This window comes from Colias eurytheme, chromosome 8 (genome assembly GCF_061535395.1).
Source record: "Colias eurytheme isolate Ceu_HAF_F1 chromosome 8, ilColEury1 Martin Lab GWU primary, whole genome shotgun sequence".
Taxonomy (NCBI): Eukaryota; Metazoa; Arthropoda; class Insecta; order Lepidoptera; family Pieridae; genus Colias; species Colias eurytheme.
Window position 1 is genome coordinate 10,043,806 of NC_142987.1, and position 72,089 is coordinate 10,115,894.

Consider the following 72,089-nt stretch of genomic DNA (forward strand, 5'->3'; position numbering starts at 1 on the left):
AGGGTTATCAGTAATTAGGTTCGACACCCGTGCCGACCTACTTGTAGTTAACTCTTTCATAACTATGCCTTTATTTTGATCTATAAAATGTCATTATTTTTTACGTGAAAAGTAGGTAGGTACTTTTAGAAACTAAAGACACAATATTGAATGCGTTACCTAATTATATTAGAGTTAAGACTATGAAGGTACTTAGGTCCTTTACTTATGACCCTTTTTAATGCAATTCAATCTGAATTCAATAGTTACGAACACAGTTACGAATTAAGCATAGAGTGACATCTATCGACATTACATGGCACTAAAGAAGTTTCTTTGTAAAATTTAAAGAATATTTTTTATAACAATTTTTTATACTTACAAATTTTTTTATAAACAACATAATATTACTGATTCCCATTTTTATATTACATTGTAAATCTAAAATTTTAGCATTTTAGAACGAATATCAACTGTCACAGTAACTGTCAAAGTCAACTGTCGTCTGTTCGGTTGTGTCACTTTATTTGAATTGTTCCAACTTCAAGTTTCTTCCCCATTCCATTGTTTACTATTGAAATAATTAATAAATAACTATGATAGAGTAGACTCAATTATTCTGCATTTTGTTATCTCTTTGTTTATATAATAGTGCATATTGTACATAATTTGCAGAATGGATAGCGACGATCCTACACAGCCACTTCTGGGTAAGTTTTTAATAATAATTTTTGTAGGTAAAATTAAATTTTTAGCGGGATATCAGTTTACTAGATAAAAAAAATTGGTGTCAAATTATTATTAAGTATGTAATGAGTTTTGTAATAATTGATGAATATACAATTGATGCTAGTAGTTTCAACCAGATTTCTAAGTCATTTAACAATGAAATAACATAGATTGGTATAGAACTAGGTACTTCATTTATTATGTTATTAGACTCAGGGACAATATTTATCTTAAAAAAATGTAGGTATACCTTTAAAAATGTAGGTAGAACATATGAAACTAAATAATAGTGTGTCATTAGTTTGTAGGTATTTTAATTTGATATTTTACTGCACAGATGAAACATCCATGGATTACATCAATTGTAGTTATAATTAAATTTACAATGTTTGGTAAGCAAATGGTTTTAAATGCATGTGATCGAGAGTATTTGCTCCCTTATGAAAAAAAAAAGTATTTCCTTGTGTTTTCTCTGCTTATACCTCCTATTTTTTCTGTGTATTCCTAAATTATTCACACAGTGTTGCAACATATCACCTGAAATCCAATTTATCTTATTAATTACCCTGAAAGTCTGCGGCTGCCTCTTCTCTTTATAACATACTAGCTTCCTGCGGTGGCTTTGCCCGCATAGTCAATGGAAAACCAGCATAGTTCCTATTCAAGTGGGATTTCCGGGATAAAAACCATCCTATTTCCTTTCTTAAGTCTCAAGTATGGATTATATAATTTCATTTTTTTTCTTCTTCACTGCAATATTAATTTTAAAGAATTTGGGCAGTAAACATCATTCATATTATGATAGCAGTTTTCATTGCTTGTGTATTTGCTTTATTTTAAATGTAGGAACTCAGTTTTTAAAATATTAAATCGTTTGAATGTTCATTGTGCTTCTCATTTGTCAGTTTTAATAGTTTTTTTTAAACACTGAAGGGAGGGGGGGCCACTATCAAGTATTTGCCCCGGTTAGAAAAAATCGTAGACCAAGGGCTGAATTTTCTACTACTTATTATGTTTATTCATTCCCTTCATTAATCTGTTGTATTCTATTAGAACTTAACTTAAGGCTGCAGTCTAGCAAAATTGCGTTTTCAACAAGTTATTTGACAATTTTTTCCCGGCTAATGAAATGATAAACTGAATTTTTTTTTCTTGTTTATCAATTAGTGTTATATACGCAATGCGCGTGAATTTTTTCACATTTTTAAAGTTACTTTATGTTACCTTAATCAGGCCTTCAAGATAAGTCTCTTTCCCCCAAAGACATTTCGAGCTAAGTTTGTGCACTCACTACGTTGCAACCGATTACAATTTACACAATCTGATCAGCACATTATTATCCTTATATAGTCGTTATTAAAAACTGCTGAATACAATTGCCGAAAAACTTATGATTTTCCTAATTAGAACGTTATAAATTCATTAAATTTCCCATTTTTTGCCTTACAAAATCTATTGATAAATACTGCTAAAAGTTATTGTTTCCATTAATTTATTCGAGTTGGTTGAAGACCAATGAGTATTAATCCTTTAAAAAATTTTTTTTTTGAATTTTGATAATTCTTTAAATATTAAAAAAATATTTAAAATAATTAGGAAAAATCATAGCGAATTTCTTTAGTCGCGCTCCTTGGGCCGGAGCGTTCTGACGTGAGCTCTACGCTCGATTTTCCTTCATACCGAAGTGAAAGTTGCTCTACTTCATTAAATTTAATATTTTTGTTAATTGATTATTTTTATCTTAGTTTTGTGCAAATATTCGTATTTTTAAACATTTGATTTCGATATGGAAAATAAACGAAAAAAATATGCGTGTAACTATGTACTTACTAGAAAAAAAATTATCTTTGAACATAAAGTTAATGAAACCAAATACATTACAAAGGTGATTGGCAACAATTTCTTTATTTTACGGGGTTTCAGTAAAGGGATGAATGTTTCTTTTAAACTAAAGTAAGCTCATAAATTTTCTTATAATATATATTTTTTTTGAAGTTCCAAAAATGTTTATTTTTCGTTTGAGAAATACGAAATATATTTAATTATATTGAGAACTTGAACTTGGGACATACGGGGAAAATGATTTGTTTACTCCAAAATTCCAAATATGTCGAGGTGTTTTTTTTTTCTAGTCATTTTAAACGTAGCGGCATGTTGTTTGATTATTAATTTTGTAACTTAAATACAGGATGTTGGTTTTATATTTTGATCTTACAGACGCGCTGACAAATTTAGTCCACCATTTCTAGTTTAGTCCACCAACTCTAAGTACCAATATTAAAACGAATGGATTATCATCACATCATAAAAACTCAGATGTAAATTGTAATGGAAGATCGCAATAACATAGAAAATTCAATGGGTGTTGAACTAAACAAACACAAGTAACAAGTAAAAAGAGCAACTATGGAGTTTCTTGCCGATTCTTCTCCTTAGATACTGCTTTCCGAATCGGTTGTAAATGTTAAAAATATGTACCTCATGACGTTTCAAAAGTGCTTCTAGAAGAAGTCTAATTGAATAAATAAATGTTTGAGTTTGAGTTTTGAGTTTAACAGAGACGCGAAGAATAAAAAAAGAGGACGAAAACGATAATTCGTTGATGCTTTCCCTTTTCGACGTATTGTTAGGGTACATCACCAATCTGCAAAAAACAAAACTGATGATTCCCAATTGCTGATTAAAAATGAAAAACAAATAATCGACAACAGTGGTGAAAATTTGCTGATCACAATGAAACATCCTTCAGTGGTAGCAGATTTACTCATTTAAAATGTATCGGTGAACAGCGTAAAGGAGAGGAGGACAGGAAAACATTATGAATGTGGATGGTGGATTGTATACAGGGTGTAATCGATAAGTATGTGCAGGCGATTATGACGTTATTATTGCAGGTATCAAAAAACTTAAAACTGATATCGAAATTACTTTACCTAATGAGCAAAATGACAATAATAACTTTTTAAAAGTATAACGAGAAAAATTTACTTTATACACTCCCATATCAAGAAGGGAAAATGGGACTAGTAGAAGTTAAATGTCTAATTCCGGCAAAAGAGATGAATGCGGAAGATGCGGTTAAAAATAAAAAATTTAATATTTAAAATACAATGCAAAAAAATAACACTTTTGTCATAGATAAGAATCATGACTATTTTTTCCAAATTCAGGGACAACTAAACGTTGCAGAAGAAGAAGTCTGCTTATTTGCTGTTTGGACTGGAGTGAATCATTCGTTAAAAATAGAATATATAAGTTTAGGCAAAAAAAATAAAATGATGGACCATAATCAAGATTTTACATAAATTGCCTACTGTCAGAATTGATTGATTCGAGACTTCAGCATTCCATGCCCATCAAGGACCCATCCTATGTCATTCAAGCGATTGAAAAAAGAAAAGAAAAATCCAGTGCAACCGATAAAGCATCAGAATGCTAGCAAAATATTTATTAGGTTTATCCATATAAATATATATATTATACATAATATAATAAATCCGTAGAAGGGTCAATTCTGTACTTTGAAAATATGTATTTAAAAAATAAATAGCAGTGTTACTGGATCGATACCAAACACAAATATGTGATTAAAAAAATTTTTGTCTGTCTGTATGTGAAGGCATCACGTGAAAACTAATGGTTCGATTTCAATGAAACTTGGTATAATTATACCTTATTATCCTGGGCATAAAATGGAATACTTTTTATCCTGGAAAAATACGAAGAAAAAAAATAAATCTTAATTTTTCAGTTTTATCCATAGACGTTGTTCTGTAGAACCGCGAACACACGTTGCGTTACCCGCAGTGGATTCAGCGATGTAACCTGTAGCGCCAAAAGTTGGATTTGGCTTGAACCGTTTGCGGCACACGCGGGCCGCACGACACCACGCCTCCTCGACTCCTATATAAGGACGGCGTTCCGCGCGATGCATATATGTAATTTATGAATTTTGATGCGAGCGGACGTGTTAACATTACATTTTTTTTTATTATATACAAAATTTGTTTATCCGTTTTATTAGTTAAACTGAACAACTTTCACTAAGAAACTTAGGTCGAAAAAAATGTATAGAGTTATGCATTTGAAGATATCAATAGAACGTATTCGCAAATTTTGTGTACTGATAAAAAAAATCACCTGGTGTAATTTTCACGAAAATTGTTTCAAATTGTCATGTCTGGTACTTATTACGAATATTAAATTATGCATACGAATGATTTATTTTTTAAAAATTAAGTGGAGCAACTTTCCCATAGTACATTTGTATTATTTACATATAGGATGACAGGATGCATTTGTTTGCACTACTAGACCAAGCCCTTAAACTGTAGAAAAAATTTCAAAATTAAATTGATCAATATTTAGTTCACACATGCTTATTATTAGACATGGTCAACTAAATTTATTATTAACCGAACTCCCAAGTGGTTTCAATCTAAAAATCTTGACTTTAATTATTATTTGTGTGAACGTCCCAAAAATGGCCAAGATATTTCTACAAAAGTTTGAATCTTGGTTTGTTTTTAATTTTCTTCCTCATTGCCTCATAAAGATAAAAATAAATATTTTTAAATGCTTGTTTTAAAACCTCTTTATCATCCAGTGTATTGTTAATCTTTTTTTATTAATATTACTGCAGACTATCTAAATATAATTTGCTGAGATTATGTTTTTATTCTATGTAGATTTATTATCTGTCTGTGTTAAAAGATGCTTTGTAATCCTTACACTAGTAAATTACATAGATTTAATAATTATTAAGTTTTACTCTCTTTTACCTGCACCTATGTATTCATATTATAACTGTACCTTTTTGTAGTTTGTTAATACGATAATAATAATTTATTTATTTGCTAGTCGAAGGTAAAGTTGTGGTGTGTTGTTTTTGATAGAAATAGAAAGTGCTCAACGATTTTGCAACTAGTGAAAATATTCAAGCTTACCGGTACGTCTTATAACAGTACTTATTCCAGCGTGTGAAAGTGACGGTGCTACAGGAGCTGTATAGCTCTGTCACTTTCCCACATTGGATTTAGTACTGCTATAAGACGTATCGGTAACCCCCATTACCAATCTGTTTACTATCCCCTCTCTCTTCGTATTCGTCGTGACGAAATAGCAGAGCACAATAAACAATTTAAAATTTCGGCGTCTGTAGATAGCATGTTTAATAAAAATATTTATCTGTCTTGTGACTCCGATATACGTATCGCTTCGCGCACGTGTCAGCAAATAAAAGGCCTATGACATTTAAATAGCGTAATTATACGCTACGTAATAGTGAGAATTGTTTCATACAACTATAATTATATAGCTGGATACCGCGGCTTCGCTTGCGTGATGTGCAGATGTAGACTGGTTGTTAATTTGAACTATAATCTTATCTCTGTACCAAATTTAATATCTATAGCTAACTAGTTTAAGGTGATTGCTACGATCTGTTCCCAGCCAATATCCCGCTAGATGGCGCTGAATTCTACATTTCTAGTTTATTTGAGTTTTTGCGTAATTGGAAAAGATTAAGGTCGTAGGAATAGTCATGGCGGTTACTGAATATTATATTTTATTGAAATATGTCATATCATTGCCTTAAAATCCACCCAATTCGGTAAAAAAATGCATTATAACATCTGTCATTGCATACAGGGTCGTTTACACACACAGACGTATACAAAAATGATAAAGATTTAAGTCTAGATGGCGTGAATGTAAAACAAGTAGGATTGTTATAAAAATAAAAGTTATATTTGTTGGCGTAAACTATTTTGTTGTAATTTTGGGAAATAAATAATGTCAAAATTGATTACAATAAAACGCAGTTTTATTTTATTACCTACATTACACTATTGTTTTTTTTTTATCAAAACATGTATTTGAAGTAGCAAATATGATATTATGCTGATCCAAGCATTTTCACTCAAAACTAATATCACTAGTGATTTGTAAAAGTAAATTATTTCAATATACATTTCATAACCAACAAGTAAGAATAATTATTCATACAACAACAAATCAAAAACACTATTTACTATGGAAAAAAAACCAGGAAGGTGAAAAACATATTTACGATTTCGATGCACTCGACTTTTAGTAAAATAATAGGTAAAAATATTATTATGGTTTTGATCACAGACATATCTGTGGTTTTGATTTTAGCTACTAGTATCAGAAAGCTGCGTGTTCAATGCACTTCGGGGTCCCACAACTGTGGAGGAAGGAAGGTAGAATACCTCCATCGAATAAGTGAAGTTTCTCGACATACTCGATTTGCCGGCCGGCCTCAATGAAGATTGTCCGAAAGTTGTATATGTGCTCTGTAACGAAAAAATTTCGCTAGCGCGATTCAGAGTGAGGTGTCGTACAATATACCTAATGAAGTTTTTCATCTTTTTATTTTACTGCAAATACAAAATAAAAATTAAACAATGGTAATGTAAATTCTAAACAAACTACTACCAAAATACAATTAGAACAAAAATCATTTGACTTGTTTATTTCACCCAGAGGCCAGAGGCGGCTCGTGACAAAATTGTATAGGTGTTTACTTGAAATAAAACAACGAAAATACAATAGCGTTCGGGATGATTTATTACAAAAAAATGAGCACCACATTTTATAAATGTCTATAACACTAAAAATTACAAAGTACAGGCTATTTCAAAACGAATTCAATGACTAGGTATCAATAATTAGTAAATCACCGAATTTGCATTCGCGAGCGTAGGTATCCATAGTGTTTGTCACTGACGGTCACTGACCTCTATAACTTATAGTTATAGAGGTCAGTGGTGTTTGTTGTGTAAACATGTATGTATTTGAGTAGTTAGTAGCATATTATATTCTGAATTTCTGATCCATGCCTATTCACTCAAAACTAATAACACTAATGATTTGTAACAGTAAATTATTTCAATAGGTAGGTATTTGAACATTTCCCAACAAGACGTAAGAATAATTATTCGTAGGTATACAAGATACAATAACAAATCTAATACACTATTTATTATTTTATTATTTACTAGCGGTCCGCCCCGGCTTCGCCCGTGGTACATGTTTACGTTTTCTCTCCATAAGAAGTAATAGCTAGAGAGCTAGCGCAAAGCTACCTGTATGTATTTGACCAGACCTGGATTTTTGTGTGTTGATTCCCCTATACCTACTATACATGAGATGAGGAGTCACTAAGCCCAGAGTGGTGGACGGGGCGCGCGCTTAGGTAAGACAGGTGGAAATTTTTGGCGAACTTTGAAACCATTTGACCACGTCTGCCATTTTGATATTTGAAAATAGATTATTATTACTATCGGAAAATAACAATGGCAGACCATTATCACGCGGATAACATTCTGGCAGACACTTATGAAAGTGCTGAAAAAAATACAATTTTGAAAGTATTTGACCAGATCTGCCATTCATATATTTTATTTATTAGGGTCTTAAAAACTTATTTTCGAAACGGCAGACATTTTCATTGCGTACAGACTTCAGCAGACAACAAAACTTTACAGACTTCAGCAGTCAACAAGACTTAGCTTCTACATGGTCAGATGTATATATGTATTACGTTCCCTGACCTTACATCAATGATTTACTTTATTAATGTTTTTATGGTCATTTACATTTAATTTTGAAAACTATGGAATAAAATTTATAAATTTGATGATACAAAACTAAATATACATTTGTAAAGAATCTCAAATATAAAGTTGTGTTGCAAATAACAAATCATCATTTAAATATTTAGTTTATTTCTTTATTTAAGAAACAATTAACAATTACAAAACAACATAAAAAAACACGCATGCATTTATTGAAATGTTCATTCATCATCACTATCGTATGGCGTTGTGTGACTCGTCTTCATAATCCATTGAATCGGATTCTGTAAAAGTAAAACGTAAATTATATAATAAAAGAAATGAGTCATTATAAACTTACCTAGTAAGGCAATGCCTTTGATGTCGCACGATGCCGCCGCGCCGCCAGTGTAGGTACTTCTGCTGCTACATGAAAATATGCTAGGGTTGCAACAAATGGGAAATAAAACAATTGTGATTATTACTATTATGATGTAATCATTTATTCATATTATGTACATTCAAAACAATTGCTATTATTAAATCTGATGTAATTAATTTTTCATAAATATATAATTATTATTAATTACATAATATATTGCACTGTGAAATATTTACGTATCACTTTATTTTTGATGTTCTTAATTGTCTTTTATAAAATTTAAGTGACGCATTCGCATTGGGATCAACAATCCGATAAGAAAAGAATGGAGACAACATATACATAGCTTTGATTTCAATTCTACAGATACAAAATATACAATCTATCTAAAATGATACAACGGATGTTTCCTGCGTTTTCTCGTCAAAATACCGAAACAACGTAATTATTGTATAGTAGTTGGGCGTGAAAGTAAAAAAACAAATGAAAAGTGTTTTCCATATGATTATTTATTAAATTTACGCGATTAAGAATAATTTCAACGATACAATTTAGTAACCGAGAATTCAGAGGATTAAAGAAAATACCTGCCTGATCATTTTATCAAACTCTAAAAGAATTATGGTTATTTCGCATCACTCGGTTTATTAGTTTGGTAATAATTATTAAAGGTAGTTACAACCCTAGCCATTGAGTCGAACGGTAGGCAACACAATATCGACTTTGTGCGGGTACATATGGTACATTTCTTCTTGCTGTGAAGCGTAATTATTATTATTAAGATTTTTTAGGCTATTTTGAATCAGCTGTTCTAATTTAATTCTAGAAATTTATTAAAACGTGATTTTTTTAAAAGTATATTATGAGTTTATAAATACCTCAACCAATAGTTATTGTGTCCTATCCTCATTTCTTTATATCTTGGTAGTTAACTAAAGTGTTAAATTTACATAACCTCAACAACAACATTTACACTGCCACTGCACTAAAACTAAACTAACTAGCTCTCTAGCTATAAGAACCATCCTCGTACTTCAAGGGATATAATAAAAAAAGAATTATCGAAATCGGTTCAGCCGTTCTCGAGTTATGCGCTTACCAACACATTTTGCGATTCATTTTTATATATAAGACTAGCGGTCCGCCCCGGCTTCGCCCGTGGTACATGTTTACGTTTTCTCTACATAAGAACCATCCTCGTACTTCAAGGAATATAATAAAAAAAGAATTATCGAAATCGGTTCAGCCGTTCTCGAGTTATGCGCTTACCAACACATTTTGCGATTCATTTATATATATATACTAGCGGTCCGCCCCGGCTTCGCCCGTGGTACATAATATTTACGTTTTCTCTACATAAAAACCATCCTCGTACTTCAAGGAATATAATAAAAAAAGAATGATCGAAATCGGTTCAGCCGTTCTCGAGTTATGCGCTTACCAACACATTTTGCGATTCATTTTTATATATAAGATAAGATTATGTGAAAATAACCAGGAAGGTGAAAAACATATTTACGAAAACATAGTAACATAATATGGCTGTCGCTACAATAATTATATTTCAATTTTATCTTTTTATACCTAGTAGAACTGGCCGACGAATAAAAAAAATCGTATTAGAATAAATACAATAAATTACGGAACAAAAAAAGGATTGTAACTGAATTAGGTATGTTTGTTTCTGGGCGCACCGTTTTCGACGACGCGACGCGCGACGTAAGCGTATAGGTATAGGTACCTACTTTGCTAAAACAAACTAATAAAATTGTGTATCTGTCTGAAAATTCGGAAAAGCATATTTTGCAAGTTTGTAATTACTTTGATAGTTTACCGATTTATAATAATTGTAATTGTAATTGTATAATATATAATTTGCAATGTGGTGAAATTTCATAAAAATCACGGGCCAATTTTTTGTTTTGAATCCCACCGAAAATATAATTGCGTTATTAGAATAATTAATTACTATACCTACCCACGATCAATTATTACAATATAGTCTCAAATGCATACTAGAGAAATATTGCAATTTGATTCAATTAAAATGCATAGCATACAAAAATAAATTCACAACACAAGAAATTCCGCGCGCAAATCATAGCGCGTGTCAATGAAATCAAGAATGTTTTATATCAAGCCGACGCGGACGACGACGCGACGCCGAACAAAAGTACCTACGACGGACGACCACGCTTCGAGTTGCCAAACAACATGAGTAATAAATTGTTTACAAAATAAAAAGGTTTTCCATTTTTCTGTATGAGTAGACAGAACTTCAAAACGCCACCTGCTACGGTTTATATTATGAACGATTGTTATAAAAATAAAAGTTATATTTGTTGGTGTAAACTATTTTATTGATCAATAATTTTGGAATTTAAAATTGTCAACATTGATTACAATAAAACGCAGTTTTATTTTATTACACTATTGTTTTTTTTATCAAAACATGTATTTGAAGTACCATATAATATTATGCTGATCCAAGCATTTTCACTCAAAACTTATATCACTAATGATTTGTAAAAGTAAATTATTTCAATATACATTTCATAACCAACATGTAAGAATAATTATTATTATTCCTACCTACAACAACAAACCTAAAACACTATTTACTATGGGAAAATAACCAGGAAGGTGAAAAACATATTATTATTTACGATTTCGACGCACTCGACTTTTAGTAAAATATAGTAGGTAAACATAATATTATGGTTTTGATTTTTGCTACTAGTATAAGAAAACTGCGTGTTCAAACTACTTGTTTGTCTGTCTGAAAATTCGGAAGTACTTTGGTAGTTTACCGATTTATAATAATATTGTATATATCGTTGTTTAAAAAATATTCAAACACAATAAAATATGATATACTGATTTATCACTGGTTTCAGTGATGAACTGATGAGTCAATTATAGCCACTATACTTTCGTCATACGTGTGTATGATTGATGTGATTTGCAACGTGGTGATATTTCAGAAAAATCACGGGTCAAATTGTCCCACCGAAAATATAACTGCGTTATAAGAAAGAAAGAAAGAAAGAAAAGAAAGAAAATACATTTATTTGTACCGATGCACATTAATACATAAAAAAGAAATAAAATAAAATTAACTTATAACTAGTTACAACGGCACAAAATGGATAATATCCACTCAGTGGTTTGAGAATCTAAGGACAAGACACTTAGATTCTCCACTGATTTTCAGTGGACACCACATTGACATCCTGACAGTGGCAGTGTACATATTATGACAAAAAAATATAAAGTAATAAATAAAATAAAAGCAATAATATACTTAATATATAGGAATATAATATAGTAGATAGGAAACATATATATATATATATATTATAAAGAATTACATAACAGACAATAATACATTCTAAAAGAAGATACAATACGCGATACATCATATATGTAATTAATAAACAACAAATAGAATTATCACCAGAGTGATTATCACGAGTCATGTGTTTGGAGCCCCGACCTCAGAACCTTTTTGCAAGCAGAGCAAATGGGACTTCAGTTTGTTTTTGAAGCCCAATACATTGTTGCTATTGCGGATCGGTGGTGGCAAGTCATTCCAGCACTTAGAGGCACTAAATTTAAAGCTACCCCTAAATGCTGCAGTTCTGTGGAGGGGCACTTCCATCAGTACATTCCTGTATCGTGTTGAGTGACTCGTGTTTGACTCCGACAACCACTTCAGCTTTTTGTACAAATAGGCTGGTACTTTGTACTTAACTACATTAAATAAAAGAGTAGCTAATTGTATTTGCTGTCGATACTCCATCTTTAAAGTGTTACTACTGTTCAAATACGGGGTGACATGGGCTCGGGGTGGAATATTGTGACAAAAGCGAGTGCAAGCATTTTGTACCCTCTGCATTATTTTTTTAGTTGATGCTAATAACCGGGGACCTATGACAGTGCTAGCATAATTAAATTTTGAGAGGATCAGCGATTCACATAAAAGTTTTCGAACGTTTACATTAAGATAATTTCTTATTCTGTACAACAATTTAAGACGATAGAAACAATTTTTTGATATATTAATTATGTGATTATGAAAACGTAAGGATTCGTCAAAAATTACACCTAAATTGCGTGCTTCCATAACCCTTTCTATTTGTTCTCCGCTTATTGACAAACATGGTTTTTGGCTTGCGATGGCATCAACTTGGCACCTGGTTCCCAAGATCATGTATTTACTTTTACTTGGGTTTAAAACGAGGCAGTTAGTTTTTGACCATGAAACAATATTACTTAGATCTTCTTGAAATTTTGTCAAGGCAACGTCCATCTCACTCACTTTAAAAGAAATGTATAATTGTATGTCATCAGCATATATATGATATTTACAATGTTTTATGATATTCGTGACATCCGCTGTGTACAAAATGAATAGCAGTGGACCGAGTATGGAGCCTTGCGGAACGCCTCTAGTAACCCGAACACACTGAGAAGTACATGCATCATCTCCACCTATTTTAACGACCTGTGAGCGATATGTAAGGTAACTTTCAAACCACATAACCGTGTTCGCATCAAAACCATAATATGTAAGTTTTGAGAGTAGTAACTTTATATTAATAGAATCAAAGGCACGTGAGTAATCTAATAAGACTAGTATGGTACCTTCTCCTTTATCTTGTGCCTCCAGTACGTTATCGACGACATCAATCAAAGCACTAGTGGTACTTCTATTCTTCCTAAACCCAGATTGAAGGTTAGGTAAAATATCGTTGGACTCTAAGTACTTTCTAAGCTGGTCACAGACTATTTTCTCTAAGACCTTGGACAGGCACGGCAAAATACTAACCGGACGTAAATCCTTGAAATGTACTGGGTTATTGTTTTTTGGCAGCGGTGTTACTAATGCCTTACGCCAAAGATAAGGAAAGGTATTCGATGTGATGGAAGCGTTGAAAATCATAGTCATTATATCAGTGATGTGTGGCAACAATAATTTCAGCATCTCTAGCGATATGCCATCGCAGCCAACCGCGTTGGATTTCAAACTTCTGAAATGTTCTAAAACCTTTTTTTGTGAGACAGTTCTCAGAGAAAATTGCAAGTCTCCCTTCTTGTTCTGCATAAAGAAATCCACCGCGGAATCGGGTGCAGTGGTGTCGCCAGGTACATCGAGAAAATGTCTATTAATTTCGTCAGGTTTTCTAAGGTGATCAGGTAACGCAGCATCATTCCCATTATTTACAGTAACATTATTTTTTATAGTTTTCCAAAGGATCTTAGGATTACTCATATTAGTGTTAACGAAAGTATTAAAATAACAAGTTTTTTCGCGCTCCATAGCATCAATTACAACCCTTTTCAAGTCTTTATAATACTCTTGGTGGGAGCTAATTTTCGAAACTTTATACTTGTAATGAGCTTCATCTCTTCGTTTCATTAACTGCTTAATATTGTATGTAACCCATGGATAGTTATGATTTTTTAGGTTTATTGTTTTAAACGGAGCAAACACGTCAAAAATTGAAATAACTAAGTCATTAAAGTTAGAAACAGATTTATTTACATCTTTTTGGTCTATAATAAGGTCCCAGTTAATCCCAGTCATAATATCTTTAAAAATAGATAAGTCAATATTCTTTAAAGGCCTATATATACTCTTTTTTGGTATGTGTTTCTCTACGACCAAACTAAATTCACATACTATAAATGAATGGTCACTGAGGTTACTGATGTGATCGACAGTGACTTGTTCTGCAGAAATATCTGCACACACCAGATCAAGTAATGATTCATTATGCGTGGTAAAGTGCGTTGGTTCGTTGACAAATTGGGATAATTTAGTGAGTTCTAAAAATTCATTTAGATTCCGATAGCCTAAAGATTTACTGTCACTATAATTTACGTTGAAGTCTCCTACAATAATTAAATGGTCAGCCCATGAGAAACTAACTACGGAATCGTAAAGAGCGTTAAAGAAGGTGTCGACAGAAAACCATGGTGGGCGATATCCAGTACCAATGACAATACTTTTACCCCTCACCTTGATTGCGACCCACATTTGCTCCACATCAGACCAACAAGGATGCTGTAAAGTTCTAAAATTAAGACTTTTTCTGATGTAGAAACCAACGCCTCCACCGCGACTGCGTATCTGCTGTGGGCGTGGGGTATGTATTAGACGATACTCGTGGAATCTGGGAGCACGGCCCTCTTCTCCTTGTCTTAGCCAGGTCTCGTTCAACCCCAAAACATCAACGTTGTGTCGCTTAATAGCAATAAATAACTCCTCATGTCCAGTTCCCAGTGAGCAAGCATTCAAGAAACCAATTATAAGATTTTTTCTAATAGGCATTGTTAAGTTAATAATATAATACAATTCTCAAGCAAAATAATATAATGAACTAAATAAAATATGTCAATATAATAAATGGTAGATAGATAAAGACGATCACAGTAATTTGTACAGATATATACAGTATATATATGTATGAAAAAATAACGAAAAAAAGTTTCAATGAAATATTTAAAGAAGTGTAAAAGCCCGCCACTGTCATGAAGTCTAAAATATATTAGTTTTAACAAAAGCAATATAAAATTTCCACAAACGATATATTTTATGGCAAGTGCATATAATCTATATAATATTATAAATAACCGAACTAAATTTATACTATTATCCTCACAGTTTACACAATATGCAATGAAATAATTATTGTATACGAGATAATATAATATGTTCCGTGACCAATAGAAAAGAATATTAATAATAGTTCCTATAAAGTATGAAGTACCAACCGAGACACAACGTACATAATAAAATAAAATTTCATTTATTGAGTACACAGGAAATGTATTTAAATAGCATTGAGAGTAACTAACAATATTTGTTTTATAACTGTAAGCATCTAGATTTAAAAATATAAAAACTAAGAAATATCTACCTACAATATATTGCACTGCCATTAATATAACACAGACATAGCTAATTATGTGCATAAAAAATAAATGCATTATTTTTTTGAGAGAAGAGGAAAGAATGAATATAATGTAAAATAATATAAACGCTGAGTAAGACTGGTAAAATTGAGCATTGATAAAAATACAACTAGACTTAAAATTAACACAATCTGCGAGTTTACATAATACAAACAATATTATAAACAAAAAACCCTATCTATATCATCTTGTGATTTTATAGTAGTTTTTTCTGATTTACTATCTTTTCTGGCATAAATATTTCCGCCACGCGTCCAGATAAAACGCCAATTTTTTTCACCCCCAAGTCTTTCTCGTGCTATATAGAAAAGATTCCGATTTGCATATGTTAAATGCTCGTTTATATAAAATCGTCGCGGCTCGCCACCGACTCCCGTGCCAGCGGTATCCGCGCCGCGGCGCACGCGCGCCGCATGCAACAGTTCGTCGCGCAGGTGCCGGCGAGTCAGACGTACGACTATGGGCCGTGCGCGCGCCGTTCCGCCGTCGGTTTCCGCTTGCCGCCGCGTACCGCGTCTACGTACGTTTACTATGTCGCGCTCCTCAATAGATAAACCTCTCTTTTGTGCTAAGGTTATCACAACGTGTAAGAGATTCTCTCCGCTACTTTCACTTACGCCAGTAATCTCGACATCGTTAAGTAGGTTTTCCTGTTGGGATTCATTTAATTGCCTTTTTAATAATTCTATAGACTCGAGATTTTCGCAGCACGGTTTACTTTCTAATTGCGATACCCGTTCCTCCAGACCGTCGAGACGCGTACCGAAACTAGCTACCAACGTTGTTAGTCTAGACATCTCAAGTCTAAAGCTAGACAGCTCCGACCGCAGCAGTTTTATTTCCCTTACAAGAGAAGGTGACCCCTGTTGTTGGGGGGGCTCGACATCCAGAAAAACATCGGCTTCTCGTTCAGGAGCAGATACCGTCTCCGCTGCTTTATTGGCTTTAGCTTTGCACGCTTTGCAGATCCACTTTGCATTCGAACGGGCATCTGGGCTACAACATGGCTTATGATACAGCGCGCAGCATTTATTGCATTTAGCGCCATCTGCCGACGCAAAAAATTTGCCGCATGCATTGCATTTATTAGCCATAATGATATTGATATTTGATTAAGAATAATTCAACCTTAATCCGACAGATGGCGAGAAAGGAAGCTTCGCAGTGCTTAGTTTAATTTTAATTCTTATATTATCTATTATATTCTATTTCGTTTGGCTCCACATACAGTGTTCATGAATTAATATATATCACCAGCATTAGGACGATAGGAAGAACACCAGAGATTAAAAGTGACTGTTATTTTAAAAGGATCAGCTGTTCGGATGGACACGTAAGATCAGCTGTTCGTCAGCTGTTTACTTAGAGTACTCACAGTTCTGTTTAAGCACTTAAAACAACCAAGATAACTTTTTATTTGAACAATTAGGTCATATAAGTTCACTTTTATTCACTTTTAACTTTCAAAACTTAATTAAAATATTTTTAATAATTAAAAATGTATGAGAACAAACTATCACTGCAACTGTCAACTGTCAACCCCAAAGAATAACTATACCTACGATAAATTATACATAATACAATATAGTCTCAAATGCATACTAGTGAAATATTTTATTTGAATCAATAAAATAAATAAAAAAATAAAAAATAATAATAATACAAAAATAAATTCACAACACAAGAAAATCCGCGCGCAAATCATAGCGCGTGACAATGAAATCAAGAACTTTCGAGCCGACGCGGACGACGAAGGAGCCTAACAAAAGTACCTACAATCATAGGCGGCTCGTGACAAAATTGTATGGCCGTGTTCACTTGAAATAAAACAACGAAAATAGGTACCTACAATAGCGTTAGCAGTACAAAAAAAATGAGCACCACATTATAAATGTCTATTTATACACTAAAAATTATAGAGTATTTCAAAACGAATTCAATTATTATTTAGCAATAATTAGAAAATCCCCGAATTTGCATTCGTGATCGTATTCATAGTGTTTGTCTACACTAATATTATAAAGAGGAAAACTTTGTTTGTTTGTTTGATTGTAATGAATAGGCTCATAAACTACTGGACATTTTACCAATGTTTGCAAGTTTGTGATTACTTTGATAGTTTACCGATTTATAATAATTGTAAACTTATATCATTGTTTAAAAATATTCAAACACAATATGATATAGGTACTGATTTATCACTGGTTTCAGTGATGAACTGATGAGTCAATGTTAGCCACAATACTAATCACTTTCGTCATACATGTGTATGAACTATGATTGATGTGATTTGCAATGTGGTGAAATTTCATAAAAATCACGGGCCAATTTTTTGTTTTGAATCCCACCGAAAATACATATATTACTAATTGCGTTATTAGAATAATTAATTACTATACCCACGATCAATTATTACAATTTACAATATAGTCTCAAATGCATACTAGAGAAACATTGCAATTTGAATCAATTAAAATGCATAGCATACAAAAATAAATTCACAACACAAGAAATTCCGCGCGCAAATCATAGCGCGTGTCAATGAAATCAAGAATGTAATTTTATATCAAGCCGACGAGCGACGACGCCGAACTAAAGTACCTACAGTACCATTTACCTTCAGTGTACAATACAGTTTACAGACCTACGACGGACGAACAATAATGAGTAATAAATAAAAAAAAACATAGTTTCTAAGGTCATTAGTTTTATTTTATTTTATTGTTATTTTCTTTGAACGATTGGAAATGAAATTACTCAATTTTTACACAGAACTTTGATTTATTAGAATTATGCTCATTATGCATAAGATAACGAACGCGAATGCACGACATCTAGCGCGTCAATGTCTAAACATCGCCTTTCGTTTAGACATTGACGCGCTAGATCTGTAATAAGTATATAGTCTATGCGCTAGATGTCGTGCTTTATGTCGTGTTTCGCTTGGCAAAAGTCACGCACACTACTGTAGAAGTGTCAAATTTTTCCGGTATTTTACTGTTGTTTTTCTAAGTAAATATTGTAAATTATTGATTAAAAAGGTCGAACGCGCACACATTTCATTATAGAGAAGTGATAAAATGATTAGTTTTAAAGAAATAGTGTCTGTGTTAAGTGTTTAGAGGTAATCAAAAATGTATGGAGGGACGGTCGGAACATCAACCTTAACATGATTGATGAAAAAATTGTAAACATACATCCATTCAAACATCCGAATTTTGACATTTATGTTGCAAACTTAAAAAATAGGATAATTATAAGATTTTTTTATTTCGTTGCGGAATTTTTTGTGGGCGATTTCACAGCATTGCAATTTACAGTAGCAAAATAATGACAACCTGCTTTAGGTACTTGTATTTATTTTTAAATATAATTAGAATCAAGTAGCTGGCGTTTAATTGATAAAACTGTCTGTTTTTTGTCAAATTTTTCCTACACTAACATAACATACATACAAACACATACTTTTACACAGTATATTAACAAACACTAACAGACATAAATTTTTGCATAAGCAGACATAAGTAAGAATGTACAACGATGTCACAATGTAATATTTATTTTTTTAATAACTTGATACAGATTATGCAGAATGTTTACATAACATTCGAATTAAAGTTATGTAAACATAGAATTGACTATTCATTGACTGTCTCAGGTCGTTGTATTATGAAATCGTTTATCCCAATTAATATTTAATACATGCAATTAAGGATTGTGCAGCAGTTCAAGCTATGATTTTTTTTTGTTTTAAGATTATTTTTTGGTGATTTTTTTAACTAACTGAGAGATTTTGGTACTTACTTAATCTTGAGAAATAATGTGACCTATCAATATGATATTATGTAAAAAAATTGCAATACAGTAAACATAACAAGTTTTTAGTTTAGTATCGATAAAGATTAAAGACGTACTAACTTAATTATTGTTATTAATTGTTAATCCACTAGTAATCTTAATGATTAATCTTTGGACACCATTTAACTGTTTAAATTAGTAACTAGGTATCTATAAGGAAAAATAAAAAAAATTATAAGTAACTACAAGTAAAAAAAAAAGAATTTCAGATCTGGATTAAAATTATCTAGATGCAATCGTTGTTATTCGATACAAAAATTACACCGCATCATGCAATTAAACGCACAATTGCACACACACCATTTATATTTTATTATAAAAAATGCAAAGATAGCAAAGCATCGTATTTCGCTTGTATAGCGATAGTTAATTGCTCCACCGAGACATAGCACTTATAGTCATTTAGATACACGTCGTGAGACGAGAGCCACGTGTTCATCATGAGCGGTGTTATTGGTATGATGATTTTTAATGTATACTTAATAATATTATAAAGTTGAACAGTTGTTTGAACGCGCTAATGTCAGAAACTATTGTTTCGATTTGAAAAATTGTTTCGGTGTTAGATAGCCCAATTATCGAGGAAGGCATATATATCATCATGCTTAGACCGACAGAAGCGGAGCACTGCGGGTGAAACCGCGGGGCACGGCTAGTAACTTTAAGGATTTCAAAAAAAGAATAGATAAATCAATAAAACTAGTACGTTAGCTTATGTTTTTTTGGAGGTTGTTAGGAGAGGAAAATTATTATTGCAAATGTGTTTATTGTTTATTATGATGGAATGAGTTATTCATGAGATTTTTCCACGTGGATTTTATAAGTAGTAATGTGTTGGTTATTTACAAATAATAGTAAAGAATGCATCTCCAAATCGTGACCCGTATATTATTCTTTAGATAATTTTATGACCTTCCGCTTTGAGTCTCATAACGTGATAATAGTTTCCGATTTGTTAACGAAAATTTGTTTATAAAATAAATTGTTGCATAAAGTCGGTTACATAAAGAGTATGATATCAACTTTATTAAATATTGCCTATGCTGTATACTGTACCATTTAAATATTTTTAAGTTCCTAAATAATAATATGTATATTATTTTATGTAGTCTTAGAAACTTTAAATATAAAACTTCAGATATATTTTTATCATAGACATGCTTTTCGTTATATTAGAAAAAATGCGATCCGGTTCTACAAAAATAAATATAAAGCCTATGAAAAACCGCTGGAGTACCTTGAATAATCTTAATAAAAATAAAATAAATCAGACCTCTTGACTATTCAAGAATTTATTTCTCTTCTCTTGAAGATCCCCCCCCCCCCGATTATACTCGTCGGGGAACACAGGTTCAAGAAGCATGTTCCAGTCCCTTGCAATGTATAAACTAACTTGGAGCGCGCGGCTTCGCCTGCTTTGCAGAAATCTCAACAAATAATATACCTACTAAAACCATCCTTCTTGAACCACTCTATCTATAAAAAAAACTGCATCATTAACCGTTGCGTACTTTCAAATAATCTAAGCAATACAGACATAAGAACAGGCGCGAAGCGACTTTATTTTATGCAATGTATTTTATACAATTTATCTTATAAAATTTATCTTTTACAATTTATTTTTAAACCATGTATCTTTCGTAATTTATATGTGTAGTATCTCCTTTCAGGTGGCAGACAGGAAAGCCGGCTTCGTCGCACGACGTCGAAACTATGTGGTCTGCAGTCGTGGAAGAGGCGGCTGCCCATCACTATATGGCTGCCAGGATACTGCTTTGAATATCTCGTTAGAGATCTTATTGCAGGCAAGTTTTACTAGCCCAATAATGACAAAGTATTGAATATGCGATCTTTGATAAGTGTACAAAGTTTGAATTAAAGCTGTCCGTTTAAAGTGGGTTAAAATCGAGTGTAAAAGAGTCGGTTACACACAGGTTAAGTTAATATAGGCATGTACTAAAGTAAAGTGAAAGAAGTTCCTAATCGTCATATTCATGGTAAACATTTGTTTAGCGACAGTTGTTGATAAGTTGATTCATCATATTGCAAAGTTAAAGAGCCCGAGGAGCAACATTTAACGAGAGTTTTCAGCAACATTGTAGATCAACTGTTGCTCAACAAATGTTTACCACGAATATGAAACTTTATGTTAAGCCTGTTTGCATACGATAGCCAAATTCATAGTTTAACGAAAATAATTCCGCTTATAAAATTTCGGATTTAAAATATTCGATAAAAGAGTAAAACTGGAATAAACTTATTGGACTAAAAAGTGAAGTCCCGTGTCCCCTAGTGGGGTAAGGGGCAGATGCATTATCCATACATCTGTTTCACTGATCGATTTACTTTAGGAACAAGTAGGTGATCAGCCTTCTGTGTCCTGCCAGACCGAGACATTTTTTTTCGTCGTCTCCACCGGGAATCGACCCCAGGACCCCTCGGTTCTACGCTCATGCGTCAACCACTGTACCAAAGAGGCGGTCAATTATAATATTGGACGAAGGTGGTGGTAAATTCCATAGTGTCGTGGTGTAAACAACCTCATAACATTTTAATTTTTAATATATTGATTTGGAGTGAGGTAGGTCCTTGCTTTTTATGGAAAACCGGTCGTCATCTTGTTATTGTATATTTTTAAATACTGACAGAATTAATTACAAACTAGTATTTTATTTTTGTGAGTATTTATTACGAATTAAATAGTTTTTTGTAACAATGGTTCTGGTCTGTGAAGTACTTGAAAATGAGAAAAATAATATAATGAATAAATCGCGTCCAAAATCTTCTTATTCTCTATTTGTAACTAATGAAGTAAGGTGATCTAATTACATTACATGTAGTTCGAAAAAAAAAGTATAATACAAAACTTATGTTAAATGGAGTGACTTATAATGTCTCCAATTTAAGTAATTGATAATTATGAACAGCATTAAATAACGGTACGTAAAATAATTACCTTTAGTGGATATTACTTTTGGCAATGTTTGAGCTAGAAATATTTAGCAAGCAAGTAGTTTAATGCGATAATTTCTCTTCAGTCTTAATGCTATGCTATTTACATGCATTTTTAGAAAACAGTAAATAAGGGTCATATTTCTTAAAAATATTGAAAGAAATATATCACCTTTATTTATGCTATTAGAGATAAGATAATTATTTTTTTTAACAAAAGCTAAACTGCATTCGAATGATCAGAACTGGGTGTACAGTTCCGATTATTCGATTGGACCTATTAAAATTGTGTAATTTTAATGGGTCCAACTGGAAGGCACTAGCTTTTAAATATTAAAAGAATCATCAAAGTGAGGTAACAAGCAAAAAAAAAATGTTTTACTAGAATTGAGAACCCTCACTATTTTTGAAGTCGGGTGATAAAATAAATATCTTGGCGCGGGACAGACACAAGCGGCGCGGCGCGCATCGGGCGCACTGTCGGCGCGCATCGGGTGCGCTATTGGCTATTTCCAAAGTTCTTTCATAGAAAAGCGGCGCAAGCGTGGCACAACCGTGGCGTGCCGTCTCAACGCCTTTCCAAAATTCTTTCATACAAAATGTAGAAGAAGGACGTGGTGCAAAACAGATTGAAGAGGTGCGCTTATGGCACGTCCGCGCCCGCGCCGCTTGTGTTTGACCCGCGCCTAAATCACCTTGTATTTGTCGAAACGATTTATAAATAGGAAATGCACTAGGTATTAGCAAGCTTTAGGCCACACAGTACGTGGTACCATGTTTTGAATGCCAAGTTAGATAGAAAACTACATTAACATAAACTATGCAAAACTAGTTGTTTTGGTTAGAGATCGAGACCGAGATCGAGACCGATTAGAAAGTATCATAATTTATTTGCGATTTCTTCTCAAATGTTGTTTACATGTTGATTTATTTTATTACAAAATTTATTAGGTTTTACAATAAAAATTTGATTACTTCTTATGCATACTACATATAGAAACAAAAAAAAGACGTGTGGCACTCGGGAACTGCCGCGGTAAAGCTAATGCATGCTATGTCTTCAAGCCACACCTCCGCGCCCGTCGGAGTGGGGAGCGTGAGGTTTTTCGTTACTAAATTTCTGGATTCGGTCCCCGCGCTCAAGGCCCGCGATAGATAGCTATGCAATAGCTTAAAATAATGATCATGTGACAATATTAAATTTTATATTTTGTCTTAATTTTTTTATATTTTCAGGCATCACAGTGGGCCTTACATCTATACCTCAGGGAATAGCATATGCTATGGTAGCTGGTTTACCACCACAGGTATGTAAGGCACCTCATTTATCTATACTAATATTATAAAGATGAAGAGTATGTTTGTTTGTTTGTTTGAACGCGCTAATCTCAAGAAGTCTATGCACACTATTTATAAAGCATTTGAATGCCATAAAACCAAAAATATCAAATTCAAGTCCATACAGTTTACATATTTGGTACTTATGCTGAAATACTTTTGCTTTTGGACTTATCGATTTAATATTATAAGAATAGGTAATAAACTTTGTTATGACTATAGACACAGATGTAATATTAAAAAACCTGTTTTCCGACTTTGTGAAGTAAAAAATTCCATTCATGGTTTACCTAACGATTTTATAATAAAACTCCTCATAGTATGTTATAATATATTTTAATCAGAGAGCTTACTATAACATTAATCAATATAAGGAAGATGAAAATCCATCTACTATTTGCCATTCATAATATGTATTTTGAATTATTATTATAAAACCGGCCAAGTGCGAGTTGGACTCGCGCACCGAGTGTTCCGTACAAACATTTTTTTTATTATGTGTTATAACTTTTTAATATAAAATAGTAAATTGTTTCCAGGTAGGCCTATACTCCAGTATATTCCCCGGGCTAATGTACGCTATATTCGGCAGCTGTAAGGACGTGACAGTGGGCCCTACAGCTATATTAGCAGCTTTGCTAGCGAAATATGTCGCAAAGTCCGAGGATTTCGCGTATTTGGCCAGTTTGTTGACGGGATTGGTCATTTTTTTGCTAGGCGTTTTGCAATTGGGTAAGTTATGGTTATTTTTCTGTTGAGTGTTTATTTTATTGCTTTAAAATCATTAAATTCTATATTATATACTGATTTGTGTCTTAAAAAGCTTTCCGCGAAATGTACTTGGATATTTGGACCATATTTAGTATAGATTAATAGATAACATTTGAATTTGAATTTATTTTAATTTGAACAATCTTAACTTGATATGAACCTCTAATTTTTAAGTTTCATTTCCCTATTATTTTCTGTATAATTCATGTAGCGAGTATGTAGTTTCTGTAGCAAGTAAAGAATATATAAAAATTAATAAACTTAATAAATTTTCTTGCTGTTCAACCATCATCATACCAGACTACAAAGTATACAAAAGTCACTTAAACCTCACGTGAAACAACTTCACGTTAATGCCTAGATAAGATTCCAAAATCATAACACTAATCTTTACAATATGTTTGCAATCGGCCACTCGTGCGCAGACTTGTAGATAAACTCCGTTTAAGTAAACTAGATAAAGTTAAACTCTGTTTAAGTAAACTAGATAAGCCTTAACGATTAAGCACATGAGTAAATAAATATTACAGAGACAAAGCTTTATACAACCACAATATACAGATACAACCAGAAGGGAAACTTCATACAAACGCTCGAAATGGCTCACGCACACAAGCAAGCGTGTTTACGATAATCGTAGGGTTTCACACTTGCATGTGTGCGTGAGCCATTTCGAACGTGTTGTATGAAGTTTCCCTACTGGTTGTATCTGTATGTTGTGCTTGTACGTACGGCGAGATTTGAAAAAGAAACCAGTGTTCAATTTAACTGACAGTTTACCAGTTGACAATATTTTAGTTGTTTGTTTTCTGCAGTTGCAAGTTTTTATATATGTTTTTATTATTATGGAAAAATGCGGTATTTTTGTTTATTGCACTGTGCGTATGAATTATACTATAAAAAGATCATAATTTAAACCATTAAAAAGATTACAATGGGAAAGTAAATAAATTTTTATTAGTTATTACTAACAACCCTATCAAATAGGTAAGAATTTTGCACTTCTAAAGAAGGTTTGTCTCTGTACAATTTATTTACTCAGGTGGTTTAAGTAAACTCGGTTTAACGGTATCGTATCAATGTCTTGCAGGTTTTCTACTAGATTTTATATCGAAACCGGTTATAAGCGGTTTCACTACCGCGGCGGCTTTGCAGATATCGGCCGCACAGTTGAAATCTCTTTTCAGGGTTGCTGGTAAGTACTTTTTTATGCTGTACTAGCTGTGCCTTAATATATCCACAGCTGATATCTTTTTCTAGCCTTGTATTATAAAAATCCGTTCAATTATTTTTGTGTGAAAGAGTTACAAACATACACCCATATATTCTTACAACTTTCTATGTTATCCCTACTTCCCAACTATATTATAATATTATAAATGCGAAAGTAACTCTGTCTGTCTGTCTGTCACGCTTTCACGCGTAAACCTCTCAACCGATTTTGATGAAATTTGGCACAGGCAATCTTTAGACCCTGAGAAAGAACATAGGCTACCTTTTATCGAAACACCACGCGGGAAGCCGCGGGCGGAATCTAGTGTATTATAAAAGAAAAAGTACAATTTTCTGCCCATCTGCCAAATCTAGACAATCATTTTGAACATTTTTACCATACAGTAGTAACAATTTTGAAATGTTATATAGGAATTGTTTTTGAGTAAAATAATTTTCTCCATTTTCAGGGTCGTCTGGCAACACTTTTATAAGCGCTCTAATAAATTTCTTCAAAAACATCGGTACAGTGCAGCTATGGGACACTATACTAGGAGTTGCAACTATTATATCGTTATTTTTAATTAAGGTGAGCGGGTCTTATTTATTTTTAATAAATTAACTCTTATCAATCCAGTTTGAGTGTCCATTTAATTAAAATTTTCAATTACAATCAGAGATCGTCGTGTCAAATTTGTTTTGTATTTATGTATTGTTTCCAAATAAATGATTTTTTTATTATTTTCTATTTAATTAAAATTCTTTTGGAAAAAATAAGATAAGAGTTATACTTTAATACTGTTAATACAGATAAACTTTATTACTAGACATGTATTGTAATGACATCACAGTTTGAACCATTGCTTCAGAATTTTTGAATCTTACAAAAATTTCTAATTCACATAATAAGCAGAATGAAAACCTATATTTTTGAAATTTCACAAAAAGCAAATTAAACTTTAAAGTCAATAATTTTAATTGATTTCAGCGGTCAACAATAACCGCCCCCGAGGGTTCGTCAAAATGTCGCTCACTAACTTCAGCCACATGGTTATACGTAGTTCGGGCACGGAACGCGCTAGTCGTGTTCGTGGGTTCGATTCTCGCGTACGTACTGTTCTTGTATGGGAAAACGCCGTTTAAACTGACTGGTGAGTTAGTGTAAACTATATAAATTTATAAAGAATAGAAAAAATTCGATCACGAAGCGGGACTCGAACCCGCATCCTTTCGCGCCATTCATAGTGTAAACTAATTTTGATTTAGTTTTGTGAATTAAATAGGTTAATAATAGGGTAGTATAGGGTTGCACGCTAGATAGTAAGAACCAGCAAAAGACATTGCCAGGAATCACAGACACGATAGAAAATCTATTGTGTCGTGGCCCGATCGTGCCGCTCGGTGGTCAAGGGATTAATAAATTTAATAATGTGTGGTTATACTACGTGAATAAATTAAAATTACTGCCATGAAACTTGAAAATTTAATATTCCCATCAAAAAAGTAAATCATAGGGCTTAAAAATTCAAATATATGAATTGTTATAACATTAATATGTCTATGACGCGAAGCTATTTTCACCTCAAAAAAATGCACAGCTAGAGAACTTTTCCCTAAAAAAAAAAAATGGTTGTCTGTAATGTCGGTTTACTGACGATAGTTGAAAATGACAACGTTCGATTGTGCTTCTTTGTCGCTCGTTCCGCGCTCTCGCTTGCACTTCAAGCCTTACATGGAACGCCTCAGAGCGAGGTAACGCCGCATGAGTCATGTTTTTTCGTGCGTGCAGCCGGCTCTATCGAATTATAAGAAGTTGTCACGTCAAGAAACAATTTATATTAAAACTACAATTTTAATTTATTATTTATTCTAGGTACAATCCACGGGGGCCTCCCACGTTTCGGGCTCCCACCGTTCAGTACAACAGTTAACAATGTAACTTTAGGATTCGACGGTATGCTCGCGGAGTTGGGGCCCGAGGGGCTCGTGATGCCCCTAGTCGCTATACTCGAGAGTATCGCTATTGCTAAGGCTTTTGGTTAGTATTTTGATTTAAGGAGATTTTAAAAACACAATAAATAAATAATAAATAAATAAATATTTCAGGACAATTTTCACACACGGCACAATCTGATCCCATACTAAGCTTTCGCTTGTGTTATGGAAACCAGATGGCTGATAAACATACATATGTATATAATTATTAAATAAATACTTATATAGATAATTAACACCCCGACACAGAGCAAACATCTATGTTCATCACACAAATATTCGACGACGCGGTTGGCGCAGTGGTAAAAGCAACTGCCTACTGAGCCGACGGTCCCGGGTTCGATCCCCGGTCAGGGCAAATATTTGTGTGATGAACTCAATTATTTGTTCTTGGGTCTGGGTGTTATTATCTATATATGTATTTATAATATTATATTTATCGTCGCCTAGTACCCACAACACAAGCCTTTGAGCTTACTGTGGGACTAGGTCGATTTGTGTAATAATGTCCTATAATATTTATTTATTTATTTATTTATTTATTTATTTGCCCCGGGTGGGAATCGAACCCACGACCTCTGGCTTGGAAGGCAGGGCCACTATACCAACCAAGCCAACCGGTCAGTCAAACAATATTAAGCTATTGCATAGCTTCTATCGCGGGCCTTGAGCGCGGGGACCGAATCGAGAAATTCCGTAACGAAAAAACCTCACGCTCCCCACTCCGACGGGCTCGGAGGTGTGGCTTGAAGGCAAAGCATGCAATAGCTTTACCGCGGCAGTCCCCGAGTGACACACGTCTTTTTTTATATGTATCCCTCAGCCGATAGTCACGCGGTAGACGCGACACAGCGTTCTACAATTTGATACTGTTATTCGATTCACAGCTATTATATTACTTATTATCATAAAAAGCAATATTATTTACAATATTATCTATCATGTTATCTAGCAACCGTGTGGTAGACCCGACGCACAAGCTTTGCTTTTCGATACTCAACCTTACACTTAATATTATAAGACACATAACCTAACAAAACATAACAACACATAACATATGTTACATAGTATTCTGCTATACGATTTTCAACCTTATGCTTATAACTATAAGACACAATATCTATCCCCAATCGATAACTGCGCAGTGGCCGCGTCGCATCACTTTGCTATTCGATTCTCGACCTTTATACCTAACACTATAAGACACAATATTTCAGCTGGCAGTCGCGCAGTAGACGCAACACAAGAGATGCTAGCACTCGGACTGTGCAACGCGTTCGCTTCGCTCGCACAGAGCATGCCTGCTACTGGCTCGTTCACTAGAACTGCACTCAATCATGCGAGTGGGGTTGTTACACCCGCCGGGAGTTTTTTTAAGGGTGAGTAATATATTTTGTTTTAAGGAGATAGAAAGAAGATTATAATCGTATACACAACATTACTAATTAGAATTATAAACTAGATGCAAGTACAATCGAAAAATAATAAGTATTGAATTCAAACAAGTTGTTTTTCAGTTTTTACTGCCACAGTTGCAACTGTGGCGCATTATGGGGGAGGCCTACGTCCAACGGTTGACTTATCCGGGCTGAATGACTATTATATAAGAATAGAAATAGATTTAGTTTTATTTCGGTTAAAAAAATGTACTTCTTTTTAACACGCTTTTATTAGCTTCACCTATGTATGTAACCGACTACTTTGGACTCGATTTCGTCCCATTCTAAACGGACTTAAGTTTGTTCACTTATCTAGGATCGGTGACAATACAATAGTTTAATGAGATTAAGCGTGTGTTACGGTTTTTAAAACTTTATTAATTGTTGTTGCCTTTAAATTCTTAATTTTCTTTCAGCGTGTCTAGTGTTGCTATCTGTAACACTTTTAGCGGAGGCGTTTTATTTTATCCCGAGGGCAACACTGGCGGGAATCATCATGGTTGCCATGATTTCAATCATAGAACTGTCCATTGTTAAACGGCTTTGGCAGAATAGCAGTAAGTGAATCTTACATTTTGGCAATATTTTTGTTTGCATTAAATAGTTTATATTTGATAGGGTAATTTGAAATTTTGTTGGAATAAATATTTTACTGCTTTCACTACTATTAACAAACACATATTATATGGATATTGTAATGTGTTCTTAGTTTTTTTTGGTATTTGTAGTGATCGTTTAATTACAGATATCCCTGATTTTTATAATTTAAGCAAATTTTTCGTGAGTTAACTTCCTTTTGATGGCGCCAAAGGTTTATCTTAAAAAATTCTCAAATGACGCTAGCCCGGTCTATAATTAATATGATAACAAAAAAGCGTGTGTGCCGGGCACACGTGTCAGAAATAAAACTTCTTTGGCAAGATTCAAAGATACCAAAATTATCGCATCCATGACGTGACGGTATTGCCATGACGCGACCTTGAAATTATTGCCTCACTCCATGACGTGACGGTATTGCCATGACGCGACCTTTAAATTTTATTCTCAACATGCTTAAAGAAGTTTCACTTGAAAATACATTTCGTTTGTTTTAGAAGCGGAACTCTGCGTGTGGCTGCTAACAGTGGTACTGGGAGCGTGTGTGGGGCTGGAATATGGTATCGCTGGTGGTGTGGCCGCTGATGCTTTGCGGGCGCTGTTCACTGCTGCACGACCGCACTTGCATACAGAGTGTGTTAAGGTACCAGGCTCACATATACTATAGGAGATGCATGCGAAAACTTCTCATTATAAGAAAAGCTCTTTTCAACGATGCAGAGATTTATTTACTAGGTTCACATGAACTGTAGGAGCTGTATAAAACATTGACCGCACCGACATTAAGGTACCAGGCTCGCATATTCTGTAGTAGACTACAAGCCCGCATAGGACAAAAATATGGGTCAAATGAACCACCAGGGGACATATCTAGATCGATAGCAGAGCAAAAAATAATAAGATTCATCACTATGCCGTCACTTGTAAGCTGTCCAACTGAGTGCAGATGAGAATTGAAAAGTACAGGTAGACTCGGTAAATTTTGGTCATATATTTTTGTACGGCATTCTTAACCATCGATAGATCCATTAAAAATAATAAGAAACCGCTCAGTGCCGTACAAAAATGGTGGTCCACCAAGTCGGAATTTTTATTTAATTTCCGAGAGTTACCGGGGGTAAATTTGGTCATTTGACCATGTACGGCATCTGTGTCATACTATTGCTATACTGCTTTTAATCCATTATTCCGCAACGCCGTACAAAAATCGAGAGTTGCAATCCCCTCTCTTTCCCCACTCCACGGGGTCATTTGACTAAGTACGGCTTCGGTTCCAAAACATTATCTAGCACTCAAAAGTACTATTAAAAGCAATGCCGTCAAAAAATAATTGTTCTTTTAAACGTATACCAATAATCATCTTAATTTCATCGAATTCTTGATATAAAGAGCTGTAAGGTCATTTGACCCTGTACGGGAACTTTTTTTTAACATGATATTGTAAAATTCAATTGTTGTATAGTATTGCCGTTCAAAAGAAACCGTTCTAAAAAAAGTTATAGAGAAATGCAAAACCAGAAATTTTGTTAAAGTTTAAACATCGTAGATTAATGAAATAGTTTTCTACACTTTATCCGTTGTTTTAAATAGTATTAACATAGATAAATTAGGAAAAAACGATGCCGTACATTTTTGTGCAGACCACATCTTTTAGGCTGATGAAAGCGACGAAAGCTACAATTTTAAGGGTGCTTTATGGCCATTTGATACAGTACGGCATTAACATATTTTTACCCAACTACGGCAAAGCAAAAGGAGGGTTATGGTTGTTTACACGTCATGTATGTATGTTCATCTATTCCCTCGTAACTTCTAAACTACTTATCAGAATTCGACAAATGACATATCATTAGAAGCGTCTGAATTGTTCACTGGATAACCAGCGACCAGCTAGCTAAAGGCCATATGGGGTTTCACAAAATCTAATGTGGCGCCCTCTAGCGGACAAAACATACAGAGTAAAAAAATAAAGTTAAGATAAATATGCAGTATTTGGTATCATTTGAAAGCGCTTTACTTGTACATTTTGAATATGTATATATTACTAGCATTTGCTTGTGACTTTACCTGTATTCATGGACTGATTGCATATAATTCACATCTTTTCGTTCATAGCTTTTTTATTAGTTCATCAATTTAACGGAGTCCATTCCACCTGACTCCGACTTTCCAAGGTGATAATTAACCACCTCGAGCTTCTTAATATTAATGTATATTTATATTTTATTATAAAAATATAAAGCAAACATTTCGTTATATGGATTTTTTTCTTTTTCAGATTTTTCCCCTTTGAACCAACGAAAATGTACGGCACATGAAAAAATATTATCTATGCATAAAATACTTTAAAAATAAATTTATTTCGTGTTGTGTCAAATGACCCCCTGGAGTGGGGAAAGAGAGGGGATTATAACTCTCGATTTTTTCGACTTGTCCCCATGATTTTTGTACGGCGTTGCGGAATAATGGATTAAAAGCAGTATAGCAATAGTATGACACAGATGCCGTACATGGTCAAATGACCAAATTTACCCCCGGTCACTCTCGGAAATTAAATAAAAATTCCGACTTGGTGGACCACCATTTTTGTACGGCACTGAGCGGTTTCTTATTATTTTTAATGGATCTATCGATGGTTAAGAATGCTGTACAAAAATATATGACCAAAATTTACCGAGTCTACCTGTACTTTTCAATTCTCATCTGCGCTCAGTTGGACAGCTTACAAGTGACGGCATAGTGATGAATCTTATTATTTTTTGCTCTGCTATCGTTCTAGATATGTCCCCTGGTGGTTCATTTGACCCATATTTTTGTCCTATGCGGGCTTGTAGTCTATAGGAGATGTGTGAATCTCTGGACGAACACATGCTTTCTAGTCCCTCTACCTAACTTTGGAAAGTTCTAGAATTTAGCCCGGTTTACATTATCATTAGTGTTTAGTATAATGCATTAGAAGAGTGCCTTAGAAACGTGTAAATGCTACTCGCTTAAGTATGGCTTAGAACTTTTCTAGTTGCCTTCCAAAAAATATAATTGATTTCTATTTCGGAGAGTGCACAAGTGTTAGAGTACTCACTTATAATGTATAATTATATTGTTATTATTAGAAACGATTTAACTTGTGAGAATTATTATTTGTATGAACTCATAAGGGAAGGCATTGTTTTCTGAGACAGAGGTAATAACCAAGTTCAGAAGACAGAGCAAAGTTGTGAACCGAATATGAAAATTTGCTAATAAATATTATTTTATTTTATTTTTTTTATTAAGTAGACGAAGTTTAAAAAACCTATGTTATAGATTATTCAATATTTTTTTACGCTTTTCATTAACACCCATTAGTATAGATTTATATGCTATTTCGTTTATTATACCCATTTAAATATTTTTTGAATAAATAATTAAATGTTTCCAACAGCTCGGTAACCAGGACTGCATAATCATAACCTTCACGGGCACACTTTCCTACGCGTCAGCGGAACACGTGGCCCATACAGTGAGGTCGCAGGTTCAAATCCGTAGCCTCGTGTTTGTGTTCGATGGCAGGCAGTTGAGGGCCTGCGATTTTGGTGTTGCTGAGGTAAAATCAACCTTATTTAGTGTGTGGTTAGGTATGTTTTTGTTTGGCTTTAAAAATTTAGTGAAAGTCATATTGTGAAATTTTTAATGAATCACGGTGCAAGAAACGGGTTTGAATCCCGCCTTGTGATCGAATTTGGCCTATTCGGTGAAAAATTATTATTTCAAAATTATTTGAATGCTATAAAATGAAATATAAAAGACATGGTTTATTAAAAATAATGATAATAAGCGAACGCCAAGTTTCGTACTGACATACAAGATATAATATTTTTTGCAGTTACTGTCTTTATTCATATATTTAAATTTGGATTGACTCTTAAAATCTTAAACCATTCAAAACTAAACCTTATCGCTATATCATAAGTTATATAATCCCCTAACTCTTTTTTTTTCGCAGAATCTTACTACTGTGATATTAGATTTAGAGAAGAACAATCATAGTGTGTTGTTGTGGAACTTCGACGTGAAAATCCGCAAATTGTTTGAAGATATCTCGCAGGATATGTCGCACAAGTTCGTTAGTGGTCCCAGTTTAGAAGATTTAGTATTAGGTGAGAAATATTATTTTTATTTCATTTATTATTTATTTATTTATTACACTTTACTATACTAGTATACATATATCTATTATTACTTAAAACTAAAACTTATAGCTAGACTAGCACAGAGGACGGCCTTATCACTAAAGAGTAATCTCTTCTTTATATTTATATGGATTTAAATATTGAATCCGCTTTTTGATACATAGTGAAATAATGTTACCAGATGAAATAATGTGAATCAAAATTATTTTTAATGATTTTAAATCATAAAAATTTACCAATCAACTATATCTAAAATTAAACATTTATAAATTCTAAAAAATCCAATGTCCATTTATTCAATTTTATTTATTTTATGACTTTAACAGAATATTTTATTTATTTTCAGGTTTACAGTCTGCAAGACAAGATAGTAGCATAAGTATACCAACGTGATAGTATATGTTAAAATTAAAAACGTGTTCAAACAGGGTTTAGTTCTTCCAATTAATGTAGATACAGAATGTGATATTAATAATATATTATTATGTATACAATTATTTATTAATATAAATATTGTAAATTGTAAAATAAAGAATTTTTATTATTGCTCCATGTGTGTTTTATTTGGTAAGATTGTACCTATTATAATTATTTTGGTTGTTATAAGAAAAGGGAAAGAGAATTTTTCATACTATAACATAAGCAGTCCGTGTACGTCGCTCAGGGGGAGGCTCCCTAAATTTTATGTGAATTATTAATATTCTGAAACAGGCACACAAACAATCAAAATGGAACTTTAGTATATGAGTTATTGCGTCTTTTTCTTTCGATGTACAAGACAATTACGTAATTGTAACATTTTCACTGGATTCATTTTTTATTCAAAAATTATGCCTTTTTTTAAGGATTATTACATTTTTTGACGTGACAACGTCTTATAATTCGATAGAGCCGGCTGCACGCACGAAAAAACATGACTCATGCGGCGTTACCTCGCTCTGAGGCGTTCCAAGTAAGGCTTGAAGTGCAAGCGAGAGCGCGGAACGAGCGACAAAGAAGCACAATTGGACGTTGTCACGTTCAACTATCGTCGGTAAACCGACTTTACAGACAACCAATTTTTTTTAACATTTACTTGGACTTTATGTCTATAATAATTAATGTTAACAGTAAGAAAATATAGTTTACTATGCAATCCCAGGATATTATTTTACAGTGCCAGAAATTATGTTAGTGAGCCTCCTCTTAACTGGTCGAGCAGTCCGTGTACGGTCGCTCAGTGTCTTGTTTTTATTTTTAACTTCTATCACTGAGACGCAAAAGTATCTATGGCCATACTAAGAGATATCATCTATTAGCCCTAGCAAATTATTCTTAATTAGGTACTTTTACTGTATTATATCATTTACCAATACGAATAATTTGACTTGTAGCACTTAAAAAGGTCGATTCATTAGTACTAATTGATATGTAGTTAATTAACGGAATAGAAATGGCACGTTAATAAAATATTAATTGCCCTCAGTTGAAAATAAAAAAATGTGTGCGTGTACTAGTGTACACACGTAAGAAGTGAAACTACTTTATGACGTTATTTTTCAAAAAATAATTTACTATATGCAACTTTACAGAAATACGTCGAATCACGCGTGGTAGGGATAAGAAAAAGATGGCGCGTAACGGAAACATGTCACGCGTAACGAAAAAATGTTACACTAAATTTTTTCCAACCCCGATAAAGAAGTTTCACTTCAAAAAAAACTAGGTGATATATTATATAGCTACAAGATTTTCCATTTAGCTACCACACTCAAATCTTTCAACGCTATTAAACATTACAATTTCTCTCACTATACAACAAACAATTCTGTACCTCATCTACATAAAGTCACGTTATTTCCCCATGGCACAAGATTGAAAGAAAATTTAAACCAGTTAGACCGGGAGATACTGACACAAAATTTCGAGTCATTTGTAACAGGATGGCGGTTCTACAGGGGTCTTAGTACGCAATGACAAAAAGAAAAACGATGGCGTGAACGCTGGTACCGGCGGCTTAGTCGCGTGGGCGTTAGTCGAACTCGTCGGAAAATAGCGAAAGTCAAACGATTTGTAACAGTATGGCACTTATTTTTCCTGTAAGTTTGAGGATCAACAAATATAAATACAAAATTTCAAAGATCTATGTGTTGGAAATCTTCACTTATATAAATTAATAATAAATTAAGTTTTCAAGTATGACAGCACTTTTTCCCCCTACTAGAAGTATGGCAAATATAATAATGGTCACATTTTATCAAATACTCTCCAAAAATCCAAATGCAATACTGGTACTAAAAGTTTGGCGAAATAAAAATTTTTTGCAGATTTTCGGCGGTATGGCGACCATTTGGAATCGTCCGAAAAGTATGGCATGGCGATATTCGTAAATGGCTGCACGACGATAGTTACCTGTGCAAAAGTAAGCCTGGTACAAATGGTTGAATGATTGTTTTATTTAAATCAACACATTCGCGTCGGTATGGCGGGCTGTAAGTCACACCGGAAAAGTATGGCATGACACTACCGCCTACTACTTTTTTATGGGCTATCGGTAAATTCTAAAATTTTTGTGTTACAAATCGTTTGACTTTCGCTATTTTTCCGACGAGTTCGACAAACGCCCACGCGACTAAGCCACCGGTACCAGCGTTCACACCATCATTTTTCTTTTTGTCATTGCGTACTAAGACCCCTGTAGAATCGCCATCCTTGTTACAAATGACTCGAAATTTTGTGTCAGTATCTCCCGGTCTAAGTACCACGTTATTTGAATGCAACAATGATTGCCTCCGTATGAGACAATCGTAACGTAATATCGAGGGGCCCGGTTGCAATTTGCATCACTTTACTACGGTTACGGATTCAATTCCGAGCCTCGTAAAATGTACCGGTTAAGGGGCGGTTGTTTTTTGGTGAATACGGGAATCACGTCACTTGAATAGTTTAGGTTGGAACTTTAGAAAGAAATGTGCGTAAATAATAGATTTCTGTCTTTTAGAAGATTGATGTCGAATTGTGAAAATTTGGCCGTATGATTATCCAAGTAATACTAGTTTTCCGCCCGCGACTTCGCCCGCGTTTTAAAAGAAAGTGGAATTTCCAAGATAAAACCTATCCTATGATCAAAGTTATCCTCTATATGTATGCTAAATTGCATTGTAATCGATTCAGTAGTATTTGCGAGAAAAAGTAACAAACATACATTGTGTATAAATCTATCCTCACAAACTTTCGCATTTATAATATTAGTAGGATTATTTTATTAAGGGAAGGACATTGTCAGTATTCTGGGAAAGGAGGTTGACAAAATTTGAATATGGTATGATAAAAAATTACTGGGCTGTAATGTGAGATTAGGGCTAAAGATAGCTTAGAGGCTTTTTCCGGGACAGAAGAGCTAAAGGGACGTTAACGATTAATGAATTACTGAAAACTTTGTGGATACCATTTTTATTATAATAGGATTTCTCGTTGGTTTTAATCGAATTTGTGATTTGCTTAAGTGGTATTACGCTGAATCGAGGATCAAATACTTGTTCGAGAAAGTAATGGAATTTAATTCCATAATTATTGTTGGTATTGGCATCATAGGCTTGACATAATATTATTATACTTAGTATTAAAATTAAAAAGATGCATGAAGATTGAATAATAAATGAATGTGTAAATGTCGTGGCCATATCGTAAATTTGCTCATTTCATGATATGACTGGCCATTTCACGAAATGGTCGCATTTCGTGAAATGGCCAATTTAGTTTGGCCACATCATGATGTGGCTTGAGCATATCAATGATAAGAAATCGTTTCACGATATGGCCAACTAAACGCGCGGTTTTTTCATGAAATGATCAAAATTATTTGATCATATCGTAAAATAGTTACATTAATCATTGGTAGAGGCGCTGCAAGCTCTGTGTTTATGTGATAAGATGGCGGCCGCTTGCGAAAATTTAATTATTCGCAGTTAAGAACTTCATAATTCGTTTAATAACAATATGAAGAAAGTCATAGCAAAGAATTTACGACGGTTCGATTACTATGGAAAATGTGGATATCTTATATATGTATTGAAGAAAAAATGCGTCGTAAATAAAATAATTTAAGACGCATTTTTTCTTTTAGGATATATATTTATATATCCTACTATAGTATTATAATTGTTTGTTTTTTAAAAAGCGATCCGCTTCTGGCACTCGCCGGCCGCTGCCGCGGCACGCTCGCTTTGCTCGCTCGGCTCGTGCGTTGTTTATCAAAGTCTAACCTAACCTAACTGTTTTTTATTGCAAAAACGATTCGCTTCTAGCATTCGCCGGCCGCTGCCGCGGCACTAACTTAAATGACATTAAACAAGTTTTAAGAATATTCTGAATTTTAATATTTTATGGACTCTTTAAATTTTATACGATCTGGCCAAATGTGGATGGCCATATCGTGAAACGTTGACGATTTAACGATCTGATCAAACTATGTTGGCCATTTCATGAAATGCGAACATTTCGTGAAATGATCGATTATATCATGAAATGAGCAAATCTACGATATGGCCACGACATAAATACGCAGTAGAAATAATATTTAGATACTTTTATTACCAATTAGAAATTAAATACTGTACCCGATTTTTTATGTTGTTTAACTTGTACGTTTAAAATCTGAGCTATAGAGAATGAATACATCACATTCTACGATCATTGTACTGGTTTTTATCTTCTTTTGTATTACACACAAAACAAGCTACACCCAATAGTGTACCACTTCACCTTAACACCAGGACCTTAAAACAAGAAAGATTTAAGGTTTATTATAGAGTTTAGAGCGTCGGCACGTGCTGACTAGACGTTTTATATTCAGCCCTCGTCCTTTGCAATTATATAGAGTGCAATTACATGTAATCGAATGCAATTCGTACATAGTGTTTGTTAACTTCTGAGCCAATTGCGAGCGACGTTAGAATCCTTATGGGTAATTTGTTATGCTCGTAAGCTTTTTCTGCTGCTTGAATTCTGAAAAAAGCATTTGTGTTGTTATGTTATTGTGTTACAATTGATTATGTGGAGTATAGTTGAGCTTGGGTTTTTAAATTATTGAATTATAATTGATTATCTGGAATCTGGAGTAAAGTTTTTATTGCTGGATTATTTATAATCACAAATTACAACATTCAACTACGAATGTTGTAATTTGTGATTAGGTACCTATAAGGCAGCGATTTTAAGGAGTTACCTATATTATGTGTGTTAGCCACATTATGATTACTAAACAAACATTACAATAATTACAAAATTAATTTTAGTGTTGCAATGTTACTAACATACCTACCTTTTTCAGAATAACATCTAATATTTTGCTTTTAAAGGGGCCTTAATTCAGCAATATGTAACTAAGTCTTGTTTTAGCATAATGGACTGCTTAATATCACAACATGATACTTCATAAAAAAATACGTGTGGCACTCGAGGACTGCCGCGGTAAAGCTATAGCATAGCATCGCATCGCTCTGCCGGTTGCAGTGGGGGTTGTTAGGTTTTTTCGTTACGGAATTTTTACATTCGGTCGCCGCGCTCAAGGCCCACGAAAGAAGCTATGCAATAGCTTAAAAACTTATGAACTGTAAGTCAATCTTAAATACTGTCTTATTGTAATATAACCTTATTGTAATTATTTTACATTACCATAAGTACAAAACGAACAACTAAAACGTTAATTTCTACATATCTCAACTCGCGCTTGGCTGTTTCGAGATAGAGCTGGCGTTAAACGGCGTGGTCTGAGCCTCAGCCAAGCCAGCCCTACATTTATTTTAAATCGCAAATACGCCTTTAGATATCGTCTTCGTATACCATTTGAATCATCCAGTTACTGGTGACCGTTGAGAGACTGGCTTAATTAATTTTTATATAACTAGTATTTTATTTTTTTCGTTATATTTTATTGTAGAGAATAATAGGCGTTAGTGATTGATTTAACATACACATTACACAAACTCACTCTAAACATGTGAATCAAAGTTTTCCGCCTATTAAGACATTTTTTCATCAACTGTATTGTTTATAAACACGATATAATAATCATTAGACATTTTTTACGTTTACAACTTACATTAATTTTAAAATTTTATCTCCAGCAAAATATTCTCATTTACTCTATCCTGCAGGACTGATAAGTCAAAAGTATGTTTCCAATGATATCGTCATAAAGTAGTAAGTAGTATCTAGTAGTAACTTATTCACATTTATCTACCTTTACGATGTATAAATCTATATTCTTCCGTTAACCAATCACATAATAAAAAATTAAATACGCCAGTTACATCCGGATTGTAAACGCAGCACAGAACTAAATCCCAGTTAGAATTCAACGAGTTAAGCCAAGCTGAGTAATGGCGGACAAGCTCGAAGCGACGTCTATAATGTTTCGTAAATAAACCTAATAAATAATAGCAATTTGCGACATTACAAACGGATCGCTTAATCTCGTTTATTAATTGTTATTTTAAACGGCGATAATCCTAAAATATTTTAAGTATTAACGTTAGATAAATTCGAAACGAAATGCGTGCAAAATTGTTAATTGTTTATTTTAATATTCCCGTCATTTGTTTTGGCAAGAAGTGATATTTCAAATTTACAATAAAGCTTCGCAAATTAATGGCAAGTAAAATTAATAATTATCATCCTCGATGTGTGTAAAATATGTACGAAATCCCGTGAAGTCGATACCTAATGGGTAAAAATTATAATTAACCTAGAAATAGAACAGAAATCGAAGCTTATTTATATATCGCTAATAAACGCAAAGTAACCATATACATTTTTAATTAACCATAAACGAAAACACATGATCAAAGAAATTTCATTTAATATCAAACAGAACCCCAATTAAGTCTACATAAAATTGAAAATTCCTCAACACGGAAGCCTACGGAATCCATTTAAGTATTTGTACAAATATAATAACCGTTTGAACCGTTTTAATTCCCTAGGGTCTCGCGATTTTTCAAAGCGTGCACGAAATAAAAACTTGTATGAGGGTAGTCGGAACACGTTTCCTGTGAATTACGATGTGGCTGTGTAGCGGAACTAAAGAAACACGGTCAGGCGCGAAACGGCCTCAAATGTGTATCGTATATTTGTTCTTGTTCTTGTTTTTAAGGGATAATTATTTGCTGTTACTCTGAAATGTGCGAGAATGTTGAACTTAATAATAATTAATAATAATTGTCTATTGATAAACTTTATAGATTAATTAGTTTACCTATATAGATCAATTATGATAATCTTTGTTTTATTATTTATACCTTTAATATACAAGATAGAAGAATATACAAGGTGTAGAGTGTACATTGTAGACTTTTGCATGCTAACCTATTTTACGAGTAGGATTCATCAACCTGCACATGAAATCTATATTACTAATGCTATAGAACAGCAGATGTAAATTTGAAATTTTGTAGGCCTCATACTGTCATGCGATAATAAAGCCGCGGGCGACACTATGCGACAAAATGCAATCCAACAAATTTTGCACTCTTCGTCATGCCTGTTTGATTCCCAGAGTCAGGAACGTCTAATTAATGCACACGTTTCGTGAAATATATTCACAGACAAAGGCGGCAAACAAAATGTCACCCGAACTTGAGACTAATTAAATAATAGACTCTAAGTACAACGACATAAAACTGAAACAGCGCGAGCCGGGACTGTTAAGTTTTAATTTTCAGTATTCATTAAGCTCTGTGCTTATTTAACAAACGCAAAGATAAACTGGATGGTGCCTTACGCTGTAAAATTATAGCTCTAATATTACTTGTGTCCGGAAGCGTGGAGACTGCTTTTGTGCCTGCTCTACATTCTCGCTTGGAATTATGAGAATGTGCATTCGCGGATGATCTAGAACGACCTTTAATTGCACCTCCTTGATTGAAAATACATACAATATATGAATGCTATACGAATGACTCTAGGAATTTTTTTTAGTATTGCTTCATATGCAACGTTAGTAGATTAATTACTCTTATAAGTATGCTAAACTGCTAGCTGTATTTGGTTTTTGCGAATATGCAGCAAATCTCATGAAAACAACTTGTGTTGTTGAGGTCTGTAAAGGTGTATCATAGCATAAGCAATATTTATGTGTAATTTATATTATGAGCTATTGATGTTAACTGTTTTGAAATCTATGTAGAAGGAAATCAGCAATAAACAATAGGAGTAGCATGACAATTCCCTCAGCTTTAATTATCACCGAGTTCTCAACGAGAGTGTAACCCAGCCCTAACCACGGCAATTCACTACAGCGTCATGTTGAATTATGGCAAATTTTCGAGCTCAGGGAATCACATCTCGCGATATAAATGCGGGATGCATTCAAATATACGCTGCGGATTGCGGCGATAATAAACCTTGCCTTGTGTTTTTATTTACAAGAACTTGTGTTAATATGTCCCTTCCTTTTGTGAGATAATATAATACTATTATAGTAGTAAGAGCAATAAGTAAGGAGACGTTGTGAGTTTTATAGTTATGAAGGATAATAATGTTGTTTACAAGGCGGTGGATGGCATATGGGTTCTTGAGTTCTTGAGTTGTTATCTAAAATACTCTCTTAATAAATTGTGACATACTTATTTAAAAATAGCTATCTTCATCACACAGCTTTGTTCATGGTTGTCTAGTAAAAGTAGCTTATATTATGTTCCCGCAGGTTAGAACTTTAAAAAAGCGTGTTAATATAAGTACGCCTTTCGTCCCAAATTGCTTCATTCATTTTCATTCATTCTCATTTTTGGTATAATATTGTTAAAAAAGCTCCAAAAGATGTCAAGACTAAAAGAAACTACAGACAAGACACTACGACGTCTATTACTAAACTTATTTGAACACTTGGGAATTAGGAACGTTCAATTGAGTTAAAACAAATAATAGTTTAGCAACTCTAACTCACCGGTGAGTGGTGATAGTGGCGGATTTTAACCAAAAAGTCAGACATTTGATACCAAACTAGGTAACCATGATGTTAAAAGGAATAAAGAGTGGAAAAATGACAGAGCTATATACCATATCGCTCGCGTTTTCAAAGAAAAACCCGCATATATCAGTTCCTTGGGATTTACGGGATAAGAAGTCTATATCTTATGCTAGGTCTTCAGCTACCTACATATCAAATGTCATTGTAATAGGTTCAGTAGTGTTTGAGTGAACCACTTTCCCACACTGGAAATAATACTGCTTCTGCTTTAAGACGTCATGGTAACCCATCAGACTTTTAAAAGCAAAAAAAAGAGTAGGTAATTAAGAAAGATAAACACCGTAGAAAAGCATGATAAAATTTGTAAAAATAAACACTACTTTTTTTATAAACAATTACAAGTTTAGTATTTTTTCTCTAATTTCTCACGGAATGTTATAAATAAGAGTTAAAGGGATCGTTCCCTCCTCTGGGCGTAGGGTTTTCGTATTTATGTGTCCATTTGCAAGATTGATTTCGATTTGTAGTTCCACAAATAGAAGTTGTGTTTAAGATTCTGAGCACTTACCTACGTTTTAGTACACATCTTGAAGTCCTATTAACCGAAATGTTTTACTGGTTTTTAATTTTGTGAAATGCCAATGACGTCATGTACTATGTTTAGAAGGCACTTAGGATTTTTGTATGTTTCGCTAAGAAGGCTAGCTGGTGTAATAATTGTTTATCGAAATACCAAATAATATATAAAACTACCTACTAAATATTTTGCCTTAGTTATAACTATTTAAGACAACAATTGTTATGCATCGATCCTTATTGTTACAATTACCTTTTTTATGAGTTGTACTATAATAAACATATGAAAGATGAAATTTGTCTCTGATTAGGTCATTAGATGTCCTAATAGACAATAGTATGCAATCTTCTAGAACCGAAATACTTAAACTCATTAGAATATAAAGTAAAAAGTGACGTCCCTAAATTTGCGTGACACATCTCCGGTTTAAGATAGCCCATTTCCTCAATCCTTTCCCTAAGCATCTCGCAGGGACACCCCACGTCATCTATCAAGGCCTGCAAGACACCCTTGGTCGACATGATTAATTTACGGCCACGAATTCAAATAAAATGGCTGAAAAATTCAGTTTGAGTGATCTTAGATCCTGCATTCTTGTATAAGCTAATTTTATTATAATATCTTCGGTGGAGGAGAAACGGAATGTCTCAAGAAACAAAATATAAGATAGTATGTGACGTCTTTCAAGCCGGAATTTATATGTATATCTAAACTAATATTATAAAGCTGAAGAGCTTGTATGTATGTTTGAACGCTCTTATTTTAGGGACTATGGGTACGATTTAAAAACATCTTTTAGGGTTATATAGCTCATTTATCAAAGAAGGTTAAAAACTATAATATCAACACGCTAAAACAACAGGAGCGGAGAAATGCGCGTAAAACCGTGTGGCAAAGCTAGTAGGTATTATATGAAACTTGAAAGTGGTTGCATTGTAATTATACTGCAGTATTAAGCTGTATCCATAGTAGCCTTATTACGCTATTTCATTTTTCCATATTTACCTAATTTACAATTAGCTTCTACACTATGTCCGCCTCCTTGGTACAGTGGTTGACGCGTGAGCGTAGAACCGAGGGGTCCTGGGTTCGATTCCCGGTTGACACGAAGAAAAAAAAATGTCTCGGTCTGGCAGGGCACAGAAGGCTGATCACCTACTTGTCCCTAAAGAAAACCGATCAGTGAAACAGATGTATAATGCATCTGCCCCTTACCCCACTAGGGGACATGGGACTTCACAATATGTAAATGAATGTAACAAAGCTGGAAGGATTTCCAAAAATCTGGGTCGAATTATGATCATTACATGCTTGTACACAATTACAAGGAACATAGACTAAATGTTTCCTTATGAAGACAATCTCATCAAAATAAAAGCATGTTTTCCTGTTATACCTTCAGAGTATATCAAATTAAGAGTAACATTTTCTTAAAGTAGTGCTTGAAAAAGAGCTTTGAAACATTAGAGTAATTAGTTGTGCCACGCGGTGTTACCCGCGGGAAAAATCAAGTACCTACCGACTTCTGTAGCTTATAACTATTACTTAAATAACTTTAGAGTTTCATCCAAAACCGTCTAGTAGTCTTTTCGTGAAAGAGACATACATACAAACTGACAAACAAACTGACACACTGCATGTGCAGTTTTGTGGGACTTAGACTTAAGTTATTGTAATAATTTGTAAGAATAATTTCAATAAATAAATAAAATAAATACATCCACCCTCAAAATATTGTATTTATGATTTCAGTAGGATTCTGTAAAAGCCGCTGTCGTTATTTTCTCTCGATAATTAGATAAGTAAAAGCAAACAATAACTTTTAACGATGTACACACAAAAGTATGTGCTCATTAAATCGAAGTCTGCTGGGAGTTGAAAATCGCTGACAAAAATGTTTGTGAGCCATTTTTTTGTGGATATTATTTTAGTAAATGATATTTGTGTTCGTATAATAAAGATATTAAAGTAAATATGTGATCCTTTGAAGCCATTGCACTTGCACAAGGGAAAGTTTCTGACGATACGAATAAACAGATATGGTTATCGTTTTAATTTTAAAGTTATATGAATGGTTTTTGTTGTATGAATTCTCTTATGAACTTTATGTTAATATCTAACTAAAATATCTTAATTAACAATTAATTAAAAGAGCAACTATGGAGTTTCTTGCCGGTCCTTCTGCATAGATAGGTACTGCTTTCCGAATCGGTGGTAAATGGTAAAATATGTTTTGACGGTTCAAAAGTGCTTCTAGAAGAAGTCTAATTGAATAAATAAATGTTTGAGTTTGAGTTTCAATTCAATTATAATTTCAAATAGTAAGTATAAAACTGAAAAACATTACGTTTTTATAGTTGTTAAATATTGTAAAGTCTCATGAGTAACTTTTTATTAGAGTAGAAGAAAATACAAAAAAAGAATACGTAGATATTTAAAACTAGTTATGTATATATTTTTATATTTGTTTACTTTAAATAAATATCTAAATAAATTTCCCAATTTAACCGCTAAATCCTAAAACTTTTAAAACACGGTTAATACCAAAATAATTTAGTAGAAGTTGCTTTTAATGATTTCTAACAATTGTTTATTCAGTCGGATGAGATATAAATGTTTTTGTCTAGTTTCGCAGTCTATTGTCTGGAAACATAAGATGTAATCTGTGTACCAATAAAGTTTTGTCTTCATGTTGTATAGGTTTCTAGTGCTATTGAAAATTATTATTAGATACTAGCTGTGCTTTGGCCTGCGGGCAAAATTCTCATGAGTTATTCTAATGTTATATTGTTGTAAGGTTTCATCCGTCTAGTCGTTTTTTCATGAAAGAGTAACAAGTATCCATACTCACAAACTTTCGCAATTATAATAATTTGCAAAAGTTTGTGAGTAGTAATAATAATATTAGTAGGATGTTTCGTCAAGAATAGTATAAATGTTTAGTCACAGATTAATAAATGGTTGCCGTTTCGTCAAGAAGAGCTTAGCTTTTATAGTTTGTATACATATTTTAACAAATTGCCACATATTTTCATTTTTCGTGCGTTACACGTTTAAATTCTAAAATTTAAATATATTGCCTTTTAAATTATAATAAATGAACTTTATTTTTCATAAAATAAATGTGCAATATTTCATGCAATAAAAAGTACCTAAATCGACGGACCGAGCTTTGTTGAAAAGTAATTATTAAACTTAGAAATGGTCTACATAAAATAGTGATATTTATAGTTTCAAACAATAGACTAAAAAGTAAAATGTCGTTTTGTTGTTTGTTTTAAATTTGTTCCCGTCTGGGGTCTAATTTAAAACTGTAAACCGTCTGAAAATAAGAAAAAGTTAAGCACATTGTAAGGATTACTTCAAAATGGTAACGAGACTCGAAATAACTTATAGTTTATGTACAAGAACTTATGAATAATCTTTTAACGTGCTAAAGTATCAGAATTAATGATTGTTTGTTTGAACGCGCTAATCTCGGGAACTACCTACTGGTCCGATTTGAAAAATTCTTTCCGTGTTAGATAGCCCATTCATCTAGGCAGGCTATAGGCTATATATTATCTCGCTGAGACCAACAGGAACGGAGCACTGCGGGTAAAACCGCGGAGCACAGCTAGTCTTTTAATATTAATAATAAAACAGATCCACATGCCCAATTTATTCAAGGTATAAGACATAGATTACAGAAGCGCGTAAACCCACAGTGTGGCACGACCCTTATACCGAGACATTAGGTACCTCACATACCCAATGCAGTATTTTGTCTACCACTTTACTGCCGTCGTAAAGGCGTAAACATTTTTATGTGCTCACTAGTTGATGGCCCCGGCGTTGCTCGAGTTTAATGGCCCTCGTTCCAACTTTATGTTTTGTCACATTATTTTGAAAGCGTCAATAACTTTTTATGCTTTTAAAACTTAAGGTTTCGGTTACAATCTTGGGGTTTTTCTGAAGGGTTTTTGGTTATGTGGGGCATGTGTATAGCGTAGAAATACATTGTTATTTAAAAATGTAACAATGTTAATGTCATAAATATTCAATTTTGATTTTTCTGTGAATAAATTTAAAACAAAATACTAGTGGCCATAAAATATTTTGTAAAGAGATTTACTGCAGCAAAAATTGTTTGTTTAATTATTATTATATCATAATAATCGATTTAGATAATATCTTTCATTGCTTAAAAAAGAGAATTAACGTAATTTATATTTGGCTTCAGGCATTCATTATTTACCTTATGGGATGATTAAAAATGTATTGTTATCTTTATATAGTAGGTGTAGACTGTAGTTCAATTTTACAAAAAAAACTCAAGAAGAAAAATTAAAAATTTACTTAGCTAATGAAAACAGATTAGTTTATTCTGTTAAAATCTTCATTTAGTAGGGTCAATGACTACTTTGGTTTTGTGGGCGTGAACGGTGAAAGGTTATTTAAATTTTAATTTAGGTATTATTTATAGAGTTTTTATTTCGGCTAGAGTTATATTAAATACTAGCTGCTCCGCGCGGTTTCACCCCCGTGGCTCCACTACTGTTGGTCGTAGCGTGATGATATATATCTAGCCTATAACCTTCCTCGATAAATGGGCTATCTAACACCGAAAGAATTTTTCAAATCGGACCAGTAGTTCCCGAGATTAGCGCATTCAAACAAACAAACAAACTCTTCAGCTTTATAATATTAGTATAGATTAATTAATTTATTATTAGGGTCATTTTTATTGTTAAGCACAAAAGTGTAGTGATAATAAACGTGTGCAATGTGCTTTCATACATAGGAATAAAAAAGAAAAGAAAAAGTGAATGCCAAAGAAAATGCTTCAGAATAATATCTTAGCTACAATATTATAGTGATGTAGCGTTAAATAAAAACATTTCTATTCATTTCTAATAGTGAAGTGAAGTCCCATGTCCCCTAGGGGGGTAAGGGGCAGATGCATCATTATACATCTGTTTCACTGATCGATTTTCTTTAGGGACAAGTAGGTGATCAGCCTTCTGTGTCCTACCAGACCAAGCATTTTTTTTCTTCGTCTCCACCGGGAATCGAACCCAGGACCCCTCGGTGTTACGCTCACGCGTCAACCACTGTACCGAGGAGGCGGTCATTCATTTCTAATAGGTATCTAATAAATATCTTATTCTAGAAGCTAAAAATAATCTATAGAATTTGTCATTTGTAATAGATGAAGAGTCTAACAAAAAAAGGCAATGATAACAAATTTCACGACACAAATAACCATTACACCCCATTCTGCAACACGATTACTCGCGAAAATTCGTGCCACAGACTAAAAGATTACAGTAACTAAACAAGAAATAAAATCCTTTTTTAAGGGTTAAAAGATGAATGAAAATAGGAGTAAAGAGAGAATAGGAGAGAAATATCAGCTGTGATCAATAATTTACACTATGTTCATGAATTAAGCAAAGTTAAAAAAAAATTGTATCCTTAGAAATATTCTATTCTTGTTATATATTTTATGTGTTATTGTATTTATGTTATATTTTATATATTTCTTTTATTCCACTCAATAAATTTATTCTTCTCACATTTCTAAGAATAATATAGACATCCAAATGATAAGCACAGTAAATAAATAAAGGAATAAGTATATCCTTTTCTCCTATGTCTCATAGATTTTACTACTGCTGTTTCTACTCTATGACAGCACTCGGTCCATATTCGCCCCGTCATCTGATTAAGTTGGTAAATCGAGTGGAAGATGATGGATGATCAGCTCGTTAATTATGTTTTAACGTACACCAGACACGGTCTTGGAAAAATCACTGACTTTTGTAAACATATGTGATGAATAGTGTACATGACGGGCGTGACTCTGATAGTTTTACGCTGTATTTTTTGCTATATTTTGAAATGTAGCTAGCTTGTAGTAAGAGGTAATGATGGTACTGATCTTACTTGTCATGGCTTTTGTTTCAAGCCCGTGATAATCAGGCTGTTTTTAGTTTATACAATATTTCAGGTTTAACAAAATGACGAAGATTATGGAAGAATTTTGAGCTATTGATTATTAGGTTGATATAAGAAACGGTTATCGTATAATAAAAATAATGTTGTGTCCATTTATTTTACACTTTATGATATATAAATGATGTATGTATTTATGTATCTGCAACATAAATACATACATCATTTATACATCCATTGCAATATAGAAGACATAACTTCAAACATACTCAACAATTTTTACGCTTAAAACTTTTTAGTTTACGAAAGATATTATTTTCCATTACGACAATACGATTGAGATCAAAACATACATATCCAAAATTTTGAATAATCTCCTACATATTATACAGATAAAAAATAACTAACGTACACGCAAATTCTGTAATAAAAGCAAACGTCAGAAAATAAAAAGCATCTAACCTATTCATATTTGAGCCGGGGGATAATATTTTATAGCACAAGGGAAGCGATCTTCATAAAGCGAACGTTATGAATATTTCCTATTAAGAAAAAGCCTCGAAATAAAGACTTCCTAAACGAAGTTAAATGGTTTAGTGCAAAGTTCCGTGTTATGTTCGGGCCAGGGAAGTAGCGGATTGGAAAACATTGAACGTGCAGTTTATTATTTTTGAACCTTAGCCTTTTTGAAGTCTAGACTCTACATTTTTAAATAAATTAAATTTTTATGTATTATGATGTCAACTCAGAAATAATTTAAGGTGTATTTATTTATTTAATCTGCATATTTACAAACGTTTTGATACAATATCATCGAAAATATATTTTTTGAATTACAAAATAACCAGATTAAAAGAAGCCTGTATGATTATGAAAACTATTATTTATCATACCAAATACATTATTATATTATAATCAAGATACGATTCTCGGTACGAACTAACCTCCTAAGTCTAACTGGTCTAAATACCCGAAGCATGCTCGACTCCCTCATCTTAACCACAGGCATCCTTACAAACTTTTGTAGGATGTTTTTGACGTGACAACGTCTTATAATTAGATAGAGCCGATTGCACGCACGAAAAAACATGACTCATGCGGCGTTACCTCGCTCTGAGGTGTTCCATGTAAGGCTTGAAGTGCAAGCGAGAGCGCGGAACGAGCGACAAAGAACTGAAAGAAGCACAATCGGACGTTGTCACGTTCAACTATCGTCAGTAAACCGACTTTACAGACAACCAATTTTTTTTCAAAGATAGGTAATACGTAAATAATAAATCGCTATTCTAAAAGCCACACAGAGCTTCTCGGATCCCCCAACACGGGGATTATTAGTTTATGATATTACAAGCGTGACGGACGCTGTCCATTACCCACTGTTGGTTATTTTCCGCTTAATTTCCTGTAAAACTAATATATTTCCCAATTTCCGATTTGATTGGATCAGGGATTTTATTGGTAACGTTGAAATATTCTAGCTAGACGATTTAGTTTCAGTATATAATGAAACTGTATTAGTTTTATTCATATTATGTAAGTTAACAACACAATTCACAAGTTTTTTGAATTGTTAAAATTGCATTGAAGGAATAATAAATACCTCGTGTTTATGTTACGTACATACCGAAGACATTGAGGGAATTTTAATAAAACAATTTTGCATTTACAAAGTACGTAACATGATAAGTAGGTAAGTACCTATTAAATGTGTAGAATATAACATCTATACGTATATATAAAAATGAAACCCGTTTCGCGTTGTCACGGCATCACGGGTGGACCGATTTCGATAATTCTTTTTTTATTATATTCCTTGAAGTACGACTTGAAGTATGGTTCTTCTGTAGAGACCTAAATATGTACCACGGGCGAAGCTGGGGCGGACCGCTAGTATAAAATAAATATGTATAAGTGATTTGGGACTATTTCGCGCTGATCACTCTGAATAGGTATACACCCATTTCATAAATATTCATTCAACACTTCAAATGATTTCGAAGTTCTCTTAAGATATTTTAACACGTATCATCAGCTTGGCACTTCATCAAATAAATATATTTTCTTTGCAAACAAATACATAAATTAAAACCCGAAATATATCTACAGCGGAACTTGTGCAGTTACGATTGTTTTGATCTTTCTCTCTCGTAATGTTCTTTAGTTTTCTTCAATACACTCGGAAGCCAAAACAAAAGTTTTCTGTATAAATATTGAGGATACCTTTTCATATTGCTGATAGAAAACTCTAGTAATTCTTTTAATTTACGGCACTTTATTTCAATATATGTTTTGTATTATCATATTTTAGGCATAAAATTCTAAGAGTTCAGATCTTTCTTGTAATTAAAACGAATATTGATAAATAATATTTTCGAGAAGTTTTTTATTGTATATGAAAAAAATATTATAATTAAGTACAAATACATTCAACAAAACTAGGTACCTACCGTGAAAGCAATTTCTAACAAGAAACGTTCTCTTTTCCCAGAAATTCTCTATACAAATATAATATCTTTTATGTTAAATTAGAATTATAATTTAAGTAACAATTGGAATACAGTAATTTATCTTTTAACTTGGAACTTAATAAGAATTAAAATTAGTCGTCTGTAAATTCTTTATTTATGAAATGTTGTCGAGTTTTTTAGTATAGCTTACGTAGTAACTATTTAGTAATCTGTGTAATATATAATTATTTTATATTTTTTATAATTCTTTTGTTATAATTTTATGTAGAGCCAATATTGATTAGTGAAATTGCGGCTTGGTCTTTTGAGTATCATGTTTTATACTTTTAAGAAAATGCCTCCCATTTTGACAAGTTTCTAAATAAAATTTCCACTAGGTACCCATAACAATTCGATGTAAGAAAATGATAAAAAACGTAATCAGCTAACTTAAGGGATATAATATTTACAATGATAATAAAATATTATACCTATCAATAAACAGAAGAAACATCTTTGACGAGCATTGCAACCTAATTAAAACACTTTCTTTCAAATAAACTATAAGACCATTCCTTTTAAGTTATTATTCTCGCCATGAAATATTCAAGAAGCAATTTTCAAGCCTTAAATGCATCGCAACAGAAACAAAATGGCCGCCTGTCCGTCGAAGGGAAGTGTAAACCAATTAGCGCTTTTTAAAAATTCACCGTGAAGCACTGAGGTTCCTTGGAAATAGGTGATTTTGTGGATCCAAGAAGGCTGGATGTGGCAGTTAATAAATGGCTTATATTAGTAGTGCAGGCGGAAACGAATGGCGGTAGATGATGAGGCAGCGTAGGACAGCTTGTTGGGATCCGTCTGATCTGTTGATTGTTTATTCATATTAGTCTATATCAGGCATAGCTTAGGGCATAAGATTTGAAACTGTTATGCCCGTATGTTAAATATTAACTATTTCGAATAGCTAGCGAAGTGTCAGCTTTCGACAGCAAGCGCGTTTGTGTCATAATATTCATTGATAGAGATTAGTATAATAATAGATAAGTAATAAGTAAATACGATCAGATTCATTAACGTTATCTTCATAAATATAATAACTTAATAAATACCACTTTATTTAAACATTTGCCCTATCCATTATTCACACCTCCACTAATACCATACTTTTAAAATACGATCGCCGTTTTAGTATGCGAGGGCACGACTCAGCTACTCTCTATAAGTAGCAAATATCGACCACTTGGCTAAATGAACCGCTCGTGGACCATCCGATATTTTCTACTCTGACGTTTAGTACCAGATGTTCTTTACGTATTTATATAGAGCTGAAGAGGTAAGAGGTAAGCTGATAGTATTTGTAATGTATTTCTGATGTATGTTTAATATTTATATCATGTTAACATTGAGGTTAAAGATTCAACTAATACGAAATGTACAAAATATTTATATTTTAAACTGTTTTCGAAGTAATCAATTATTTTTCAGAGATTGTTAATCTCTAATTATTATCTAATCATTTATTGATGGTCAGTAAATATATACGCATCAGCAATTACTACAATATGTTCATAATAACCACTTCATCTAGAATTATACGAAAGTCAAAATTGAATTCTAGCACAGATTAAGTTACTTCTCTAGTTAATTATCAATTTCACTTCTCATAGAACAACTTTAAAAAAAGACGTGTGGCACTCGGGGACTGCCGCGGTAAAGCTATTGCATACAGCATAGCATGCCTTCAAGCCTCACCTCCGAGCTCGTCGGAGTAGTGAGTCGTGAGGTATTTTCGTTACGGAATTTCTCGATTCGGTCCCCGTGCTCAAGGCCCGCGATAGAAGCTATGCAATAGCTTAAAAGATAATAATATCACAAAACGATACATCGATACAAATATAAAACGCATTTGTCAACATTATTTTAGTCAGTGTAACACAGCGCGTACGAAATCTCCACACACCTTAACATTTATTCCAACAATACCTTTAACCATGAAATATGGTGTCACTTTCGTAAAATGATTATATATGAAAATGGCTATAGGAGGGGACTTTTATATCAGTTCAGCAAACTCGCTAGAGATATTTTTTTCGTCTTTTATTGTGACTATGTTTTGAAATAGTTGGGAAAATGGCGACGATTAGTGTTCATTATATGTATATGTATAATGCTTGCATTAATATAGGTGATATTAGGATTTTATATCATCATTAAGAAAAAGAAGTAAGTAGGTACTTACCTATTATTTTATCACTAAGTACCTACTCGAATTGTCGTATTTCGATACTTCTTAAAGTCAAGTAGGTAAAGAGTTTTTTTAGGGATATTTATGTCGGGGAAATCCGTAACAATCCCTACTAATATTATAAATGCGAAAGTTTACTCTGTCTGTCTATCTGTCTGTCTGTTACGCTTTCCCGTTTAAACCTCTCAACCGATTTTGATGAAATTTGGCAAAGACAATCTTTAGACCCTGAGAAAGAACATAGGCTATCACGCGGGCGAAGCCGCGGGCGCGGCTAGTTAGTGATAAATAGAGGTAAGTAGGTACTCAGAATACATTAAATAATTTTCTTTTATTCTGATTCTTAAATTTAAATATTATATAGGTAGTATCGGTATAAACTAACAAGTCGATGTTTCCAGCTAGAATTTGCATAGTTACGCGTACATTGGGGAAAAACTGTACCCATTTGAACTTTATCTAAATAGGAGTTGCATTTTTAATGCTCCTATTTCGTTTACGTGTGAGCTGGATAAAAGTTAATATTTTCGCTATTTTGTGCTGTTTCTACGTGAATAATTATTGTAGTTTATACGTACCTCGGTACATATTGTAATTATTTGATATTATATCTATAAATAATTTGATTCATGAGCTATTAAGACGTTTAATTTAACCATATGTTCTGTTCGTTCTTATATTTTTTTTAACTAGATATTTTCATAGTTATGTTCTAACTTCTAATAGTAGTCAACTTTCAAATATCGTGATAAATATTTAGTATTCATAATTTTATAAAAGGATTTCTTTGAAATTGTATCGAGAATGTTTGAATCCAATAAACTATAAAATATGTCATCGGAATCAGATGCAGTTTCTTTCATATACCTAAGCGCTTCGTATGAAGTATTTGAAAAGTTTTGTAGCGAGACACGTTTATCATAAAAAATTATTCAGAGTATCTGTTCGCAATATGGGAGTATTTTTAAATTTGCATATACTGTTTATACACCGATTTATTTGGTTATGTTTTATTGTACCTACTTATTTTTTTTAACTTTTTACCCAATTGAGGAATATAGAAAGATTTCAGGGTGCATTAATCATCACATTGAGTGCGACTTTCCTTATTTTACTACATATTTTTCATATTGACCAAGATTTGGGAGTTACCGCTATAATCAGATTAATTTTAACGTTGTGTATTTTAACCAAGTTGTAGAGTTGAAGTTAAGCCGTGTAGCCTATAATGTTGCCTGATGATTAGATAGGTACATTACTAGAAATTATTTTGATGGCATTCATATTTTCTTTAATAAATAAATATAACTGACTAGTTCTAATATTTCCTGTGATAATGATGCGTTGCGAGGGTGGGTCATACGTAATCTATAAAAAATATTGAATAAACGAGTGACTACGATTCATTGCTTTGACCAGGGCGACAGGAAACCGAATAGCTATTAATAAACGTCAGATTAAGCCCAAAATTAATTGTTACAAGGTGTCATAAACAAACAGAATAAACATTGAATATTTTCGCTACGCTTTTCTGTTACAAATTGCTTCGGTGTGTTTTAATCTTCTGAGGGACCTTTTTTTATTAAAATGGCGGCGGTGACAGGTGAATAAAGTTTATTATTATTGAATATTTGCAGCCTTATTTATAAAGCTTATAGCTTCCCGATATAGTACCAGAAAAAAGAGCAAGCTTAAACGAAACGGACTTATAAAAATAGTACCGGAATCCTATCAAACAATATGCTTAAAGATAATAATTGTAATTGTATAATAGTTTAGCAAAAATTAAATTACGAATGAGAACAAATACAAATTTCAGTTTATTGTTAATTTATTAAAAGCTGTCCCGACAGACGTGGTCCCGTCAAACGCAAAAATGTAGCGCCTGTGGGATTGTTCATAAAAGCGTTTATTTATCTATATTTACGTATTTTAACCAGAAATTCTTAGCAATTAAATTAAATGCAATTGACACTACATTTGGCTTTTCATTATAATCACTACATAGTATAAAACAAAGTCGCTTTCTCTGTCCATATGTCCCTTTGTATGCTTAAATCTTTGAAACTACGCAACGGATTTTGATGTTTTTTTAAGTAGATAGAGTGATTCAAGAGGAAGGTTTTAATATATATTTTATTTGGTTTTAGACAAAGCGGGCGAAGCCGCGTGCGATAAGCTAGTGTACGATATACCAAAAAGGTCTGCAAAATATCAACATTTGAACATTAGCCGAACAATCCTCCATAAATACAGAAAAATTAAAATAACATTTTTACAAGAAACATATTTCCTTAGCAGACAGTATTATCATTTGATAAGGGTTCCCTTTATCGTCAATCCCGATGTTTTGATAGAATATAATAGTGAATCTCATTGAAATATTTTTGGTTCGTTTGTTAAAGGTTTGTGTCGATCTTTATATAGTAAGTGTTGGGAGCTTAGAGCTTTTGTGTGGATGTAATACTATGTTAGAAGAGAGTTTATTGGAGCGAGACGGATAGATTTCTAGCGAGATTCATGCTGGATTTGATACACGTGAAGTCAGGTTTCCTAGAAGTTTTTGTGTGGAATATTGATATATATTTATATGGATAGATGTATTGATATTGATTTGGTATTGAAGAGAGGCGGAATATATGTATAATATGGTAACTGATTGTTATTTACACGTGTTACCCGAGGTGATATAATACATTAGCTGCTAGGTAACAAAATGTAGATAGGTACACGTGCCTAAGTATCTTCGCAGGAAGTTTTGTCATTTATAGCTTGCATGTAATTAAATTGTAGAGTAGCGGTATGCGGGGAGATGAATTAAAGATTGCAGCCAATAGAAATTATATATTTTCTTCTAAGTTACACAAAATACACAACACTAATTTATAATCTACTAAGACGTGGGTCGCTGGCGCGAGTTACGGGACAATTGGGGGTGACGCTATGCGAATGTGCGACGCTACCGAAAATCCTGCGTCAGCACAGCACCTACAAAATTATTACAAATGTCAAATAAAGTAGTTAAATTATTACGTATCGTAAACATACATACACGAGGTAAGTACCTACGAATACATATAATACTAGCCGCTCCGCGCGGTTTCACCCCCGTGGCTCTTCTCCTGTTGGTCGTAGCGTGATGGTATATAGCCTATAGCCTTCCTCGATAAATGAGCTATCTAACACCGAAAGAATTTTTCAAATCGGACCAGTAGTTCCCGAGATTAGCGCGTTCAAACAAACAAACAAACAAACTCTTCAGCTTTATAATATTAGTATAGATAGAGCTAATCTTTAATTCTTTAAATCACATAAATAACAAAAAATCTACAATTTTTTATACCAAAACTTTCTCCAACCTTCCCTTAATTTACGGTTTCAATGAATGGCAGAATAAAAAGGGGAGGTATAAAAGCTGATAGCATCCAGTAATGAATTTAATTACTTCTCATAAAACATGGCCGCAACTTGAGTTAGTACGGTTGCACTTTGCGAATATTAATTGGTGTACGAATTAGCCATGGTCTTGAGAAACCTTTAATGTACTTGTAAAATTAGTTCAATCATAAGAAACATTGAAGTTGTAATGATGTACAATTAGTAAGTTAAGAAATGATGAATGAAGTAATTAAGAAATGATATTGATAATGTTTGTTAGAATTGGTTAGAACTTAGAAGGTTTGTAAATAAATTTAATTATTAAATGTAAGGCTGATACTGTACCCTATGGTACAGTTTATATTCTAATTAAGAGTTCTTTTTAAACAAAAACTCGCAGGTTTTTGTTTGTTTTTAAATTTTATCCTAATCTATTCTAATCTTAATCAGATAAATTCAAAAAATTTATAATTAGTTAAACCGTTAGCCATTCTTCAGTGGACCAGTGGTGTACAAAATATGTTTACAATTTAGGAGTTAGAGGAAAACAGAATATTTATAACCCGATAAATCCTTAAAAATTAAACTCGTTTTGGACGAAAAAATTGATATTGGATCACTAGTGTCAAATTACACGACTATATTTATTCTTGAAGATAATATTTCGAGGGTTTTAACATAAAACCACTTTACCTCTGAGTAGGAAAATTAAAGAGCATAAAAAATATGAGAATTAATTACAATAACGACTTGTTCTTAAGACGAGTACTTAAGTAGAGCGGTTAATTTCGCACTTCGTTGAATACAAACGATTATAATTTTAAACGTAATATAGTAGATTGAATTAACTTAAGATATGTTACTGAAATTCATATTTAAGGTAGCGTTTCGTTTAAGGTCACTTTGCGAAGGGGTTATTGAACGTGAGGATCGTGTATTTCACATCATAGGTTGCTTTTAATATAATATCAGTTTACATTTTGATATAAAGGACTTCGGGAGTGACGCAGGTTTGGTTAGAAAACAAACTTAACAAATAAATACAATAAAATAAAGAATTAGGAGTATTTAATACTCCTAATTCTTGTGGCTTCTATAACGTGTCTTACAGTCGAGATGTTTGCCGTATTCTTTCGCTGCCAAGGACGAAACAATTTCAAAATTCCACCTCCTGTCCGGTTGACTTGCTTGGTAGTGACCCTGCCTTCCAGAGGTCGTAGGTGCGATTCCCACCCGGGGCAAATATTTGTGTGATGAACATAGATGTTTGTTCTATTCCTGGGTGTAAATTATTTAAATAAGTACATATTTATTTAAAATTATATGTGTATGTTTATCAGCCACAAGCGAAAGTACCTATTGTATATGATTAGTATGGGATCAGATCGTGCCGTGTGAAAATTGTCCAGAAATATTTAATTTATTAAGTACAAACCTTTCTTGCCAAATTAACACCTTGCTTATTTTAAATCAGTGGCAACATATTATTAATACAATTTCTAAGAAGTTTCAAGCTCAATAAAAATTCAAAAATCTATTCTTTTTCTTCACCATTGCTTCACATTGTCCGATATACATTGATGTCAACGCGTCTTCTATATGCAAAGTCTGCCTGTACCACGTATCAAAAAGCAATATTGGAAAAGTGACAGCACTATATAGGTTGTCTAGCGCCATCACTTTCCCACACTGGAAATAATACTGCTAATAGCAATAATAGCAATGTGAATAGCAATTATATGTAAATAGTTGTATTACTGTCATGTCACATTTGATCATTTGATTGATCATTTCATGGAGTGAGCAAATCTACGATATGGCCACGACATTACCAACACAGCATTCAATCATCTAACGGCACACGTTTAAAACTAAAAACTTTTTTCTTACAATAATATTCTTAAAACATAATAGGAAAATGACAGCGCTATATAGGCGAACTATATAGAGCTGTTACTTTTCCATACTGGAAATAATATTGCTTTAAAACATGGTACGGGGTTGAATGTATCGACAATAACGTAGGTAACGGACAGCACGTGTTGACATCGCGTAATATTATATGTTTCACAATAAATGCGGCCGCTTCCTGGGTTTAAAATAGCGGACAATCTGTGAGATTCCTTATGCTGAAGGTGTTTTGAGATGTATGTTATATAGCGGGAATTTTGTTTTTTTTTTCTTCGAAATGTATTGTTTACTAGCTTTCCACCCGCGGCTTCACCCGCGCAGTCAAAGAAAAACCCACATAGTTCCCGTTCCCGTGGGATTTCCGGGATAAAACCTATCCTATGTCCCGGGGTAAAAAGTAGCCTATGTCCTTTCTCGGATATCAAAATATCTCTATACCAAATTTCATGTAAATTGGTTCAGTAGTTAAGGCGTGATTGAGTAACAGACAGACAGACAGAGTTACTTTCGCATTTATAATATTAGTATGGATTGGTGTCCTTCATGTAATACTTTTAACGTATATTTTCGTATATTATTTTAATTTAAAATTCGTAAAATATTATGATAATAACATAGATTAATAACAACATAGATTAGTTATACGTGTAGGTTGTTTGAAAATTAATAAAATTTATATCCATTCTCAACGCTTATATTAATTAAAACTATATATCAAATACGGAATCCACCAAACAAAGCTACAGAGTATGTTAACGTTACCGTTTATATCGGAAAAACATAACTCTCCTTCTAGTGCAATCGGGTACAAAACAAAAAAACTGGTAAACGCAATCACAATAGAATTTAAATAGTTCTCGCAAATTCATCTGTTGGCTTTATCCTGAAACCCTAGACTCGTTACGAAGAAAAAAGCTGTCAGATTTGAAATTGGAACGAGTTTTGTTTTTTTTTAAAACAAATTTGAAATTAAGTTTCGAAACATAAATTGAAATTACCAAGCGGTTTATTGTAGTATAATGAATGATATAATTTTGAAAATTAAGCGAGCGGCGACAAAACATGTTCTCATAATAGAATAATGGAAGGGTAGCTATGGGAAATGTGGACCATTGTATTCCCGTTTATGTAACTGCACTTGACAGCTTTAATTATTTAAAAGTTCTTCTTGAAATTCTTAATTAATATTCATGTTGGATTACTCTGATACCTACAATAATAAAGGAAACAGTCAAAAGCAATACTTTTTTATTAACCCTAGAACCGTACCCATATTAAAATTTCATTAACGGTACCCAGGGGTACAAGTGTACCCCTATGAAAAAAACAAGATTACAAAAAGATTATTAACTTTTATTAAATGTTGATTTATTAAGGTCATCTTAACATTCATTTAGGTCCTAACAATTTAATTTATCATGGCATTTTTATATTTTTTCTACAATTTACACACACTTTACGTTGGTGATCAAAATGTATTAAAAGTTTTCACTTCCTGCACTGTGTGCGGGACTGACGGAATTTTAACGTGAATATACACAGTTACATCTCAGATTTTGAAACAGCAGTGGTCCCTGCAGTTATTGGTAATTGTTGTTCTAAAATATCTCCATAACTTATTTGTAGAGACATTGGCAAAGTTATGTACTGAAATCGTTGTTCTAGGTGAAGTTTTTTATAATAAAAAATTAAAATTTTTTCGTCAGGTTCATATTTTGATGCCTCACCAAGTACCAGCTCTTCTTGTTATTCCACCTCCCACAAAAAATCAAAATTCATCCATCATTTGCCATCAAAAAAAGAAAATGAATAACTCAGGTATACAAATCATGCAGCAAATCATAAATTTGTTGAAAATACAAATTCCTACACTATTTAACAATAACAGTATGTATATAACATGAATGTAAAGTAAATTTATAATTGTACATTAAATTTATCAATAAAAAATATAAAATAAAACGACCAAAAGGCGAAAAAATAAAATAAATGAACCTTAAAATACTTACGTTCGTAGTACCCAGGGGTACTGGAGTACCCCGACAGGTTCGTACGACGTGTTCTCAATAGCTTGACCACTGATCGAATACGGTATCTACGTGTCTCCTCATCCCCGACAAATACACGAACGCGCAAAAGAAACCGTTGTTTAGAAAAAAAGATATAGAAGATTTTCTGAATTTTTTTTCATTTGTACCCCAGGGTACGGTTCTAGGGTTAATAGACGTAATATCAATTTGTGTATTTTGTTATATTAAAATAGGTATATCTACAAATTTTTATTTACAAGTCATTTTGATAAGTCTTGGAAGATGTCATTGAGTTGTCGCAGTCATCTGGTTGAATCCGCTATTTGATTAAATGACTAGCGCGTAAATTGAATGACGATATTTAATTGATGACGATGGCGATGTTTATAATTTATTTGTTACAAATAAAATATAGATATCAAATACGTTTTTATCATCGTAACTATAAAGGATAAACGCAAAAAAATTGGAGAAAACTGAAAAGTAGGGACGCAGATGCGCCGCTAGACAGTTTGTGTCTTTGTCATATTTATGTAATCGTTAATATGAGTAAGTGGGATGGCGAAATTTTGTGTTGAAAGCCTTTCATTAACTTATTTTTTGTCGTATTAAAAGATTGCTTTTTGTACATGTTGAGAACATTTTTTTAGTTGAATTTTAGAATATTTTACGTAAGGTATGTAACATCGCCTTTTATAAAACATGCTTATATAGAAACTACGTATGAGTAAAAAATAAGCAAGAAAGAAGTAGGTATAAGTTCTTACACATAAATATTTATATTTTAAACGGTAATAATAACCAACATAAACGTAAAACTCACTGAGATTTAACTCAAATTTACTACAATCCCTAAAAACTGTAACCTACATACAAAAGAGCATGATCTTCATCATTTCACTCGTAATTAACAAAATAAGTACATAGAATTATACATTGTGACAGCAAAGAGGATTCCCGCCAAATTTATTCGCGGCAAACACAGGCGCCATGATGGATTCGGCCATTTTCAACGGTACGTTTGTAAATAGTACGGACGTTCGGGCATTTTTTACACTTTTATATGAATTTATGACTCAATTTGAAAGCATTTTTGGATTTAAATAATGTTTTAGCATCAAAGTTGGCATGGATGGTACTGGTGGGAATGGAAATGTTTTCGATGCTCGTCGATTCGTGATGGCTTTTGTTGTTGTCTTAATTAAATCCATAAAGAGTGCTATATATACAAATTGCCTCAGGTTATATTAATTTTATAATATTTATTTCTCCAGTAATAAAGCAAAAAATTATATTCTTTTGTTCCAGCTTAGAAAATAAAATATTTTCTCCGTGTCAGTCACGTGGAAAAAATCCGCCATTTTAAAATTTCCAAAGACTAAAAGCACACGTATAAATCACAGATTATCGAAATAATCATAATATAACAAGCACTAGCAATACCTGAACAAAATATCAAAGGATTAATCCATATCGCGGGCAAATATCGCATATTTCACGTAACTACAGACACAGAGGGATAACTTTTACTATTGTTACGTCAAAGTATGACAGATTGCGACGCGGGACCAATCCATCGGCGTGACGTTCGTTATAAATGGCTTCCTTGCTGCGACTTCATTTTTGCGAGGGAAATTTGGTTTGTTGTTTTTAATTTGGAATCTTTTTAAATTATTTCTTATCTCTTGTTTGTTGAAGTTGGTTAAGAACGTCTGTTATTGGATAAATCTATAAAAAATGTGTCCGAAATAAAACGACTTTAAAGCTCTATAGAAAAACATACCTACTTCATAAATAGTCATCCCGAATGCAAATAAAAATTAAAAATCTAATGTTTATTAAAAATAAAAATGTAATGTTTACTACGTAGGTTTCTTTAAATCCGCATTACAACAATACTTTTCTCAACTTTAATCTCTAAATCCTTGTAATTATACGAACAAACAGTTCTAAAGTACTGGCCACTTTGCCTTAAGGACGCTGTCACAAATCTGCGTTACTCAAATTTAGGTATCTAACGACGTAACTTTGTTCGCGGCAATATCACGCTCACGTAAACATAGCGCATTCCATTTTATAGACCATCTTCATACTTGATATTATTTTTAATTTTTGATATTATGTATTTTTATTGAAATTGATTCCAGAAGATTACTAGGAACTTTAAAAATTCATTTTGTTACTTTTATTAGTAGGTACGATCCTAATAAGTATGTTAGTATATTCAAACAACTTAAAAAAGTGTGACTATTTTACATCATTATTTCATTGAATAATAATCTATGAATTGTATACAATATCAAAGCTTTTTAAGAAATGTAGAATTATTATCATACATATGATGTTACCGGCACTGTATTAAATCCGGCATTGTATACAATTCTTAGTAAATGTATGTTATTCCGAAAAATAGTCGGAATGAAATAAATTATAGGTATTCGTCACATAACACATTACCTAGGATACTCTTAAATCTGAACTTTTCCTACGGAGCAAACACATTTGCAAGTGTGGGTGGTTTTTGGGGTAGCTATTAACCAATATGAGGTCAAAACTAAAATCCAAGATGGCGCCGACGAAAATTTTACATCTTTTCGTCATGGGTGTCATTTTCAAGGTTTTGGAGTAGCTCTTAACAAATATGAGGTCAAAACTAAAATCCAAGATGGCGCCGACGAAAATTCGACTTTTTTCGTGATGGGTGTCATTTTCATGGTTTTTGGGGTAGCTATTAACGAATATGAGATTAAAACCAAAATCCAAGATGGCGCCGACGAAAATTTGACTTTTTTCGTGATGGGTGTCATTTTCATGGTTTTTGGGGTAGCTATTAACGAATATGAGGTTAAAACCAAAATCCAAGATGGCGCCGACGAAAATTTGACATCTTTTCGTCATAGGTGTAATTTTCTTAATAATAAAGAAGTAAACTAAAATAAAATAACAAAGATGTTAACGTTTTTGTTATTCTATTTAAGCACGCTGTTTCTTTTTCCGTACAAAAAAACTAAGAGATATTGCAAAAAAATTGATCATCCATCCAATTTATGACCGCGCCAACCGATGCTTAACCTCGATATATTTGTTGCTATTGGTAGCGGTAAAGGAAATAACCTCATCTCTCAAAATTTTAACTGTTTACCTATCACGTTTCATGAGATACCTGGTGACAGATAAAAACACGAAATCTTAGAAATGAGGTCCTGTCATTTTACATTTACAAATTTATATTTATTCTATGCTAATACTAATATTATGAAGCTGAAGTATCTATTTTAAAAAAATAATTTTCAGTTTGTATTAGTAAGTAGGTACAATAAAACAAACAAAACATTTTCTAATTATGTAATTTCCGATATTATTAATAATTACAATAAATCTTGGCTCCACAGTGAGCTATGAGAATATGGGGTGGGTTCAGTATTTTAGATGAAAGTAAGTAAAATAAAAATTAAATCATAAAAATCTCTATATATCATTTTTATATAAGACATGATGCAAAAATACACCAACAGTTGTACTGCTATTGAACTTTTGCTTAATTTTTGTCAGTCAACGGTCTATTGCATTTATGTGAGTTATGGTCCCTTAAATCCAAAAACCATGAAAATGACACCCATGACGAAAAGATGTAAAATTTTCGTCGGCGCCATCTTGGATTTTTAGTTTTGACCTCATATTGGTTAATATCCACCCCAAAAACCATGAAAATGACACCCATCACGGAAAGATGTAAAATTTTCGTCGGCGCCATCTTGGATTTTTAGTTTTGACCTCATATTGGTTAATATCCACCTCAAAAACCATGAAAATGACACCCATCACGGAAAGATGTAAAATTTTCGTCGGCGCCATCTTGGATTTTATTTTTGACCTCATATTGCGTAATATCCACCCCAAAAACCATGAAAATGACACCCATCACGGAAAGATGTAAAATTTTCGTCGGCGCCATCTTGGATTTTATTTTTGACCTCATATTGGTTAATAGCTACCCCAAAAACCATGAAAATGACACCCATGACGAAAAGATGTAAAATTTTCGTCGGCGCCATCTTGGATTTTAGTTTTGACCTCATATTGGTTAATATCCACCCCAAAAACCATGAAAATGACACCCATCACGGAAAGATATAAAATTTTCGTCGGCGCCATCTTGGATTTTATTTTTGACCTCATATTGCGTAATATCCACCCCAAAAACCATGAAAATGACACCCATCACGGAAAGATGTAAAATTTACGTCGGCGCCATCTTGGATTTTATTTTTGACCTCATATTGGTTAATAGCTACCCCAAAAACCATGAAAATGACACCCATGACGAAAAGATGTAAAATTTTCGTCGGCGCCATCTTGGATTTTAGTTTTGACCTCATATTAGTTAATAGCTACCCCAAAAACCATGAAAATGACACCCATGACGAAAATGTGTAAAATTTTCGTCGGCGCCATCTTGGATTTTATTTTTGACCTCATATTGGTTAATAGCTACCCCAAAAACCATGAAAATGACACCCATGACGAAAAGATGGCAAATTTTCGTCGGCGCCATTTTGGATTTAAGTTTTGTCAAATTGCTTTACCCCACCAATCCGTTCAACAACCCATAAAAAAAGAGGATCTCAGTCAACATAATTTTTAAAACATAATTTTAAATTACAAATAATTGGAATATGAAACTTATACAGTTTACTCTTATAAAGTATCAAATATTTCAAATCACGAAATCGACAGTATACGCACAATAATCTTTTTCTAATTCGTTTTTATTTTTGGGACGAGGAGCGATACACCCGTCCTTCCAAGAGCGCTTCTGAGCGCGGTCTGACGACCCGCGAGAGCAAAATGTATGAAGAAATCGACAAGTATTTTTAATTTAGCTTATAATTGAAATAAAATTTTGATTTAGATACAAAAAAATTATCACAATCTATAAAGGACTATATATCCCTCAATAATTTATAGGTAAGAAGATAGATTAGGCTTTTAATTTTCTTAAAAGTGTACCGGTTTAGACCCCATTTTTTTGCATTTTATGCGATCATTGTGCTGGGAAAATCGTATTTCAGTGACAATTTTGTATGACGTCGTACAATTTTTATAAGATGATCGTAGAACTGAATATATTATCTTTAAATTAAGATATTACTTTGTTCTCACGTGTAAGTGCTTTGAGTTAAAATTGTACCGTAAAATAGCGGTTTTTGTTAAAAATCTGTTATAGCGCCCTTAAAAAAATAACAAAAAAACCGGCTGGTGCTAAATAAAAAGTAAAACTTTTCATAACATACATTTTATTCTAAATTGAAACGTGTTGAAACACTGAAATTCGATGTTATTTAAATATGGGAATTTGGTTAGAAAGGTGTTATAAAATAATAGTTTTAGATACATCGAAAACAAAATATATTGTGAATTGCGTATCGGAAAATAGGAAACCTATTCTACGCAGTGTCAAATGCCAATCAAACATGAACGGAAAGTAAACCAGTTAGAAAAGTATTTCGTTATATTGATACGCATAAATTCGACATAATATCCAATGGAATATACGAGAATATTATGAAAGACAAAATTATCACTCTGACACAAATCCTATTTGCTAACATTACTCATGTACGGATTATAGGGCTGTCGAGTGACGATTTATTGTAATTGTCATCAATATTTTTTCTACATATTTTAAATGTACTTTTGAATGCACGTTGAGAAGTTTATTATTTTATTACAATTTATGATAGTAGAAACTTCACAAGGGATAAGAGTTGGTTTTAATGTTTTAATAATTGCGAAATCAACCTGGAAAGAGAGGAATATTATTGGTGATATTTATAAAAAACAATTTTACCTGCTTTAATAATCATTTTTACGTGTTATTATTAACCATTAATAACAATAAGAGCACTTCGAGCGTAGTAAAAGAACATCTTCATTCTCCTATGTCAATATCAATTGTTATATTATTTTGCATTGGTTCCAAATCACATGTAAAACTATAGTACTCGACAACCCTATCGAAAAATCATACGTTGCCATCACGGAAAATCAAACGGGACCGTGTCGTACCTCCGCAAACATTAGTCAACGGGAATAGGGGAGAAAAAGAAGGGAATCGGGGAGAATTACAAATAGTCGACCGCCGCGGGGTAATTTGTGAGCGTGAGTTGGCAACTCACGTGTTGCGTTGGTGGGGACACACTAGGGGATAATGAGTTAATTACGTGATTAGCTTGGTTCATTTGTTGATAATTATAGTCATTCTTTTATAGGGTGGATAAGAATAATACTTCATAATATAGGTGATTGAAGCACTGGTTGAAATGCCACCCTTTAACTTGATGTCTAATTTTAATGAGAAGATTAATTTTCTGAATAATTATGAGCTCTTTATAAAAATATGATATTTAATTGAAATTATAAATATTTGCTTTTTAAATGAAGTCCTCGGTATTTGTATGACTAAAGCCAAACATTCAGACAACGTTATTAATATAATTATTAGCATACAATGTATCTCATAATAATTCAAATTATAACCACAGCATTAAAATAAGAGTATCCATACACCTCCAAATTTTTATTGCTATCTACACGTAACTCGACTCTTTCAAATCGGCAACTTTTAACCGAAACTATAAGCTGAATATCCAAAGAGCAAGGTTTTATTCACCCGCAGGTCTGCACATACCTGAACGAGATAAAGGATTGCAAAGTTTTTGACTTTTGCTCGTTCGATTCCGTTTTACCACTTTTGAGGGCCGACGCGAAATTGTATGAACAAGCGATCTTTGACTACGGTTAATGAAAATAGCTGACAGAGATGGTTCAAACGTAGTGTGAACGCTGTGGTATGTTCTAGAATCTAGATTGTTCATCAGTGTAGGTGTGAGTTTGATTCTTATGATTTTAATAAGTGTGTGATTTGTGGTTGTGTGATACTTAATAAAGTGTTATAACAGTTAACACTTTATAAAATGTTATATAAATATATTTTTACATACAAAAAAATTTCATAAACAGGCAAGCTTTACTACAATGATAGTAAGGCAGACAAAATAGGTTTGCCGTATTTTTGAGATTTTGCCAAGTTTTTGTACAATTGTTATTAAGTATCACATTGCAATTATGACAACACTGACCAAAATTGTGTTTAAAACATGGAATATGCAAACATTCACAAACAATCGTTTTAAAAAGTTAAATGTCAAAACTACCAAAATTTTCTGTACCTAGTTTCAATACAAGCAGCAAAACAACGCAATAAAAATATGACTAATACGAATAGAAGAAAGCATGGTTACATTAAGGCCACTTTGTACTCATTATACCCTTAAAACAACATAACAAACTAAAACACACCTAATAATGTAGGGCGTAAGTGCTAAAATGCCTAATAATACGCTTGCGTAGAACAGAAAAGGGAATAAAATAAATAATAAAAAGCATTACTCCGCGGAAGACACGGGCGGCTGTAATCAAAACAAATGACACGCGTGGTACAGGATAACGTCACGATATTACCACGTGAGGTACAATATAGGACATAATTGTTGGTACGTTTTTGGAAGTAAGTACGTATACCATATATACGGAAAAAAATATTAGATAACTTATTTTTTTGTAGTATTTATTATGTTAGTATCTATTTAACTCGGGTGCTTACCTATATCTGATTGTTTAATAAACATTACAGAATAAAGGTAAATATTAGGCAATAAGATTAAGAAAACTTAATGATTGATTTGTAGTAATGTTTCGTCTTTCGTAGAAAGGTATCGTGGAGTATAATCGTCATAATTACTATGCTAGAGCTTTTTTTATGGAAACCACCAAGTTTAGCAGTAATTCAATGTATGTAATATGTATGTTTAGCATAATTTAATGTACCTTATGACTAGAAGCTACATAAATTGTTTTTTCATACTTGTTTCTCAAGAATTGGCCGATTTTCCTGCCCGCAGTGTAAGTCAGGTGTTTTGCGGCGTTGCTGTTATTTTTATTCTCTTTGTTCTGTGTTGATTATGAGAAATACTAGCACTTTTTACACAACCTGTCTCACTGCATTGCTTCATATTTATTTTCATTATATTATCTCTCTGGATAACGTAAGATATAATTGTGTTTGTGTTATGTTATCATTTAGATTTACTCTGAGGAATCCTCATGTTGGACGTACTAAAACTAGTTCATAATATTATATTTGTTCAAGATATTATGAACTTGTTTAAGTATGTCCAAATGATACATATAGGTGAAGTGCATTTAAAATTTATAAGTAATAACTGATTAAAATAGAAAAGGTTAAGTTTGTACCCGACTGCGAAAGACGGATGGTAATGTTTTTCGAGTGTATGTATGTATATTTCTTTGGCCCGCCTTATAGCCCAAACCGCTGGGCGGATTTTGATTTATGAGTTGTTTTTGACCTCACCAGAATTTTGGTAGTGACATATATGCTACATAAATTAGCAGTCGGGTTATTTGATTTCATAATGAAAATAAATCAAATAATAGTAATTAAACATTAGTATTATATTGTGTTGTTAAAATTAGATACACAGTTTTATTAGTTTGTGATTATGATTAACTGTTCAATATGCAATCGCATGATTACTAAACTTCTTAATAATTCTTCATATTTTAACTAACAAACTGTTGTGTCCAGTGGTTGTATAATTTTCATTCAAGCATCTTAACATGTTAAAATGACTATGAATGCTCATGAATCTAATTAATAGTAACGTGACTAATTGAAACTTTCTATCACAAGTTTTTGTGTATATAATTTTCTTATTGCAAAATATTGAAAGAATTCTGTAGTAAAGTAGTCTTGAAATATAGTTGAATTAAAATAAAAAAGAATGACTATTTACTATTTACGACCTCATAAGTCCTTTATACTTTATAGTATCACTTGAGGTCCGCCCGCGGCTTCGCCCGCGTTTTCAAAGGAAAACCCGCATAGTTCCTGTTCCCGTGGGATTTCCGGGATAAAACCTATCCTATGTGTTAATCCAAGTTACCCTCTATATGTGTGCTAAATTTCATTGTAATCGGTTCAGTAGTTTTTACGTGAAAGAGTAACAAACATCCATACATCCATACATCCATACATCCATACAAACTTTCGCCTTTATAATAGTATTAAGATAAGATTCCTAATCGCGCAACAAGCCTATCTACAACACACAGTCCTCACAAAACATAAACAAAATGACGTCACACTCCCATCCACAATCCGATTCTAATTTCTAACACTCAAAACTTCACTTTAATTTGGTCCACGCAAAAATGTAACAATATTTTCGACGGAAAAATATTTTCCCGGATAAGCCACCGAGCGGTGACATCCCGGGATTTGGGATAATCCGGGCGAATCCCGGCTGTCCCGACTAGTGGTGAATTTAAACGGGATCAAACGCTACTAGGTGGGTAATTTATTTTGTACGTGTGTCCTGTTCTGAATATCTAATTTTGCTAAATTGAGAGTGTTTGACATGCATTCCATTGTGATTTGTGGATAGTGAGTCCTCGTTAGTTTAATCTTCTTATATATAAAAATGAATCGCAAAATGTGTTGGTAAGCGCATAACTCGAGAACGGCTGAACCGATTTCGATAATTCTTTTTTTATTATATTCCTTGAAGTACGAGGATGGTTCTTATGTAGAGAAAACGTAAACATGTACCACGGGCGAAGCCGGGGCGGACCGCTAGTATACCATAATTTACAATTTTAAAAGCTACCATTATAACTTACTAGCTGTGCCCTGCAGTTTTACCTGCATTTCTCCGCTCCTGTTAGTCTTAGCGTGATGATATAGCCTATAGCCTTCCTCGATAAATGGGCTATCTAATACCGAAAGTATTTTTCAAATCGGACCAGTAGTTCCTGAGATTAGCGCGTTCTTCCGCGGTTTTCCGGGGAGAACAGCTAGTATACAATAAATAGCTTAAAAATAAAGTCAACAGATTCATTATTCTACAGTATACAACAACGGTGCTAATATATTTTCCAAAATATTTCGTAAATAAATATACTAAAAAGAATATCAAAAACCATATCCTCCTGACGATATAACACTTTTCTTTTCAGGGACATAAGCATACACAATAATGAATAAACATTACCATAGAAGTAGGTATTTCGTCTAAACATATTTTATAATTCAGTTAACACACACACATTTTTACATAACGTATGCACAAACCGTTAATGAAACGCCTGGAATCGTTTAAACTTATAAAAAGCTTCGCGGAAGCGAGCGCGGAGTTGCTGCGAACAAAACGTCATTGCCACCAGTTAATTGTTAAAAACTTTTAATTGGCCCCAAGTTTCTGGTTTCAGTTTGATTTGTGGCTATGAAAACAGCGGATTTATAAATAATACACATATTTTACTAAGGTGTAGAGTTTGTTAATGCGTGTAAGAGGCGTAGAGCTTGGCTTCACACGAGATTTGATAACATTTTCAGTGTGAAAGTGGTATCTTCTTCTTCAGTCGCGTCTTCTTAACATTTTTCACGTCTAAGATGAAAATGATGCTTCAATAAAGGAACATTAAATCCTACGTCATACATTACTGATGAAATAAAATCATTAGTTATCATGTGATACAATGTAGATA

At 33.0% G+C, this 72,089-nt stretch overlaps 2 protein-coding genes across 3 annotated transcripts; one reads left to right on the plus strand and one right to left on the minus strand.

Annotated features, from left to right (window-relative positions):
• The first annotated feature begins 516 nt into the window (after positions 1 to 516).
• LOC149906744 (sodium-independent sulfate anion transporter-like) lies at positions 517 to 34,532 on the plus strand. 2 transcript variants are annotated; one of them, XM_090104929.1, is made up of 14 exons: positions 517 to 689; positions 21,180 to 21,314; positions 23,698 to 23,768; positions 24,339 to 24,531; positions 25,661 to 25,765; positions 26,253 to 26,371; positions 26,771 to 26,933; positions 27,656 to 27,820; positions 28,995 to 29,156; positions 29,633 to 29,773; positions 30,311 to 30,456; positions 33,235 to 33,396; positions 33,796 to 33,949; positions 34,329 to 34,532. In XM_090104929.1, exons 1-14 carry the CDS (start codon positions 656 to 658, stop codon positions 34,373 to 34,375), a joined length of 1,797 nt encoding a protein of 598 aa, XP_089961055.1. In that variant the 5' UTR covers positions 517 to 655; the 3' UTR covers positions 34,376 to 34,532. The 2 variants fall into 2 exon arrangements, with proteins under 2 accessions (XP_089961055.1, XP_089961056.1); XM_090104930.1 differs by lacking the exon at positions 517 to 689 and adding an exon at positions 19,859 to 19,965.
• Positions 15,011 to 17,183, minus strand: LOC149906745 (uncharacterized). Its single transcript, XM_090104745.1, has one exon. The coding sequence runs from the start codon at positions 16,743 to 16,745 to the stop codon at positions 15,810 to 15,812; it is 936 nt and encodes a 311-aa protein (XP_089960871.1). The 5' UTR covers positions 16,746 to 17,183; the 3' UTR covers positions 15,011 to 15,809.
• Positions 34,533 to 72,089: the final 37,557 nt, after the last annotated feature.

Bases quoted from the DNA above. Each gene is read 5' to 3' on its own strand.
- LOC149906744 (XM_090104929.1), top strand. From the start codon at position 656: ATGGATAGCGACGATCCTACACAGCCACTTCTGG. The intron at 27,821-28,994 runs GTTAGTATTTTG...ACAATATTTCAG, and splicing joins CGCTATTGCTAAGGCTTTTG to CTGGCAGTCGCGCAGTAGAC. The intron at 30,457-33,234 runs GTACCAGGCTCA...TGTTTCCAACAG, and splicing joins TGCATACAGAGTGTGTTAAG to CTCGGTAACCAGGACTGCAT.
- LOC149906745 (XM_090104745.1), bottom strand. From the start codon at position 16,745: ATGGCTAATAAATGCAATGCATGCGGCAAATTTTTTGCGTCGGCAGAT.